Genomic DNA, 72,089 nt, shown 5'->3' on the forward strand with positions numbered 1-72,089 from the left:
CCTAGAAAGAACGTCATATCTTGGAGCTAATTTGAGTTTTTTTTCCTACACATTTCTTCTAAAATATGGCTATAAAATAGAAAAATATCAAAACTCCACTTTCTATAAGTCAGCCCTTAAGACGCAGTCATGCGATTTTTTTACACAAAAAATCAAAAATTATTATAAAGACATTTAATGCATTAGTAAGACAAATAAAAGTAGTGTAGCCATGGTATAGCTGCCTAAATATGACCTTTTTCTCTATCCATTACATATTGTTCAAAAAGTAAAATTATAATTTAAAAAAAACTTCCAGATCCACGGATGTACTATAGACCTTTCAACTAAATAGTTGAAACTATTAAACTTGCTCAATATCTCAATTGCTGATATCTATATTGTAACTTTTTAGTTGCTATCTATTATATTTAATAGCCATATATTTATATAAAGTTTACGTAGGTACGTCTGTACATCTGACAATGGTCAGATAATTTTATTCCTATAATTTTACTCGTTGTCCTCTTAGGATAAATGTAATTAATATTATAAAATAATAATAATAAAAGTTCATATTTAGAACATTTTACAAATCCCTTAACATATTATTACATAATTCATATGTATGTACAACGTTAAAAATTTACGTTATTTCACAATTAGAGAAAAGCTCCACATATCAGTATTCAATTATCTTTAAATTATTTAATAAGTAATTCATGAAATATAGGCTGATTTTTGAATATAAATCATTTCTTACTGTTAGGGTTTCTCACATGTCTGTAACACATCAAGTTTACGGTGTGGTTTACCAAAAAACCAACATGTTTTGCAACAGATCGATTAAATGCTGCTTGTAACAGAAGGGCCTTTGTTATAGATGCACCAGGAAGTTTGCTAACAACCAGTAAACTCCTCTTGAAAGCTTGTGCTTTTGTCAGCAACCTTCCTCTGGGTGTAGTTGCGAGTCCTGCCCTAAGAACAGGAGCACCCAAACGAATATTGGTCCTCGGAGCAAAACGTACTCGTGAAACACCTCCGGGTACTCGCACTTCTTTCACTTGGCGCCGTTTTGGTTTTCTCCTTTTTAATTCAGCAAGGAGTTGCTCTCGAAGTACAATTTCTTGGCTATGCCCTGGAACGCGTATAGTCGGGACTGCATTCGCACGTATTACGAGTTTTCCTTCAGAATTTATTATTGTAAAATATACTTCATGAAAATGTTGGGAGCAGAGATATGATCCCCGTCTTAAGCGTACTGCCTCAGATCCGATGAACTTCTTCCACTTTGATAACAATTCTTTCTCTCGTGGAAAATGGAAATGTGCGACCATATCATCTGTTTTTCTCTTGCGGCAAAATTTCAGCAGGCAGACAGGACTGTCAGGACCGGTTGGTGAGTTTACTTCTAAAAGTATAAGTTAGAGTATAATAATCAGTTTAAACTAGCTAATGTCAAAGAAATTTATGATTAATTTCTTGAAGAACATTACATCAAGTAAAAAAAATAATGTAAAATTTTGGTAATGTCTTAATTGTTCCATACGTTTCGACGTAGAGTACTACTCATCATCAGTGATTTTGAACTTCATAGACTGACACTAATACATAATAATGACAATTAACATGTAAGTGACAAAGTACAAGGTACGGATTGAAATGGTATTTTGTTTTTCAATGATATTTATTTATTTATTGATATCGTGCAGTAGGGATGTGCATTTTCACTTCACAAAATATAGATCAAAATTATATTTTCCATTGAAAATAGCCCATTTGGGCACTGCGGTATGAAATGGCTATTGAATCCCTCACACTATTCTTTCCTGAATCATGCTCATGAACCTGCTCTTGGAAAGTACTAACCATTATTATTATAACCAATGTCAATTGCTTCTACACATTGGCACATTGATTGGAACTCTAATAACATATTTGTTAAAGAAAATGTAACCAATTACAAGAACCATTTTGTCCAAATATTGCGGACAATATAACATATAGGGTAAGGACATAATAAGATCCTAATTTTTTTTACAAATAAATGGTTTGGTACTCTTTGGGACATCGGCACATGAAGCATGGGTCCAAAAGGCATATCTCAACCAACCTTCACCAGCCTTGGAACGGGAAAAGAGGTCTTTACAATAAATGCAATAAATGCTACTTTTAGCGGGTAGATTCTTCGGTCTGTTTTTAGAAGCAGTTAGAGTCGGAGTTAAAAGCCAATCACCTTTGTCAGGTTTTTTTCTTGGCCTCGAATGAACTCTTTGTAGTGCTTGCGAAATAGTACAATGTCATTCATTTTGTCCATTGTATAAGTTTGCCATTTTGTCCGAAAGTGAACAAAAACTAGTGGGGTGTATGGCATCGTGCCTTAAGGCAAATTGCTGGTACTTCCCGTATCGTAACGAAATGATCGAGGAATATTATATGTTTTAAAATAGATTATTATAAATATGGTAACATTGTTGAATATTTATAAGAATTATATAAACTAAATTGGCAAGTTGAAATTATTTGTTTAAAGTATATTAGAACAGAATAAAAATAAAAATCTGAATTATTTTCGATATACAAAAAAAAAATTTTGGAAAAAAAAATTAAAAAAAAAAATTTTGAAACTAAATTTTTTTTACAAAATCAATTATTTTGTTAAAACAAGCAGAAAGTTTTTGGAATCATTTAAATCGGACGCTTAGTTCTCTCAAAAACTGCCATTTTTTGCACATTTAGCTCTGTAAGTTAATTAATAAATTATAAATATTCCATAATATATTTAGTAATACGGTAGTACTTAGCAAAGTTCATTAATTTAATATAAATCACTATATTAACAAAAAATAAGGCTCCAAAAAAACGCGAAAAAACTATCTTCAAAATAAATTTTTGAACTGCTACAAGACTTTGACAATGACGCTCAACATCTGACAGGGTTGTGATTATGACATTCTTAACATTATACAGTCGCAAAAACGTTACTAAAACTAGCTAATTTTTAAAAAAGGCTACTATGTTATTTTGTTCATATATACGATTTTATCCGTATTTTTCCTAACTACATACTAAGACGTAAAAAGGGAGAAGTAGAGATGCAAATATCGAAACAGCCATTCATTATTTTAAAATACATGTGATTTTAAAAAAACACAAATTGACATTGAACATATTGAAAAACATAAATTTAGAGCCTGGATGGGGAAGATCACTCTAGTGACTAGTTTGTGATAGCCCACATTCTTAACCATTACACCACGACGGGCTTTCTGTAATTATTATGTGTGATAAGGAGTGGTCTATATTTAATTACCTAACATTACATACTATTACCATAATTGTAACCTAATCGTTGACCCTGTATCTATTACGTATTTCGTTCAACGTGTTACGCATCTGTTGAATTTCTATAAGTAAATTTTAAGGTTACAATGTGTGGTCTACTTATGTGTGGAAAATGAGGCATGTATTCAAATGAGGTGATTTCCATATCACGCGTTATTTATAAATGCCGGAACAAACAATGGACAGCAAACTAAGGCGACGAAGCTACAACAAACCGGTTCCACAATCGGCACACGGCACAGGTAGGCGCACACATGCACAACACTGTCCATGTGGTAATGCACACATGCGCATTGGGCACATTCGCACTGCGACAAATACATGCTTGTTTTGTGCGCGCACACAGGCGAACAGTTCGTGTCTTCACACGAGGCGGAATATCGAACGCTCGGTTTCTATTCCTTCAAGTATCATACATACATTGTAACAGGAGTGGTAAACCTAAACGTGCTACGAAGTAAGATTTATGAATTCAGATGAGATTTTTGCAGAAATGAAAAAAATGTTTGGAATTATTTGCACATATTCCTTCAACATATAACATGTTGAAGTGGCAGGAGTTTAATACCAAATGCTACTTCAGTGACCACACATTTGGGAAGATAAAAAAACTGATTTCAGTATAAAAGGCTTCATACAACTATATATGCAATAAAATCACTATAATTAAATAAATTATTTAAATTGCTAAATATTCGCAAAAAGTCTTATTTTAAGTTTCTCATTGCTCTAAAAATCTTCAGCCGTGTACCGGCATACTAATTTTGCAATTAGAACTGATTTCATTATAAAAGACTTCATACAACTATATATACAAATAAAATCACTATAATTAAATAAATTATTTAAATTGATAAATGTTCGCAAAAAAACTCGTTTTTCATAGCTTTAAAAATCCTCAGTCGTGTACGATCATAGTAAATTTTGCAATAATAAAGAATTACTTGAGATTATTTCAATCATATAATAAAATGACACCAATCGTTGAAACGTTAACAATTATAAATTTGTATTTGAAATTATTATATATTGATAAAACTTTCATTTTTTGACAAATTCTACACCAATTTAAACATTTTTAACATGTCATAAAAATCTATTTTTATAACTGTAACAAACATGGAATTGGACAATAAGAATAGAGCTGCAAAATTCGTAAAGTACGGTAAAATTTAAAATAGCTAGAAATCAAATATAAATTCAAAGTCTAACAAAAGCCATTTTTAATAGCAATCGGATCTCAATAGTTCTATGACCTGTTATGATGAACCTTCTCCTTATAACAATATCGCTCTTCAGAAGACAACCCCTCAACAGTTGACCTATCAATGTTTGATTTTTATTATTAGAATTTTTGTAATACAATCTTGTAATATATTGTTATTGCGACAATAACGGGAAAAGTCATTTTTACTTCGAAACATATTCAGATTTACATTTTCAAGTGGAAACACACACTGATCGAGATAGGTAGAGTACGTGACATCTTGTAGTTGCAAGGCCAAATTTATTATTACTGGGTCACGACAAGTAAACAAAACCAAATGGATTTCATGAAATCATGAGATCCATAATTTCATGATTTAATTAATAACAATGTCACTAATAAAACATTCTGCTAATTCTAAAGTTTAACATTATTGTAGAAAAATCTTTTCTAAAAGTTTCCATGATTGATTTTATTGAAGCCTCATGAATAAAAAACTTGCAAAATTTACTATTTAAAAATTGAATACTTCTATATATATGAAAAATTTATTATGTATATATACATGTATGTGTGTGTGCGTATGTGCGTTTGAATATATATATATATATATATATATATATATATATATATATATAGTACAAACTATGTGTGTAATATAAAATGTTCAATTCTCTCAAAATGGGTTGACTACGCCTGGCATGTATTATATATTGCGCTTGCACGAATAGAAACCACAATGTGGTATAATATAGTATAAATTATTTGTTTTTCGTGTGGATCGACTTTATCCTTTTCACCAGGCTGCGGCTTAGACTCCATTGTTCAATTGATTTGCTAAATAACTTTTTGCCATAGCAAAAAACGTTTTGATACAAGTATAAAACGTCACAGCATTGTTATACTGAAAGAGCTCACAGGCGCGCGCAAACACTTTTAAATTCTACTCATAGAAATTGTATTTAATTATCAATATTATAAACAGTTTGGGAATGTAAACTTATATTTTCGTGCTTTTACATTCGCTGTATCCCTCACTAATAAACCAAAATACATGCAAAATCTTAAATTGTACGCCAAATGAAACTCAGAGACTCAACCTGTGCTACTTTCTATTTCTGTACACAAATGTGCAACTTATATATTCGAAATGTATTAAAATAACAATTAATATTATATATATATATATATATATATATATATATATATATATATATATATATATCAAATGTTCATTTAATCTAAGATCGCCATATAAACTATATAACTACACATTTATATTCAAATTTAATACACTTCGCTTAAGCAATAAATTAATACACTAATGCTAGGTAGTTTCTCTACGTTCACATTTATTAATAAGAACGCTAGTAGAAAATTTTACTATTTGAAGAATGTGAATAATTTTTTTTCTATTATGGCACTACCAATTCTACCATTTAAAATAAACTATTTTGTTATACTATACAATATTTATTTTTCTGATTATATCATAAATAGCAACTATTCTGAATTTCGTCATATTGAAATCGCAGAGTTACAATGAAATAAAAGTGAAATTCTAATCCAATTCAGAACTGAAATAAAAATTTTCCATTTTTGCTCAGTCTCTCGGAAACGGCTAGATCTGCCTTTGGCAAAAACTAATAAACCCGTCTCGCCGCCAATCGGACTCTAATGTTTTTTGAATCATTCAAACTGGTTCATCCGTGCTCTCAAAATCGTCGACAAAAATTGTATCCACTCATTCATACACACACATACATATATCTGTACTAAAGTATGCATCATTATAGAAATGTGTTTCTTTGCTGTGTTTCAAAAATTTGTTACATGTTCCTTTTTACCCCATAGGCTGCGTAAAAAGGGGCACCATCGGGCAAAAAATTACAATCGATGTCTTATTTTTAATTTTAGATGAATTTTATAAAATAACAGCAAAACTATTTGATTAAAAATTCTATGGCCACATTTTTTACATAGATTACCGTATATAACCTTGATCTGGTATTTCGTCTGAAATATTCATCAGCAGAGTTGGAATAACTAATAATAATTTATTGCTTGTGAAAATACTTATTTCAACTTAATTTACTTTTTTATTTACTATTTTTTATTTCATACACCTTTGTCAAGATAAAGATTCGAAGAATCCTTTTTACCCCACCCACGTTTAAGCTTTTATAGAGCTTAAAACTAAGAATACATCTCACAAAACAATTAAATAACGTACGAGGTGTGTTCAAAAAGTACCCGGAATTTTTAAATTTCGCGGGTCTGGAGTGTCTGATTGTCAAAAATTTTTTTTTATTGTGTTGGTATACATGCCCCTAAAGTATGATGAAATTTTCAGCTATATTCACTGTTCACTTTGTCTGTGGTAGTCGCTAAGGTTCGACGTGTTTTTCTGAGCTCGGCGATTTTTACAATGGAAGAATTGAAAAGTCAAAGAATTTGTATTAAATTTTGCGTAAAAAATGTAATAAAGTGTAACAAAGTGTGTGAAATGTTACAAAAAGCCTATGGTGAGTCTGCTATGAAAAAAACAAGTGTTTACGAGTGGTATAAGCGTTTCCAAGATGGCCGCGAAGACGTTGAAGATGACGAACGCTCCGGTCGACCCAGCACGTCAACAAACGATTAAAATGTGAAAGAAGTGGAAAAAATGGTTATGAATGATCGCCGAATCACAATTAGAGAAGTTGCTGATGAAGTTGGCATATCAATTGGCTCATGTCATAACATTTTTTCAAATGTTTTGGGCATGAAACGAGTGGCAGCAAAATTCATTCCAAAACTGCTAAATTTTGACCAAAAAAGCAATCGCATGAACATCGCTCAAGAGCTGTTAAATGACGTCAACAACGATCCAAGTTTGCTTGAAAGGGTCATAACTGGTGATGAAACATGGGTGTACGGTTATGATGTCGAAACCAAAGCCCAATCGTCCCAATGGAAGAGCCCAGGTGAGCCAAGACCGAAAAAAGCACGTCAAGTTCGATCGAATGTCAAGGTTTTGCTTACTGTTTTCTTTGATTATAACGGCATAGTGCATCAAGAGTTCTTACCACAAGGTCGTACGGTTAATAAGGAGTATTACCTTGAAGTGATGCGACGTTTGCGTGAAGCAATCCGAAAAAAACGCTCCGATTTATGGAAAAACAATTCATGGCTGTTGCACCACGATAACGCACCTGCTCACTCGTCGTTGCTTGTTCGTAATTTTTTGGCCAAAAACAATACCGTAGTCATGCCCCAACCTCCATATTCACCAGATATGGCTCCGTGTGACTTTTTCCTATTCCCAAAGTTGAAGAGACCCATGAAAGGACGGCGGTTTTCCTCGATTGAAGAAATAAAGGCCGAATCGCTGAGAGTGCTCAAGGACATATCAAAAAGTGAATATCAAGGGTGCTTCGAAAATTGGAAAAAACGCTGGCATAAGTGTATTATATCTGGGGGGGACTACTTTGAAGGGGACCACATTAATGTAGACGAATAAATAAATATTTTTTTGAAAAAACGAAAATTCCGGGTACTTATTGAACAGACCTCGTATACTAAAAACTTATATTAAGGTCTCATAAACTAAGCAACAGTGCTCAAAACCAAGAAAAACTGACAAATCTTTGAAATCTCCCGATAGCAACGTCGTAATGATCAAGATGATAGATGATCATACATCTTTTTCCCTTTACTGTCAAATATTGTGGTTAAACCGATCCTAACTTTACTTGTTTTTGAGATATCTGTGGTAGACTTTTTTACCCGCGGATCTTTAAGCCCCGCTGTACCCTATAATAATATTGGGAAAAGTGGCAAGCATAGCTCACTTGGTAGCGTGTTCGATTCACACACAGGGATCTTCGGATCGAATCTTGTCATTGACTTAGAATTTAGGAAAAACATGTGTAGTTAATTTGAAATCAAATAAAAATTGTATTTGCTAAGTAGAATTTGAATAAAAATTAAGAAAAATAGGAATAGTTGAATTGTATTAGGAGTAAGAAGAAAAAATATTAGAACTTGCTGAAATTAAAAGAAGAATGAAGAAAAAAATTGAATGAAGATAAAAGTTAAATTAAAATAGAAATTTGTAAAAGAGCAAGAATTGAAGAAAATAATAAGAAGAAAAATTAAGAATATACAATAAGATATATATAGACTGAAAATGATATAAAAATTAGAATGTAAATAAATAAAAATGTTGTAGGTGGCTAAATGCTCAGAGTAAGCGATGCCAAATAAAATTTACAAAAAAAACAAGAAAAAAATCTTTCCACTAGAACCCTTTCTAACATCCTGCTGCGGACTAATACAAAGACAGTGCGTACAAGTCGAACACGTACAAGAGATACACGCAGCCTTCTCTATTCAATACAGACGTCGAGGAAATTAACGTATCACACACATCGCCCGGACACAATGCACTACCACGAACGCAATTAGTGTAAAAGTCTCTATCCACTCTATCTACTTCACACATTCACCCGGCTTTCACACATCGATACAAGCAAAGCGTACACCGTACACCGTACACGACTTCGCCTATTCCACACAGTCGACACAGGTCTGGCGAGGAAATTAACATATCCACGAAGCGCCCGACTCGGCAACAGCAGCTCCGAGTAGGATACATGTGTATTATTTTTTATGGCACGATCTATTGACCTTAAACGTAAAAAATAACAAATGTTTCTCATTGTTGTACTTATCGACATTAATATCTTTAGAAGGACATTGATTGACACGACAAAGTCATTTTTGTTTAAATATCTGTGCCTATACTGTTATGGAATATCAGCAAATTATGAAGTTGCAAATGCTTTTAGAACTAGTGGTGCATGGCATTGTGCCTTAAGCAAAATAGCTGAAACTTCCCGTAGCGAAAATGATTTTTTTTAAAAAAGCCTTAATTTTTTTTTTTTTTTTGATAATTTTGAAAAAATGAAATTTTTGAATGAAGTCTAATGGGTAAACATTGGTACGGAACCCATAGAAATATAAACAAAATTTATACTTATTATTAAAATCTCTATAAAATATCTGATAATTTGATTTGTATGTGTCTAATGATCATTTTCGACCGCAAAATGGAAATTATTTGTTACTTTTTTCACTAGATCTCCGAAACATCCATTTTTTCTGAGGTATGCCAAAATGTTCAAAAACCTTCGAACGTAAAGATATATAAAAATTTTCATTTCCGATTTTTTTGCGATGACTATAACCCTACCAATTAGGAAGTAAAAAATAAGAATTCTAGACAAATTTATAGGAGGTAGTTTCCAAATAGTTTTGGATACATTTTTGTATTAAATCTCCAAATTTTAATATCATTAAATTATTACATTAAGGTCATCATAGGCCCCAGTTTAGCAATGATAGGCCCAGATTTCCACCTTGTGCCTGGGTTTTTCTAAAACTAATATTTGTCCCGAATTTTGTTGCAGATTGTTCCGGCCTTTCGAAAACTTTTAAATTGAATCTTCGTAATTACTTAATAAAATTACATCTACCCAATATCTGGAAATGTAATATACAACTAGTCACAACTCATATGAAACAAAACGTTGTGAATGAGAAAATTGCCGAATACAAAATTCCAAAAGCGAGTAAAAATAACATTAATAACTTTGAACATTTATTTTCAATTGTACGAAAATTATAAAGACGAATTATATTCAGTTAATTTTTTCAAAATGATTACGAAAAAATTGAACATCATATCAAGAGTCTTATTCATCATATCAAGAAAAAAACATACAGATCCAAAATAATAGAAATAATATAACATATAATCGAATAATTCTTACTAACTTAAGTTCTTACTAACTAAGATTAAAAGTCAGTAATTCTGTCAAAAAAATTAATTAGTTTAAAAGAACGACATTTATTGCATCCAAAAATGGTATTTTGAAATCATTCAAATTATTTATTCTTTGGCAAATCATTAACAAAATATTTTGAATTTATTTATTGTAAACATCTTGGCCAATCATCAAGCAAAATATATCATTGCGTAATGTGTAAAAGTGGTTATTAAAAAGCGTTTAAGACAGCAAAATTATGCCTTTTACAATCTACATGCTAATACTTTTTCCATTCCTTGTGTTACACGATTGAAAATATCTTGAAACGCCCAGAAAACTAAAATGCAAGTATATGAATCCATTTTATTCCAAATCCAATTATATTTTAAGAGTAAAAAAAAATACTAAACTGTAATACAATCGGATGCCCAAAATACATCAAACTCAAATTCCACTCGAGATTTCGTAGTTCGAGATTTTTGGCCAAAATGTTTAAGTCAAATTAAGCATAAATATTTGCATCAACTTATTGACATATTAATACCACAAAGAAACTAGTCCCATATCATTTTAAATGTTTTTTTTTTGCGCCAGCGACATGCATTCAACATATCAAAAGGAACTCCCTATTATTTCAGTTTTAAGAATATCTTTATTAGATAATGCCTTATCATGCTTTGAAAAACAAAAAAATTTGTTCGAGATTTTCAAAATTATATACATTATTCAGAAATAGTTTTCATAAACTTATTACTTAGAAAGCAGTAAAACTTAATTGCCAATCATAAAATTACGATAAAAATTTCATCACTTTTTACTCAGTTTGAAAACTCTATGTTAAACTTTACGGAGATTTAGAAGATCTTTTCTTCCACAAGTAAACAGATAAATAGAATTGATAGACAAAACCCTAAAGTTTTGTACAAAACAACAAGTAAAATTTGACAGTGATTGAGAAAACATCTCGATTTAAATTTTCCCAAGAATTTAATTTAAATTTGTTCCAAAAGTTATAAAACTAAAATTTTTCCAAAACATCAGTTAACAGTATCTTCCACAAACTAAGCAATGACAAGTCGCAAAATAAATATTTATTTATTGTAAATGTTAAATTTCCGATTGCATATAAATGCGTACTATTCGAAATATTTATGATTCATAAATATTAAGCAAATATTTTAATATAATACTGTGTGTGATTGGTCAAATATTTCTGAGAAATATGGAATGTTTTCAATAAATTAATTCAAGAAAATATTTTTTATATGAAGCAATAATTTATATCTTAAAAAATGGGAAATTGATATGATATGATAATGATTGATATTTCTGTAGATATGGATGGATTTGGGCATTTTGAATTTTGCTGTAAAAAGTTAGCACTTTTATTTATGTCTTATTACTTATAATATGCTTTTAGGGTTCCGTGTCAAAACGTAAAAAGTAAAACAGCTTTTTTATTTATAAAAAGTACACGTTCTCACAAGTTCACATTTTTGAGAATTTTGGAATAAAACAAATTTTTAAAACGTTCAATAATAGAAACAAAAATAAGAGTTTTTATTTCAAATGTTTTAGTATTTAAAATGTGTAAAAAGGTTACAAGGTTTTTGCATATTTTCATTTTCAATTTTATTTCTGTTTGTTATACTTTTCTGTGTTTTCTCGCAATTCGCCAAAACGCACATTTTGCCATATAGAGTACAGCTACCTTCAAAAGTGACGAAGCTTTTATTAAAAAGGCTTTCATTAAAGCAATTTTGGTAGCTATTTAAACAAAGATTAATTATTGAACCGCCATAAATCTAAAATCGTAAAGATTCACGATATTTTGTTATAGCAGGATATAGTTATAGGTATGCCATTGACAACGTGAGTATACTAAGGGGTGGAGTTTCAGCTCTATTTACCTTGAAAAACATGTTATAAAAACTACTAATAGATACTCCAATGATATATCTTATCAGCAAATAGTTACCATTTAAAAATTATTTAAGAGTCTATCTTCGCCAGAACACTACCAGGGCCATGTTGAAAAAGAAATCCATTTTACATTAATCTCTGTCAGTCTAAAAAGTCCTGACAATGGCCAGAAGACTTTATATTTTCAAAGCCATTAATCCTAGAATTTTACTTGTTCTCTTTTTAAGATAGGTGTACAAATTATTGTACAATAAAACAAGAGTTTATGATAACTTTAACGCAATTTTTGAACATGTGAAAGGTTGATACGCGATTTTCGGGCCGGAAAATATGAAAGACGAAAACCTTCAAAATTGTTCTTTATTATCAGGAATTGGTAAAAGTATTTCAACAACTTTTGATATTTAACAATAGGAGTACATTTTGGTATGTACTGCTGTCTGGGCTCGTAGTTTTTCAACGCTTGTGCTTTAGCTAAAACTTTTATATCTGAAACTCATAATAGTTCCTCATTCAAGCGTCAAGTTTTTTTTTGACGAAATTTCTATGATTTTATAAAGACTACTATAAGGACGCTCCAATGGTTTATGTTCATAGTCAGCTTTTATAAACATTGTGCGATTATCCATGTTCTTGAGAGGAAAGGTTTCTGATTTACTATTGTGAAAAGTTGCTGTTAGTGTAATTGACGACATGATCGATGATTCGCCAAGAAATTTTGAGAAATGGTCGAGAAATTATCAGAAATAAAGAAATCACCAGTATTCTCAAAGTTGTACTATGTAGGATTTAATGTATTATCCTGCGTATGATGAAAATACTTTCATTGATAGGGTAAAGTGAAGCTTAAAGGTGCACGGGTAAAAAGATCCACCATTGATATCTCAAAAACAAGTAAAGTTAATATTTTTTTTAACAACAATATTTGAAAGTAGAAGGAAGAAGATGTATAACCAGCCATCATTTTAATTCTTACGACGTTGCTATCGGGAAATAAACGGCTATATTTGAAAATCCATAGCAAAAGTATTTTCTTTTGTTGTTAATTTTTTGGTTGTGAGCACTGTTGTTTATTTTACGAAACCTCAATATAATTTTTAAGTATCGTTATTTAATTATTTTATGAAATCAATCGTTAATTTAATGTTGGATTCAGCATTTTTTATATAACTTCACGTCTATAAAAGCATACACGTGTGCGGGATAGCCAAGGTGTAAATAATAAAAATAGTTAAAATTAAGTTAAAAAAAACAATTTCACAAGAAATAAATTAAATAAATAGTTATTTCAGCTCTTCTGAAGAATATTTCATACGAGATACCATTTCAAGGTTAACTCTGAAAAAATGCATCCATGTAATTAATATTTTGCATTGGTTGAATAATGTAGCTATTATTTCGTAAAATCCTTTTAAAATTGAAAATAAGACATTGGACTTGCTTTTCTCATGGCCGTCTCATTTTACCATGTCTATAGGGTAAAAAATACAAGATGACAAATTTTTGAAAAATTGCAAAAAAAATATTTCTACGATGATGTCTACATACTCAGATAGTTGTTTGTTTGATAGGTATGTGGTATCTGTTATGATGTCATTGGTTTGGTTTTCACAATTTAATTGCTCAAAGTCAAATTGGAGCTTTGTGCCCCGCCCTACCCAAATTATTTTTAAATTTTATATTTTGTGTTCAAAACGAAAACAAAATAATATTTGTAGAAAGCAGACTTGTGGAGTGCATCATTGAAATCGCATCATTAGCGCAATCATTTTTGTTACTTGATTGGAATGTGTGAAGCGTTGTGCAATATCGTAAAGATTACAGGAGTTTTGTTTTAGATTTCTTGTATCATGATGCGTAACATCGAATAAATTATCGTGTAATTGTTTAGCGATGCGTACGATTCGGCTCTGACGTAGCGGCAGAGTACTCGTTTACTATGACGCGCGTTTAGGTGGCTCTGCGTGTCTGTCTACGAGCGGGCAAAGAAATCAATAATCGTCGTAGATGCCTGGCGGCGCTTTCCGCGTCCTCGGTTCGGCTCATGTTCGGCTCGCCGTGTTTGGTTCCCGCGTGCCTTGCCTCGCGGACTGTACTGCGTCGTTTCCGCGTACAGTTTTATTAGGAGGGGCGACTCTCCGGCAAGGCCACGCCTCGGAGTTGGCCCGCGCGAAGCGTCTCCGCTGCGGCCGTGCCGACTTCTCGATTATATTACACCACCTTAAATCATGCTAAGAATTTGCTAACATTTCAGCCAGCATGAAGTTGGCGACGAAATAGAGGTTAGCTGCATAGACCTTACACAATTTCATGGACTGCTAGTCCCCATACATTTCTCAAGTAAAAAAGTGTCAAACTATGTTCTATGGTATGAGGGCATACGAGGGTATTTTCGCGGCCGAGATATGTCAAACTCGATTGCTTAAACGTCAAATGAAAGTCCGTGTGTTCAAAATTGTTGGGTAAATATTATATAATATACAATTTAGGTTAAACTAATGAATGTAATGAACTATTTATTTATTTATTTATTTTAGGTATACAAAGTGTTCAAGGGAAATTAGAAAAAAAATTAAAAAAATATTTTACATATCATAAAATTCACTGAAAATAAGAACAGTTGGCTAGAGCTATTATGGGAAATTAGAAAGAAATAATGAAATATTTGTTTAATTGTAATATATTTATCATTGATGTTTAAAAAGCACAATTTTCATGTGAATGTGGCGTACATGTTTATCAAGTTTGCTTTTTTATGTTCTTCATGGTGCATTCTATTTGTTAAGTACATTTTACCACAGACCAAACACATTTTAGAAGACATTTTACTTCTTATTAGATTTTATCTGCTACTAACAATTTTAAAACGCGTATTTTTATCCTCTTTTAGGCAAAAAACACGAGCGATCAAACATCTCGTGAACCCAAGTAACTGTAAAACTTAAGCGATCGAGAGCATTCGACTAATCTCGGTAAAGCTCGTGTTCTATTTGACATATCTCGGCCGCGAAATTACCCTCGTATGCCCTCATACCATAGAACATCTTTTGACACTTTTTATGCGCTCAACTAGCAGTCCATGTATTGTATAAGGTCTATGGTTAGCTGTCATGTTGAAAAGTCCTGTCAAGATCATTGTTATCACAGCCAAACAAGTGATTATTATTATGATTGTTATATTGTCTAGGACCAAGATGATAGTCTACCTTAGACAATATAATAATTTAAAACACAATATATCTTGTTCTCTAATAGCAAATATTGCAGGAAAAAGGAAACATACCTGTTCCAAGACAGTATGAAATATTTTGATTTAGTATAGCATCAAAAGTGTTTTAATTTTATTATTTCATCGACTGAATCAGCTATTTGTTGTTTGCTGAGTTTTAATTTTGCTGTAGGTATTATTTGAGAGTACTTAGCTTCCACTGAATTAAAGCTCGGACCGTAACCAAACTTAATAATTGCAAAGGAACATAGAAATTTGTATAAGTTTTCTTGGTGAAATGTCTGATTATATGCCAATAATTAATATATATATATATATATATATATATATATATATATATTTATATATATAAATATTTGTTAATTAATATTTAATAATTATTTATTTATAAGTTACAGTGAAATCGTCAAAGAACATTCATTTTAAGATTAAGAAAAGTAATAGAAATTGAATAGTGTATATATATATATATATACAGGGCCGGTCCTGCCTTGCATGCGATGCATGCAAAAAATGCGGGCGCAAGCCTTAGGGGGCGCCAAAACGAGTTTTGGAAATTAAATTTATAATATAATATTTATATTTTTTATATAAAATCTAGAATTATTTATTTAAAATCTGAAATACTTAATAAATTATAATAAATAATTTAACTTAACTAGGGATACGGAGGCACAAAAAGCATATTTATTTTGCAATGTGATATCAGTAGAAACAATTAACCGATTAATAATTCTGCAAATTAGTAAATAACAGCTCTGTTTATTGTTTAATCTACTTATTCAATTTTTCTTTGTTTGAAGTTACCGTGGAATCGAAAAAGAAATTATCTAGTGTTCAATTCCATAAGCGCAAACCTGCGAAAGATTAAATTAATTGTTGGGCATTATTGACGAAAAATTGCGAGCTGATTTAGTTGAATCGGTCTTTGTTAAAAACTATAAACTAATTATAAAAAATGGGGAGTCAGTGCTTAGAAAATGACTTGTTTATTCCAAGAAATTGAATTGTAACTTTTGCTTTTGTTGCAAATGTTTCGCATCTGTTGAACTTTGAATGTTGAAGACATTCGTGGAACAAATATGAAAAATGGAAGCAAAATTTACTTTGGAACGAAAATCTTAAAGCTTGTTTTATACCTAGTGGTGTCCATACTCTAAATTTAATAATTATTAACTATACAGAAATAATACATATCAAATATAATAAGTTTTTTTTTCAATGTTGTTCAAGAAATGTGTAATTTCTTTGCATTTTTTACTGATTTTTGAACAATACTTCTAAAATACGTTAAAAATTTAACTTTAAAACAACAAACTGATACTCTGAATATGACGGCTCTTACGATATCAATAAGGAGAAGTTTACGACGCAATTTTGGATATTGTAAATGATGAAAAATTAAATTAAATTAAAATTTAAAAAATCCAACATGAAATACGAGTGTTATGTTTGAAAATTAAATGCTATTTTTTTTAAATATTAACATTGCACATATGTTAAAAATAATTGAAAATTTCAAAATACTTGATTATAATCAACCCCCGAATCGCCTCGATTTTCTAAATAAATTCAAAATCAATATATTTTATGCGCTTTTAGGTTGTATCTAATTTTTTGTGCACTAAATCCAGAATAATTAAAAATTAATTTATTTATTTCACTTAATATTTTTGTTAAATTAGAGCTAGTTATAGAATTTAAGAAATGCATTTCAGAAATAGTATTTACTATTTTGATATCAAGATCTTTATATCAAAATAATAAATACTATTTCTGAAATGCATTTCTTAAATTCTATAACTTTAATGTAACAAAAATATTAATTCTTTTGCTATATGGTAGTCGAACTTACATCCTTAACCAATTTACTACATAATGAATATTACTAAAATGTGAAATTATGACATGGGTTGTTTTATTTATTGATATCGATAATAATAAATAAATTTAAAATCAATATATATTATACCCTACTAGATTATATCTATTCTTTTGTGTACTAAATCCAGAATAATTAAAAATTGTAAAAAATATGTAAATATTTATATAATTTTAATGATGAACTGTTAAAACGGTGAAAATTAATAGGGGGGGGGGCGCTAGAAAAAAAGTTGCATGCGGGCGCTAAGGACCCCAGGACCGGCCCTGTATATATATATATATATATATATATATATATATATAAATATAATTTACAACATGAATCATAATATATAACATGTATAGATTGATAAAACAAATAAAAATAATAACTTGGATAATAAGCGCAAAACAATAAGAACTACATTAGAAACATATTGTTACAAGCCGAACACAAATAAATAGAGGCTGAAAAAATAATAATAATTAGATGGAAGCTTGAAAACTATATGAGTTTCGCCATCAAAACAAACAAGCACAGTCTTAATTAAGATAACAATAAAACACAATAAACCATAAGCCTAACTAGAATTATCTATGAAACAAAAGCGTATTCATGAAATGCAATACTATGTATACGTAAGCATTAAATATTATATAAAGATTAAAACATTCTATAAAATTTAATCCCGACTAAAATGATCTTTAAAACCTACACGTAAATGTAAAAGAAAAGAATCCATTAGACATAACCCTAAAATGTAAATAAGAAATAAATTGCCGTGTAATAAAAAAAGCCAAAACGAATAAACTGGAATGGAGATAAAAAGAATGAATTATAATAAAAAGCAAAGAAAAACTATTAAAATTAAATATAAAACAAGCCTTCTTGACAAAAAAGCAATACGGCGACGAATCCAGGGCCTTTTCACTTAGAACAAAATCCTCGTTCAGAAGGAATACTTAGGGGTCCATTTGTAGTTGCAGATTTGACGCTAGTGAGCCGATGAAAAAGTATTTTCAAATGTTTTATGTTGGTTACTAAGAAACGTGAGTGTTATTTTTGTGTAAGTTTACAAAATGGCGATTCTTGTTCGTTTGTGTTTGTATATTTGTTAATAAAGATTTCATCAGGAATTGCTCTCAAATGCATAGCCCTTTGACAATATGAATAGAACAGCTTCAAACTCATATGGAGGACATAATTACTATATTACTATGTAGTGCATTGACATATTAGTCTAATCATAATATACTTTAAGGAAAGAGGTCAGCTCTAGGAAATTGTGTAAGGAATCAAGTATACGCTTCTACAAGAAAGACATAATACACAAATATAGAAAGCTGTTCCAGCTGTTTAAAATTGGATTACCACTTAACACGGATCTGAATATACTTGGGAGAAAATGAATTGCTTAAGAATGTCAAATTTTGCACGGGATGATTATTAGTTAATGAGATTTAAGAATGACAGACGATGTAATGAACTAACACTATAATGCATTATTCATTAATATTCACTGAATATTTATATTAATAAGTAGAAAAAAATGTAGAAGTTATTCCAGTAGATTAGATGTGATACATATTATATATAAACCGGTGTATTGCAGTGTATACCGAATTTAGTTTCAAATACCCGTGTACTAAAATTCATTAATTTTCATTTCAAATTTTGCGCCATTAATTTGAGTGCCAAAAGCAGCGCCACCACGTCGAGCGGAGGACCCTTTAAGTATTCCTTCTGAACGTAAAAATCGGGCGAGAGAAGCGTCTATATGAACACGGGGTATTCTAATATTGTCTAGGGACGAATCGCTGTGATAAAAAGTAACAATATGGCTGACTCGCTTTTGACATCTGAAATCATAGAAGTCAGGCTGAATTGTTAGCCAGCATGTCAAATTCTCAGCATGTTTTAATGCCTAGTGATGATATTCAACATTTGCCTCGGCTGTTCCCCAAATAAATGCGCCCGAGAATCGAGCGCTCTTTATGAGTTCGTTAACATCGTTCGAGCGATGCCGTACGTCCTCGTCTCGTTTGTTCTTTGTCTACTACTTGGCGTCTTTTACGCTGTACTTGTTGGAGCGTTCGTTTGGCATCGCGATGAATGCGCGGCGAGATATCAGAAATCAGAAATCGCACTGCTCGACCACTTCGCGAGTACCTCCGATTGCAAATGATTGCGGATTCATAGGCGTACGCGACGGTCGATGTTTCAGAGAGCGGCGACATGTTCATTCAAGGTTCTTTGGTTTTAATATCTCTGTATCAATTGAGTGTTATCAGAGTACAAAATTAAAAAGAAAACTAGTTGGGTGTATGGCATCGTGCCTTAAGGCAAATTGCTGGAACTTCCCGTACCGTAACAAAATGTTCGAGGAATACTGAATGTTTTCAAATAGATTATCATTAATATTGTAACATTACATTGTCTAATATTTATAAGAGCTATATAAACTGAATTGCAAAGTTGAAATTATTTGTTCAAAGTATATTAGAACTTTAGTCAGAATTAAAAATAAAATCTGAATTATTTTTGATAAAAAAAAAGTTGAAACAAAAAATTTTTTTTTCAAAATCAATTATTTTGTTAAGACAAGCAGAAAGTTCTGTGAATCATTAAAATCGAACGCTTAGTTCTCTCAAAAACTGCCATTTTTTGCACATTTAGCTCCGTGTCTTCAAAATGGCTGGGCCTGCCTTTGCCAAAATCTGATAAACACTTCTCCCAATCATTACTAATTGAATGTTTTTTAGAACATTCAAATCGGATACTCCGTTCTCTCAAAAACTCGATTTCCGTTTTCTGCACTCTTTGCTCTTTATCTCCGTAACTGCTGGACCTGCCTTTGCCAAAAACTAATCACCTTTTCTCCCTATCAATAGGAATCGAATGTTTATTGAACCATACAAATCGGTTGATCCGTGCGCTCGAAAACGTGACTGGAAATTTGTATCCATACAATCATACACACGCACACACACATCCATTTTTTCTGAGGTATGCCAAAATGTTCAGAAACCTTCAAAACGTCGAGAAATGTAAACAAATTTAAATCATCAATCGATAAATGCATTATTGGGTTTTATTTTAGTCTAAAAATTCAGTTCAATATTATACGTAAATTTGTGTGCGAATAACATTTGATTTTATAAATTGCCATGTCAGTCATATGTGTCTGACGCTAAGAAATTCTACGCACACCATGTCAGACGTACATGTCTAACACATACGCGATTCTGTAAAAATAACATTTAGTATGTCAATTACAGATGTCCGACGCAAACGATACATTTGCAATATATTTCGAAAGCTTGGCCATAAACTTGATCTACCAAAACCTGAAAAGTTCTTGGCTTACTACCTTACTACGAACAATAAAATGAAATAAACATAATTAAATGTAAGATAGGACAGAGCGGAGCACAAAGATCCAACTTGACTTTGAGCAATTATATTGTGAAAACCAAACCAATTAAATCGCAACAAATAAAACATATCAAACAAACAACTATCTGACTATGTTCAGTAAAACTCCTAGCTAATTCATCATTATAGGCATGTGTTTTTGGCTGATTTTCAAAAAAATTTCACCTGGTCCTTTTTACCCCATATGTGGGGGTAAGAGCAAGGCAAACAGGTCCAATGTTTATTTTTAATTTTGAAGGCATTTTACGAAATAATATGTATAAGTAGCTACATTATTCAACAAATAAAAAAATTCTTTGATACATGAAGCCTCCTTGAAAAGTTTATAACTAAATTATCTAATAAAGTTACCATGGCCCATGTGAAACTTTTTCTGGTATTATAGTGGCGATTAACATGTTAAAATCAATTGAATAAATAAGTTTAAAAATAATTAATACTATTATCAAAAATTATGCCAGCAGCTGCGATTATAAAATACAAATAATTAACAAATTATTTATATAACAATAGTTCAAATAGATAAACTTAATATTTAATAAATAAATATTTGTGGAAATCTAATATGCGGCGATGTTTGAAAAAATGGCTAATAAGCTGAGCTTCAAAAAAAAAGGTGAGATGTTTTTGTCAAATCATTTTTTTGTTATTATTAATTTTAAAGATTGTTAATAAAGTAGTAATAAAGCATTAGTAAATTTCAAACAAATAATTGAATCTAAAAAATTAATACAATTAGTTTTTTTTACTATAATTTATAAAAATTAAAGCAAACCAAAAATAAATTCTTGTAACGTTTTGAAATGAACTCTATTTATTAATTCTTATTAGAGAAATCTTTTATATCATCACTATTAATCATCCTTGACGATATAGTATCCCTTCTCATAAAATAATTATGTCTGAATAGAACTATAGTTCTTAGATTATATATTTAACAATAATAAAAAATAGAGAAAACTACAATAAAGTTACCTTTAAACGCGCAAATGCTTCATAATAAAAATGATACATGAATTCATATAAATTCAAAAGTTTAAATCACAATTATAGTTTGGAAGAATATCGCGTAAATATTTATCTATTAGTTCTATACTATATAAAAGTAGAATTCTGCTATAAATAATGATATGCTAATAATTATGAATCAAGATATATTTCTGCACGCTCCTTTAAAGATAATCCAAAGGTACATGTTTACTTGAATCAGATAATCATAGACCCCGTATCTCTACAATTGATATATTTTAATATTTTCAGATAATATTTTAAATCAGGTTTTAGATCAAATTCAATGTGATTTTTATATTGATTATAATAGATTCAAATGACTGTCAATAGCGTATATTTTCATCGTCGTTTTTGCAAATACATATGCCGTTCGTGAATTTCACAGTCTTAAGTCATTTCGTTGGTTGTCATTGTTATCAAACCGGTTTCATTCGGTAGCTTTAGAAACTATTAGCTATACATGATGAAGACAATGCAGTTTTATCAAAAATAGCGACAACAAATAGTGAAAGAAAAATCGAATCAAAATTAAGACAATTACCATTTACATCGTAAATATGTGAAGATTCATTGACTAATTGTACTTCACTAATTTAGATTTTCGCCGTGATGATTATTATAGTTCTTATAAAAATGATTGAGAAACAACTCTGGGATTAATAGAATTCTTAATCACAATGATATCATTATTTTTCGAACTATGAAAACGCCAGAATGTACATATCGGCAGATTGAAGCATAAAATGGTGATATTATAACACTGCCACAATGTACCGATTTAAAGCCACAGTATTAAACAAATTAATAGCAAAACAAGCATTAAAATAAACAATTAAGAACCAAATTAAAATTATAGTCAAAAATCGATTAAAATTAACATTAAATTAAAAATATGTTTGTATATTCCAAACTGAAATGAGTTGCTTGTAGATATACATTGCAAAAATTGCATTTTTATTTTTAGTAGAGTACCTCTTTTTAAACATAATTTTCATAAATTTTCCAGTGTTTATTAAACTGAATGTGGTGATAAAAAATGATATATTTGACTTAAATTCAACATAATATAAATACAAAAACCTTTTTTGTTTTATTGCCATCAAACGCAATCGCGTGCAAACGCGAGAGGACACCTACGCACATGGCTAACAATCATATCTCATTATTATAAATAAACTTCAAAATTTTTAACATGTATTAAAATTCATGGCAAAAAAGAAGTTCATATTATTTAAAGAGATTAAAACTTTATAACAAGTATTTGAATTAATACTAATAGAGCTCCATTTTAGTAAATCGTACGATACAGTTCCGATATAATGGAGTTTGAGACGAACAACTGGCAAGTTGATGAAAACCTATACATATTAATGATTTTCTGCTAATTATGTAGTTATGCAAAAAAGTCGTGCATTTCACACCGGTTTCCAAATTTAAATATTATTGATTTATAATTTACTTTACTGAATTACATCAATAATTCTGTTAGATCGGCAACTAAGTAAGTGCGACTTGCTTATTTATCAATCGAAAGCTCTGATGTCTACATTAAACAACTAACAAAATTAAACAAAGCAGTTAAAAAGGCAATTTGAAACAGTTATTTCATATTCCATAATTGACATCGATTGAAGCTTGATTGGAATGTTTTGTTACATCCACTATTTAGTCCTGAATATACAACATCTGATTACATCGATTTTTATAAAACTCTTGTAATTTAAATTGTACCTGATTTAGGTTTTTGCTAATAAAAACCAAAAGTTGTATGCAAGTGGGACAATGAAGCTCCTTAAAAATTACAAAAAGTCAGTGATCAAAATGGACAATGCATTTCAAAATGAAGTTATTTGGTTCCAAAACATGTCTTCGAATTTCTAACATACATCGCCACTTACTTAGTTGCCATCCTGATATTTAATAAAAATCAGTGAACTATCAAATACAAAAATGTCAGTATTCTATCCGTCTTTTTATTGTGTGGTGTATGTTTAAAATATTCAAACTACAGGGCCAATTCTCGGATAAAATAGAAAAGTTATGGTGATGCTGTTTAACGGTATTGGTATGAGTTGATAGTAACAAACTGTCAAAAAGCTAGGTATTTGTGCTGCTTAACTAACGTATATGTTATCAACAAGACATCAGAATATTCAAACCACAGGGCCAATTCTCGGATAAAATGGAAATGTTATGGTGATGCTATTTTACGATATTGGTATGAGTTGATAGTAACAAACTGTCAAAAAGCTAGGTATTTGTGCTACCTAACTAACGTATGTGTTATCAACGAGACATCAGAATATTCAAACTACTGGGCCAATTCTCGGATAAAATAGAAATGTTATGGTGATGCTATTTTACGATATTGGTATGAGTTGATAGTAACGAACTGTCAAAAAGCTAGATATTTGTGCTACCTAACTAACGTAGGTATGTATTATCAACAAGATATCAGAAAGTTGCCTTATGATAAAATTGTTAGTTGACATTTGTACGTTTTGTAGGTTATGTTTCATGTGTAAAACGACTGATAGCACAAAAAATACATAGCTTTTTCGCAGTTCGTTACTACCAACTCATACGATTATACACGCGTAACATAGCATTACCATTACATTTCTATTTCATCCGACAATTGTCCACAACACCATTGAGAACCGCTGGTAACAATAACGCCTTTGAAAACTCGAATTCAGTCTCACAATGTCGTTTCAATATTATCGCACCGCGAGTCCGTCAGCGAACAACATGTAGCTATAAATAAAAACGCAAAATGACGCAACCCTGGACGCAGCCTTGGAAGCTGTGAGCGAGGCGCAATCGACCTGCAAGACAGACCAACACAATCATACAGTAAATAGCGTGAACACGCACACCAACATCTTATCTTACGTGTGTGAAATGTAAGTACAGTAGAACTCCAATTATCCGAACTCCAATCATACGAACTCCAATTATCCGAACTCCGACTAATTATCCGAATCACTTTCAGAAAAAAAATTGTCTAAAAAAAGTCTAAGTGCGCTATTATAGTCCAGTCATTTGGTGCAAAAAAAGGCTGTTGCCGGTACAGTACTCCGGGAATTCTGAAAATTGGTAATCTTATAGATTTCGAGGTGCTCTTTACGAAAATCAGCCTCAAAGTCTTTGCTGCTTTCGCCGTAGTATCAAATCTCTCCATATATGACAGCACTTTAAACTTGACCACATTCTCTCTAATAAATAAATATTTTCAATGTTAAATTAAACGAATAAGATCTAGAAATAAAATAATACAAATATTTTTCTGTTTTTTAGCTGATTTTTTAAACCTTCAATGACAAAGTAGCTATAAGTATGAAGCCTGAAGTGTTAAAAAATCAGCAAAACAAACAGAAAAATATTTGAATTATTTTATTTCTAGATCTTATTCGCTTAATTTAATATTGGAAATATTTATTTATTAGAGAGAATGTGGTCAAGTTTAAAGTGCTGTCATATATGGAGAGATTTGATACTACGGCGAAAGCAGCAAAGACTTTGAGGCGGCCGTACTCTCAAACTATCAATTTTACGAAAAAACGGTTTTCTGAAGAATGGCGGCAACTTGCCGTTCAAATTTGAGGTGGCAAAGTTGATTTTCGTAAAGAGCACCTCGAAATCTATAAGATTACTAATTTTCAGAATTCCCGGAGTACTGTACCGGCAAAACGACCAAATGACTGGACTATTATTCTTCCACCAGCGAAGCCAGTGTAGGCACATTGTTTGTTTTGATTTGATGGAGATGTTTAAAAAACAATAATTTTTATTTCTAAACTTGTACATAAGTACATTTTATTTATATTTAAAACATGTGAAAATATTATGTTTCTTTCATTTAATTCAATAAAAAAATAGTGCAATATCAAAACGTAACTTTTTTTTCTCTCCAAAGGCAATTTAAAAAAAAAAACTCCGAATATTTGATTATCCGAATCGATCCCGGTCCCCATTAATTCGGATAATTGGAGTTCTACTGTACACGTTTATGAAAACCTATACATCTTCGCTACGACACATACAGTGCCAGAGCACGCGTGCCGGCACGCACAACCACGCAACGTGAGGCGAACGCACACAACGAGCATCGGCTACATCGGCTACATCGGCTACTAGGATAGTGCGACGCGGTTGAAATAACCGAGGCGTGGCTTAAGCGCCCCCTCTAACCGAAGCGGCTTAGGATAAGTACACTCAACAAAGCGGCAAACACGAGGCACGCACGGGACGCTCGCGTCAACAGCAAAAAATATCATGTTCGAACACAGGTACACTTCGCGATTCCAAGGTCTTGCGAGATATTACGTGGAAGACAGGCCCGCATGGTGACAGTATTAATAATATAATACTTGCGACGAATATTCGGCATTCGGCATACTCGGCACCTTTTTTAATATTCGGCCGAATACCGAGTAGCAACATACTATTCGGCCAAATATAAAAAAATTTCATAAACTATAAATTTCAATTAGGGTAGAGCGGGGCTAGGTGAGCAAATTTTTACTTAAACGGATGTAGCTCCTCAATGAAAAGTCTCAATAAATTGCTATACGGCTTAATGGATTTGTTGTTTATCGCTTAACAAAAGTGTTAACACTATTTTGTGGTAATAAGTAAAATTTAAAAGCTACAGCTGTTTAAATGCAAAAAGTCAAGTATGCTCAATGTACCCCATAGGTGGGGCAGGTTGAGCACTAAGAAAGTATAATGAAATCATAGGTTCAATGTCGATTACTGATGATATAAAATAAGTTTTTAATAACTATTCTATATTTATAGTCTTATAGTATTTTTCTTTGAATAATTAACCAAAAGTAGAATCAACAAAACAATATCGTATCTTAGGAATTATTTTACCATTATATTCAGTATTTTTGTTTAAAATCATTATTTCTTTATATTATTACTCATAGACTTAGCTTAAATCTTAAAAATAATAACTAATTTCTGGAAGTTAATGGTAATTGTCTTAGTGACAGAACAAGTTTAGCAACTATGCTCAACTAACCCCAACTCGGAATTTCAAAATAAAAGTGAGTTTATAAAAAAACGTGAGAATTATACCCAGAATCTCTGTGCATATTAAAAGTACTATAATTATATGGAAGAATAACATTTACCCGATTAAAAATGAATAACATTGGACTAAACCAGACGAAACCTCGTGATGAATTACTTTTTTACTTTTTGGTCTCAAAATAAACAAAACGGCCATGAGCCTCACTCATTTGTCCAGCGGCCACTAGCGATCGCGGGATGTTTATTTTTCCCAAACCTTTATCTTTCCGCCATATAATTCCTAAACACACGGTGAATAGTTTTCGAGATATTTCGATTGCCCAACTTGCCCCTATGCTCAACTAGCCCCGCTCTACCCTAGCACAGCCATTGCTGTTAAGTACGATCACAGCTTCCAAAAAGTATGCGTATCGGTAAGTATATGATCCAGAGTATGCTGGTATTTTTTTAAAACTAAAATTTAACCTTAAAGATTTTATTCAATAAACTTAATATGTATTGATAGTCAATAGCTGTTCTGATATACATATATCATTTTTATTTCTTTAATACCGAATAGCAACATACTCTTCGGTCGAAGACCGAATACTTAAAAGATTCTATGCCACTCATAAAATTGTTTGCGTTTTATGCGATAAAGGGTTTGAGATGGGACTGTATATTTAGATAAAATTTGATGAATTTTCGATAGTATAGGGTAGAGCGGAGTTTAAAGCTCCCAAAGTCTAACACCGATAGCTCAAAAACCAGTAAAGTTAAAAAAAAATTAACAGCAATATTTGAAAGTAGAACAAAAAAGATGTATAACCAGTCATAACCTTAAACAAAACTATTTAAAAGTCCATAAAAAAAGAATTTTCATTCGTTGTTACTTGTTTTGGTTGTGAGCATGGTTACTTACTTACGAAACTTTATATAATTTTTAAGTATACGTTATTTAATTGTTTTATAAGATGTATTGCTAATTTTAAGTTATATTAAACAGTTTTTTTATATACCTCTTTAAAAAAAAGCTTGCACCTGCATCTACATCTAAGAACCAATTAAACCTTTACCCTGGCAAAGTAGTAAAAAATAAAAAACAACAAATACAAAAGTAAATTAAGTTAAAAAAAGGAATTTTACAAGTAGATAGTGATTCCAACCCTGCTTAATATCTCTGATAAAATACCATATCAAGGTTATTTAGTATTATCTCTGCAAAAAATGTATCCTCGAAATTTATATTTTGCATTGGTTGTATAATGTATTTATTATTTCGTAAAATCGCTTCAAAATTAAAATAAGACATTAGACCTATTTGCCTCCTGGCCGTGGACTATGTGAAAAAATGTTTAAACATCAAAAAACACATTTCTACAATTATGAATTAGCTAGAACTTTAACTGCACATAATCAGATAGTTGGTTGTTTGATATGTGTTATTTTTTATAACATAATGGAATTGGTTTTCACAATATGCATAATTGTTCAAAGTTAAATTGGACCTTTGTTTAGATAAAATATGATAAGAGATGAATTCTCGAATGTTTGTATATAATGAATTGCTCTTGAGATTAGTAATAAATATGTCAAAAATGTCTTTCTGTATATTATTCAAACAACATGTTACTGTTATATGTTTATTATTTTTAATAGTATTCAATCAATGATTCGACTTGAGTGCTATATACAATTAAGTATTTATCTCTTTTCTTAGGATTTCGTAATAACTTACATCATGATAATACATGAAGCTTGACAAGCCAGAAAACAATGTTTGTTTTCGATCAAGATATTTATATGAAGTAGACAACGCATTTTCTCCGAAGTTGGGATAGTGAACAAGAAAAATAAATAAACTACTTCCTGAAAAATCAGACAAATTAGTTTTTTTTTCAACTTCGCGTATGGTATTAAAGTAATCGTCCAAAAATCGAATATGAAAATTTTGCATAACTCCACAAAATTTCTAAACATTTTGGCATTTCTTATTGTTAGACAAAATGGATGTATGAATGTGTGTGTATGTATGGATAGAGTTAAAATTAGAAATTTAAATTAGTTAGAAATTAATTATTAATTTAAAATTAATTAGAATTAAAACAAAAATCATAATTTTCAAAAAAGCATTGTTTAAAAAAAAATCAATATTCATATTTTTAAAAATTTACAAAAGAGTTAAATATATTCATAATTTTCAAAAGTAATAAATTTTTCTTTTCTGAGCTTTAAAAAAAATTAAATTACGTTACGGAATCTTCCAGCAATTTGGCTTAAGGCATACACCTAAACTAAACACCTGAAATAGTTCATTTTATCAATTATTTCCCTAGATGACAACCCGACAACCCGAACGATTGTACTATCAATGTGTGATAATTATTTATTTATTACAATTTCTGTAATATTGGTAAATTTCTAGCTTAAGAAAAGATCAAATAAGATGCTGATAATATTGATTTAGTTTATAAAAACCCTAAGAAATGTCAAGATTCTTCCATAGTATCTTCACATCAATATAAAAGATATAACACGCTCTTATATTTTAACGATTTTACACGTTTCTAAATTTTTATTCTAAAATATGAAGTATACAAGCACGCTGATAAGGCCAAAAAAGTCAGTTTTCTGACACAAAATAACTTGTAAAATTGCAAATATTAAAAGTTTTTTCAAGTTTCATAAAAAATGCTATAAATTATTAAATTAACATTTGTAGCAAAATTTTCAAATCATTTATCAATTAATTAAATACTAGTTACCCTAGTTACGCAATATCACCTAAGCATTGAAAAAATAAACAAAAAACAAGCTATACAATCAAAATTCCTTTTTACAGACACAGGGCAAAATTATTTTTGTATAAGTTTTACAAATTATTTTAATAATATTTTTAATTATAACTAAAAAAATTGTGTGTAATACGCCATGAATTATCTAAGGTGAGTTAATAGTAATATAGTAAATAAAATATGAAAAACTTGAATATATGTACAATTTTGTGATAATATAAATAATTTGAACATATGCAGCCTTTGTGTCAAAAATAATACAGTGAAGTTCTGATTTTTCTTGACAAGGTTCCGTATTTAATTAATTTATATATTTTGAAGATTTTTTATTTACTGAATGACATGCATCTAGTGTGAAACCTAGCACTGATAAATAAAAATATTGTTCTTTTATATATATATATATATATATATATATATATATATATATATATATATATGTATATGTGTAAGTTTTTCCGGGTTGCTATTATCTTTTATTTATGATTTTAATTTTCTGAACTATTTTCAGATTTTTATATAATTCATCCTACGTGATGGAGATATGAGATACCCTCTTCCTCAGGAATTAAGATTTTTTTTCTAAACTAGACACTCATTAAAAATCATCAAATAAAATAAATTAGTAAATGTTCAATTTCATTTATAACATTTCTGTAATTCGGAATTTCTATAGCTTGACCAATGGGATATCCCATATCCCCGAAACGCAGTATAAAATAAATAATATATTAAATAAAATCAAAAATATAAATTTGCAGGAGGCCTAAGAAAATTAAAATGATATACATATTCCTACCTATATAGATATAAGTCTTAAAATAAATCTTCTTCATCAATGGGATCACATGAAATCGCGTGTCAAGATTAATTTGATATCTTTTCGAAAACCAAATGTTCCACCTAAGAATGATTATCGAAAAAACCTTACTGGGTATCGTTCAATAAAATACACCCGTCTTTCATTGTCTGTAAAGATTTAGGCACCGCCTGACCTGTCCGAACTCCATATTTATACCTGAGATCACATTTACCGTCCAATAGAATTTTAGATTTTTTTATTAGTTTTGTATAAGGTGAGAGAGTTGAAGGTCATCAGTGATTTGTATGGTTGGATAACTTAAGCGATATAGTCTATAATTAAGGAATAAGAAAATAATTAATAAATATGAATTAAATACAAATAACAATTTAAATATTGTCTTTAATTCAGAGCTGCCGAAGATCGAGAAAGGTTACCAGTATTTCAAATGGTTCATGAGCCTAACCGAAGCATACGTGATCAAAATGGAAAATGGCGCACGATTTCTGGACCAGAAGATCCAGATTATGAGAGGGCATCCTATATCAAAGATCCGCGTTGGTTCTACTATTATAATATGCATTACGAACTTAGCCGGCTTATGGAACCAAATCTCAGCATGTCTCCCTACAAAGCATTTTTATTAGAAATTCAAAACTGCACGGATGGTAAAGTTGATTGTAATATATATATATATATATATATATATATATATATATATATATATATATATATATATATATTGATTGCTTTAGTCGTACCACCTATAGCCTTGGTTGTACCCCTACTACTAAAAAACTATATACAAGATAGCCCGCGATCAACTTTTCTTCAGTTGAGGCAAATATAATTATTAAAATAGCATCTAAAATAAAATAATAATCTCAAAAAGTACAATGTACTTATAGAATTATTAAGTCTCTGGGTGCTAAGAATGGAGATGGAACTGTTTTATGAAGATACAGCCGTTATTATCCGTTACATTCACTTGTTGTTCTCAACTAACAGCAAAAACTTTGGAAAATTGTACTTATTTATTATCTATTACATAAAACGCTATCAATTAAATCGGTACGAATAAGGAATTTGGCACATGTACGACGACTTAAGCCCAATGGTCTTTGTATTGTGAAATTAAAAAAGCTGGCATAGCTAAAAACAAATTTAAATATGCCTAAATGATTTAATAATATAAATTGTAAGCAAAAAATGTGAACTGATTCGAAAATTTTAGTAGAAACTTCACAAAAAGCTTACTATAATTATTTCTGCTTCAAAAAGTCGTATAGCCTTCCCATTCAGCGGTTTATGGTTCTATTTAACAGTAACAGATGATTTAAAGGCCAATTCTTCGATAAAATAGAAACCTTATGGCAACGCAATGTTAGAAGCCTATCTTGGTATCAATCGGTAGTAACAAACTGTGAAAAAGCTATGTAGTTGCTGTGCGATCAGGCGTTTCACACATAAAACCTAACCTACAAAAGGCACAAACGTCGAATGAAAATTTTATCATAAGTGCATCTTTTTGATGTCTCATTGATAACATGTACGTGAAGTCAAATACATAGCTTTTTGACTATTTACTATCAATTCATACGAAGATATACTCGTCACATAGCGTTGCCATAACATTTCTATTTTATCGGAAAATTTGACCGTTGATTTATAATTGCCAGATAGAATATATCCTGGATACGGCTTAGGCAGTACGACTTGAGCAACCTTACTCTATATATTTATTATAGGTATATTGGTAATTACTTTATTTTTCTAATAATTGCAGAAGCCTGCCATCCGCCCTACTTAGGACCGTTGTCAGTCCGTTTAGCCGAACCGAGAAGCGATGGTGTCAAAAGACAAGAAGACAAAGCAACAGTTGCCAGCGCCTGCTTGGAGGCAATACCAGATTTGATGAACTCTCAAGAAATGTACAGTGACCAATCGATAACCACGTACCAGCCATCCGGTTCAAGAGATCTTTTACCTGTGCTATGCACTCCGTATCAGGTGACCACGCCATCTACGAACTCGACCGAGACGTCCGTGGTAATCGCAAGCGCGCCCCCAGAGTTCGAGGCTTCAAACAGAGCGTTAGCGGCGTATTACAGGTATTTATGATTGATATAAGGTTATATTCAATTAATAAATAGTACTTGGTTGAATCAAATCTTGTATTACAGAAAGCAAATGTCCGCTGCTAATCCAAGGTATGAGGAAACAATATGTGGACCTACTAGTCCGATGATGTATAGTAAGGCCACCCATTCCATACCAACGACGGAGTATCAAATGATACCAGAAAAATTATCCGTTGACCAAGGTATGCAGACTAGAGAGGCAGAATCGAACACTGACGAATAAATTAATAAGTTACAATAGAACCAGAAAAAAATTCCGTTGATCAAGCTATGCAGACAAGAGATGCAGAATCGAACACTGACTAATAAATCAATAACATATGAAGTTACATGAACCATATTCAGACGTATTTTAAGCACTATCTCCCAAATTTTATGCACTATAAGAATTATACTATTTTCAATTCACACAGAGTTAAATCAACAAGACATATTTTTATAAACAAATTTTTAAAGTTTTAGATGACTAATTTTAGTTTATAAAAAAACGAAGGAAAAATATATTTGATCTATGACCAAGCTACGCACACTAGAGAGGCAGAATCGAACACTGGCTAATATAAATAATAATAAATTAATAGGTTACATGATCAATATTAAAACGTATTTTAAACTCACGCACAGAGTTAAATCAACAAGACATATTTTTAGTATGACAAATTTTATTTTATAATAAACTATGAAAAATGATATATTTTTTTCAATGATTAAGTTTATTTACATATTCACCCATAAACACACACACAAATATATATATATATATATATATATATATATATATATATGTGTGTGTGTGTGTTTAATAAAAAAAAAACTAAGATGTGTTTAAAAAAAAATCTCAGTAAGACCTCCATACTTTTCGAGTTTCACTTTGACTTCAGTGAATAAAAGTACTAAAAGAAATAACAAATATCTAAAATTTATAAAATATATAACAAAAAAGATATAACATGGCTAAACTAATGTTAAAAAATTATAGATGTACAATTACTTTTTTTTACAAAACCACAGGATATAAATTCAAAGTAGAATACAACTTAGTTTTTCATTTTATTGAGTTGATGAGTGTATATTAAAAAACTTTTACTTAAAATAAGTTACAAAATCAGGATATTTTGTACAAGATTATTTTGTTTATCAAAACACTTCGACTGAATTCAAAAACGATATCCCATCAGAATGACAAAGTGCAGAAATAGAATAAGGATGGTGTCAGGTAGAAAATGGTTAATAATGTTTCCATAACTGTCATGCAATAGACATGACAAGGGTCAACATTTTTTGTACTCAAATAATGGCATGTGTTAAAAATATGATCCTTAAAAGTATGATATAGTGATTCGAGCTCGAATCAAAGATTCCAAGGTTCGATACCCGCCTCGGACAGTCTGATGTCAAGCAACAGTGACATTAGTTTTCACTTGAAAATATAGGTAGCAATATGTTTTTAAAATAGCCTTTACCTGGCATTTCTACATCAATAACAAAAATCATCAGTATTACCAAAATTGTAATAATAAATTTATCACATAGATATGGGACCGTATGGATTGCCCTCTAATAGATGGCATCTATAAAGCCACGACGTTTAAAAGTACATAACTTGGAAATGTATATAAAAAATATAGCATTGACTTTTCCAAAATTATTTTTCCCAAATAATTCCCGAACCTACCGTCAACTGAAAACATAATTATCTCTCCAACTTTGAACATTGACTGCTAAGTCTCATAAGAACAGGCAATTTTCACTTACTGTTGCAAGAAAGCAGGCACAAACCTAAAATATTAATATATTATTATTCATCTTTTAAATATAATTATGAAATACATGTGTAAGAATTTCAACATCAAGATCAAGATGATATACTCTGATGGAAAATTAAATAGCATTTGATATTTGAGTCAAATAATAAATATTACAATTCAGTTAAAAAATAAGAAAAACAACACGAAAAAAGCATTGTATTCAATCTTTGTGTTATTAATTAACATCGTATACTATCGCGATCATAATAATGATAATAAATCCAACACATCATAAAGAACAATACAAAGAAATCAAACAATTGATCTAATTCATAATATGAACAAAAGAGGAAATATGATAACATTTATTGATGTTTTTAACGTTTGAATAATTACGCTTTATTTCCACTGAATATTAATTTTGTTATAACAATCATGTATTACGGTATATTATTATTTAATCTGAGAACTGAGGCGAATATCTTACACAACCCTTGTGTAAATCGATTTAATAATTTATAACATTTTTTGTTTATTATTTTCATTTATTTATCTTAATCTCTTCCTTTAATTTATCTGTTTTCACATTTGTTGATTTTAGTATGCGATGCGTGCACTCGTTTTGTTTACATAGAATAAAATAATATATCTATCTATGTCCTTTAGCACTTGATACTTAAGATTTTGTTTTCGAATAGTTCTACATATAATTCACATGTTTAGTACAGTGTCAAGCCTTGAAAAAGAAGGTTAGTGTTTCGTTTAAAAATTAAATATAATTTATTATAAAAATTTGATAATGTGTTTTACTGTTAGAAATTACACTGAAGATGAGGCATACCATGATCTCGAAACGTCTATAATTTACGAATTAAAGTGTGTGCAAAAAAGTGAGTGTAGTGTGTTCATATTTTATATATACACACACACACACATATATATATATATATATATATATATATATATATATGTGTGTGTGTGTGTTTGTGTAAAGAAAGGTTAGTATTTACAAGCAGATCATGTTCTAATAGTATTGTATTCATCCTCCTTCGCGCAGAAACAAAATGATTTTATTTAATTGAATTATAAAATTTAAAAATTAAAAATATATTAAATTTTTAGATGTACTAACATCTAAATTTAATAACATTTAACCGCACTTCAAAAAATCTGTCCAATTCATCAATAACACACTGCGTAAAGAAAGGTTAGTTTTTACTAGCAGATTATATCCTAATAGAACTGAATTATTCCTCCTGCGCACAAAAACAAAATGATTTTATTTAATTAATTTATAAACCTATAAAATTTAAAAATAAAAAATATATTAAATTTCTAGATGTACTAGCATTTAATCGCACTTCAAAAAATCTGTCCAATTCATTTAATAGTACACTGCGTAAAGAAAGGTTAGTTTTTACAAGATTACATCCTAATAGAATTGAATTCTTCCTCTTGTTTTTATTTATTTATATTATGAACCTATAGAAATATATTATATTTTTAAATGTACTAACATTTAATCGCACTTCAAAAAATCTGTCAAAATCGCGCAAAGAAAGGTTAGTTTTTGTAAGCAGATTATATATGCATAAAGGTTACGTTATTAACTTTTATAGGGATATTATCTAATTTTTATATCTCAAATGTATTCGAACATTATATTTAGATTTTTTGGAAACATTTAAAATATTGTTGTTTATTTAAATCAAATTTGTTAAATGCAATATTATTAACTACTATATTATGTTAAAACACTCCTCACACGCTTTGAAAGCACAACGGCATTGATTAAAGCTTATATATATGTATATTAATTTTGCTTGCTTTTGAACATCTTCCTATTTTCTTTATCATATTTTAATATTTATTAAAATATGAACTTTCACATTATTTTATTTTTGTTAAAATCAATCACAAACTGAGCGAGTATTTTGACAGAAGGTTTGCCCTATGTATAATAAAATAAACCTACTATTAAAATAATCTCATAAATAATATCAGTAATTTAGGTAAAATTAAATACAAGTAAAATCATATCTCAAACATCTATTTATCTTTACATCTATTTTATTTTTTATTAAAAATTTTTGACTCGTGGAAGTAAAAATCTTATCAATTTTAATTGTCAAATTTTATAAAATATAAATTTCTTACCTAAAAAGCACTTAACTTAGCACAAAATCTTACTTAGAAGCAAATAGATTTATTTTTGTATGTTATTCCAAAGCACACGTCGGCACACAAAGGCACTTATTAAAGCTCACACGCATGTACAAATTATTTGTTAAATTGTTTTGATTGCTTTTAAAAATTTTTCTATTTTTTTTATTTGTTTATTATAATATTTTTAAATTTTACAAAATTTGATCTTCCACCATTTTGATGCTGTTCAAATCAGTCTCAGATTGAAATTGACAGAGAATTTGTACAAAATCTATGGGCTATGCTTAGATAAAGATAGATTGGAAACACAGCGAATTGATTGCACACTCCAGAAAGCCGCGACGCATGAATAAACGAAGAATATAAATTCATAAAGACGCGACGATTAGCACGTAAATTTACCTAAGGTTTAATTCTTGACTAATACAAATTGAATAAATGAAATAAAAACGCGTTAGAAATATATTTTTAACAAAATCACAAATATATTTTCACAAAAACTAATAAAATTAGAAAAAATGAATCTGAAAATTATACATAATAAAAATTAATATATAAAAAATTTAAAAAATATATAATTAGTGGTGTATGGCATCGTGCCATTAGGCAAATTGCTTCCTGTACCATGACAAAATGTCCGAGGAATATTAAATGTTTTCAAATAGATTATTATAAATAAATACTGTAACATTGTCTAAATATTTATAAGAATTATATAAACTGAATTGCAAAGTTAAAATTATTTATTTAAAATATATAAGTGAGCTTTAGAACTTTGGCAATAATTAAAATTAAAATCTGAATTATTTTCGACAAACAAACAAAAATTTTTTCGAAAAAAAAATTTCAAAAGCAATTGTTTCGTCAACACAAGCAAAAAGTTTTTCATTTCATTTCATTCAAATCGGATGCTTAGTTCTCTCGAAAACTGCCATTTTTTTGTACATTTAGCTCCGTATCTTTAAAACGGCTAGACCTGCCTTCGCCAAAAACTAATCACCACTTTTTCCCAACAGTACGAACTGAATGTTTTTTAGATTAGGGCTATCTAAAATTCCAATTGTACAATAATTTCATTAAAAAAAATAATTAAAGTGGAATTTAAACTTTTGAAAAATCTGTTATTAAAGCACATTTTTTCAATTTGAGTTAAATTGTTAAAAACTCAATATAGAAGTAATTGTTATATTACTACCATTAGAAAATTTTGGATTCAAACTTATGACTAGCAAAACCAATTTTAACGATTATCATTTGATAATTAATATATATTCAATAAAAATATATTTTATATTTAAGTTTGTTTATCAATGCATAGCTATGCAGAAAATATCCATAAATAGATAAGATATAAAAAATTTCACAATATTTATCGTTCAAAATTAATTAATTCATTTTGTTATTGAACTTCCCAAAAGAATAATTAAAAATGATCCATAAACAATGCAAAATAGATTCAATAGATAAAATTTCCGGCGAAGTAAAATAAACATGAACATAATTAATTTCTTTATCATTCTGCATTTATAAATAATCAAATTTCAATTATTGAAAATAATTCAGAACAATGGTATCAGTAAGAATGATAATCAATAGATGTTCAAATATCACTTAAAATATTTATTATAAACAATAGTATGTTTACAATATTGGTAACAGTGACCATCGAAGTTCGTCGCCGAAAAACAGAAGCCAGTCGGATATTGTTTAGCGAGCCTATAAGTTCGTTCGCAAGTCCATTTGGCTAGATAATATACTTGTTAGTGAATTTGTGCTCAAATTTCATAGGTAAGTCAAAAAACTATTATAATTGTTAATTACATTAATAGTAAATCTCGGGAAATAAAAAGTTTTACATTTTAACATAATATTATTAAAAATAACTATACTTTTCATTGCACTTACTATTGTTAGGTTATGAAATTGTGAGTGCAGTAAACTTATAATAATCATTCACAATTAACTAATAATAATAATAAATTCTTATTCAGAAACAATCTAATAATAAAATTATTGTACAAAAAGCTTAATATTTGTATATTTACAAATATTATTGAATAACAAAATTTATTCATTATTTTTTTCAAGATGGCGAATACAATCAAAGAACATCCTTGTGTAAAAATAAATTATTTTAATAAAAATCAAATATTTTAATATTTTTATAAAAGTTAATATAACCGTATTATTTGTTAAAACACACACACATACACAACCGCGCACACACACATGTATATTATTAGACACTACGTGCATATATATTTGTTAGTATGTTTTCCGTGTAAATTTACTTCCATCCCATTTGGAAAAAATTAGCATTGATTGGTCGACGCTTCGGGGCAGAGCGTTCTCCCCTCAGGGATTATATACTACAAAAAAGCTCACTTTACATCCATTCGCAATATAATAAATAAATTTAATTAGTTTGGTTTTTATCTTACATTAATTTTAAGAGAAATAGTTTTTTTTATATCAAATAGAAATTATACAGGTACAAACAAATTAGCTGAACTTAGTCGCGCACGTATCACACACATTTCGACTATGATTACAGTTGATACATATGCGTATAATTTTGATTGAATGCTCTATGATTTTTTTAGTTGTTTTATGATAAGGCTTTTGTTTCGATATTAGACAAAATATTAAAAATAGTATTTAGTGATTTTATAAATTCAATCAGCCTGAAGATATGTAAATTATTTCATGTTTTGATTTATATATATATATATACATCAACATGTGACTGGATGTAAAGCATACGTACATTCTTTCTTTAGGGACAACCTTTATTACCCAAATATCGAATAATTAATAGTTAGTTAAAGAATTGAAAAAAATGGAACTATGTACTTAGGTTTGCGGTTTTCAAACCGTGGGCGCGCCCCCTCAGGAATATATATCAGTGGAGTATTTATGAAATAAAATTGGTGAAAATATTAAAGGGGGCGTGTAAAGATTTTTTTACAAACGCACACACACACATAATATAATTTTTATTTTACAATAATTATAATATTTTTTTTCATATAAAATAGTATTTACACCGAACAAGTTCTCGAACTTAGCGAAGCACGCTTCACACACACTTGTGTGATTACAGTTGATACGCATAGGTACGTATAATTTTGTTTGGATGCTCTATGATTTTTTTTATTTGATTGTTAGTTAATATGATAAATCTTTAATTTCTATGTTAGGCAAAATATTGAAAATAGTATTTAGGGTTATTATAAATTTGATCAATTTGAAGAAATATAATTATTTTATGTCTTGATTTATATATATCAAAATTGAGACTAGGTGTAAAGCACATACACCATTCCTTAGGAAGAAATAATTAATGTTTTTAATTAATTGTCGAATAATTGATGTTCAAATAAAAAAGCGGATTGATTAGAAATATTTATGTAAAGAAAACGCACATAAATGTTCTCTTTTCTGTTCATTTTTTTATTTATTAAAAGAAAACTTCATTATTTTATTCAACGTTTTGGATATATGGGACAACGAAACACACACACACACACACATATATATATATATATATAATGTTTTTTTTTAAATTGAACTGAAGGAAAGCTTCCCTTTTATGTTAATTTTTTTATTTATTAAGAAAAATCTTTATAATTTTATTTAACGCTTCGGGGATATGGGACAACAGAACACACACACACACATCCACGCACATATATGTATACATTTTTGAAAATTCTGAAAAAAAGCTTCAATTTGCTGTTAATTTAATAAAAAAAACTACATCATTTTATTAATTTAAATTAATATTTAATTTTTAATTTATTTAAAAAAATCTCTATTAATTTATTCAACGTTTCGGGAATATAAGACATCCAAACACACACACACACACATATATATAGATATCATGATTTTTAAAATCCTGAAGAAAAAGCTTCCCTTTTCTGTTTTTAATAAAAAAAATCTTCATTATTTTATTCACCGTTTCAAGGATATGGGATATCAGGAACTTAATGACATATTTAACTTTTAGTTCAAAATTTTAAAAGTTATAATTAAACTAATATATATATATATATATATATATATATATGTGTGTGTGTATATATTAAATGATTGGATTATAAGACTCTAAAAACATGGTATAAGATTTGTGAAAAAAATTATATGCTCGATACCAAAAATAAATTACCTGCAAGTTTCATCGAAAAGCACTTAATTGACTTTTACATTTAATCACTTTTTTGTGATGAAATTTTTTTATTTGAAACACAAATTATTTTGCTCCTAATGATGATGTTTATTGTTCAGCCAATGTTTCTGCACTGAATGTGATTTCCATAAATGCGCAAAGACTTTGGCAGGATGTGAAAAATAGAGAAAGAATGATACATCTTTGATGATGTGTAAATGAAACAGACAAAATTAGAAACAATACATACAAAAATGTTAATAATTTTTTAATAAGTGGAAGTGGCAATCATAGGAAATATTCTTAAAAAATATTTAACTAATTTTGTCTCTTATAAGTACAAAGTGAACAAAATTAGAAACAATGCGAATAAATTGTTAAAAATATTTCAATAAATTTAAATTGGAATCATAGAGATTGCGTGATTAGATCTTTTACTGGAAGTTGAAATCAAAAATGTTAAAAAAATTCGGCAAAAAGTCTCCTATAGTCACATGTCACATAAAATATTGCAATAAATAAATATTGAATGAATATAACTTTTAAATGATATGTTGGAAAAGTTTGCATTGATTTTATTTGTAATGGTCAACACTCAGTTTGTTTCTCTAAATTAAACCCTGAGATAAACATCGAAGAAATATGAGTTTTAAATGAAATGTTGAAAAATTTTGCTTTGAATTTGTTTGTAATATACAACACTTAGCTCGTGTTACAACTTTAACTAATATATTTATTATTGGTTAACAATTCTTAGATAAAATTTTGTATCCTATATCCTGTCTCTTTTTTGTCCCACAAGGCAAAGTTTCTCTACATAAAATATTGGAATAAAAATCAATGAATGTAAGCTTTGAATTGTTAGAAAATTGTGCTTTGAATTTTTTTTTATAATGGACAACACTAAGTTCGTGTTATAACTTCAACCGATATATTTATTATTGGTTATTGCAATTCTCGCAAATACTTTTCTTTTCTAAAAAATGTTGTCTTAAATTTGATAAAATTTTGTATCCTATATCCTGTACTCTTTTTGTGCCATAAGCACAAGTTTTTCTACAGAAAATATTGGAACAAAAATTGAAGAAATGTGAGTTTTGAATTAAAGTTCTTGTTGTAACAATAAATAATATATACATTATTTGTACTTACAATACTCGCCAAAACTTTTCTTCTCTAGAAAAATGTAAATGTCTTGGATTTTTTGATAAAATTTGGCATCTTATATTCTGGATCCTTTTAGTCCCATTAGCATAAGTATCTCTACATAAAATATTAGAATATAAATAAGTGGAATATAAGTTTTATCAGGAAATTGTACTTTGAATTTTTTTTTTGTAATGTACAGCACTCAGTTCGTGTTTTAACCGAAATATTTATTATTAGTAATTACAATTCTCACAAAAACTTTGCTTCTCTATAAAAATATTGTCTTGAATTTTGTGATAAAATTTTGTAAGTTTGTATATGAAGTGTAAAGTTGATGTAATTTTTTTTACCAAGTATCACACGCAGCACTTTTCTGAACATACTATAATATTGTTGATATAGTTTTCTGAAAAGTATATTTTGGAAATTATGTACATTTTAACATTCGACTAATTTTCAATTAATATTCTTCTGATTTAATTTTGTTTATTAGCCTTAATTGAATTTATTGCTGCTTAAAATTTACATTGAAAACTAAAATATGTATTTAAGTCAGAAATGTAAACTATAATTATTTTTTTAGCTGAAAAATGCAGTATTTTGAAATCACATGCTTCGTAAATATTTCATTGTTAGTATTATGGTGTTCGACGACTTTGCTCAGCTTTTCTATAGAACAATGCATTCAAAACACGCATTCTTTCTATTTCAATCACAATAATTTAATAGAGAAGCTTATATTTTTGAGATATGTTTGAAATTTTATCTAGCAGTATAAATAAAAGTTCTGATCATAATATCCGCTATGATTCCTATTCAAATTGATAAAAAGGTGATCAATAAATATTTTTTATATTTTTAATACTACCTTCTTTATAATTAATTAATTAATTTTCGTACAATCAAAGTTATATCATCATTTTTCTGATATCTACATATACTTGAAATAAACATACCCTGCGTATTAATTAATAAATCATATTATGGACATAAACAAATACCCATATACAATTCCAGTTTATTTCCAATTAAGATGATTAATATATAAAATAATAATATGAAACACCTACAATAACAAGTTTCTTAAATATATTTTTTTATCACAAATAAGTGATTAAACGTTAATTAGCTTAATGAAGAATAATAAGTGTTTTAATTAAACTTGCAGATAAAAAAAATCTCCATTTTATCATTATTTAAATAAATGTTGTATAAAGGTTTGTAGCCCTTTTTTATTATATAAAATAAAAAAATATAAAAAATAAAAAAATAAATTTAGGTACAAAATAAATACATATATAAATATATATACATACATATGTATATACATGTGCTTACGAATGTGAGGTTATGTTCTACGCAAGTAATCCAAATGGGACAAAAATATTTTTTCAAAAAATGTTAGGATAGAACATGCCTGCTTGACTAAAAACATTTTTGCCTCATTTGGATTTCTTGCATTAAATCTAACCTCACATAAGCAAGCACATGCTATACATGTGTATTTATATATATTTATATATGTAATCATTTTATTATATATACTACTACTACTACAACTACACACTACAATATATACTACTCTAATTATAAAAATACTTCTACTATAAACTTATTACACTAATTGCATTGTAATTGGACTCACAATTAGGCATTTTCTTTGACACTAGTTTCACTTTTAGCGTCTGAATAGCTAAAATTTAAATCAGAATAATTTATACTTGATAGTAAATTTTAAGATAGCACATACCTTGTTAAAAAAAAGATTTTATTCCCATTTGGATTTCTTGCGTAGAACATAACCTCACATTCGAAAGCACATGTAGTACTATAAATATACCACTATACACTTTAATATAATATACTACTATAATTATATACACACTACTACTAAAAATTTATTATCTCTATTGTATTGTAATTTGCCTCAAAATTAAAAAAAAAAATTGACACCGGTTTGTCTTTGAGCGACCATATAGCTAAATTTTAATACAAAATTTAGCTATATAATAATTTTTATCACTAAATTTAACACTAAATTTAACACAAAGGAACTGTAAGTAATTTTTTAAAAAAACTAGTCGCTAATTAACATGTACTATATAATTGAACAAACCGAACTTAAGTATTTGTTATACTAACCTTATCAATAATTCTAATACGATTGAGAAAGTTCAACAAAAATTTCTTAAGTATCTTTTTTTGAGAACAAACACTTGAAGCTAGTTGTGAAAAATTGGCATGAATAAAAAAATACACTAGCAGTCACAGTTTTAAATATGATAACCCTGAAACACTGTTCGACACAAAATGCGGTAAAATAGAGAATAAGCACAAATCGGCTTAATACGAATAGCATGCCATCTGTGGCTCAATTATTTTTAACTAATTTGATTTAGCTTTATCTTAGATCGATACCTTTGCCGTCTCTCTTTTTTAAAATAATAAATATATCTGTCCTTATTTATCAATGGTTTGATTTTAATTTGATCCACATATAAATACAGTATCATATTGCACCATCTATTGATTGAAAGTGATTTGATAACTGAATTTGTGAACGGTTAAGAAGTCTCAGTTATATTCCTTATACAACTCTGATCATACATTAAGTTTTAACTTATGAACTGAATTTAGTTTTAAATGTTTGAATTAGTGATTAATTGGGTTTATATTAGTGTGATAGTGCAGTGTTATTATGTGAGAACGAAATTATTCTGTTCCTTTTGTTCCTTTGGATGTCGATCTCTTCTTTATCATTTACAAGTAAGGTTAGTAATATCACTTACACTATTTATAGAGATAATATGGTATATGAATTTTTGCTATTAACAACAATTACTAAAAAGATAGCTAAATGCACATATCATCTATAATTTCAAAATGAGTCAACATTTGATAACTGAATTTGTAAACGGTTAAGAAGTCTTAGTTGCAATCCTTCTGCAACTCTGATCATACATCAAATTTTAATTTATTAACAGAATTTAATTTTAAATGTTTGAATTAGTGACTAATTGGGTTTATATTAGTGTGATAGTGCAGTGTTAAATGTGACAACGAAATTATTCTGTTATTTTTGTTCCTCTGAATGTCGGTCTCTACTTAATCATTTACAAGTGAGGTTAGCTGAAGTAAGGGATACTGATACTATTTATATAGTTTTTGAAATTTGATTTTTTGCATTAACAACAATTACTAAAAAGATAGCTAAATGTACATATCATCTATTAATTCAAAATGATTCAAGATTTGATAACTGAATTTGTGAACGGTTAAGAAGTCTCAGTTGCAATCCTTCTGCAACTCTGATCATACATCAAATTTTAATTTATTATTTGAATTTAGTTTTAAATGTTTGAATTAGTGATTAATTGGGTTTATATTATTGTGATAGTGCAGTGTTATTAAGTGAGAACGAAATTGTTCTGTACTTTTTGTTCCTCTGGATGTCGGTCTCTACTTTCATTTACAAGCAAGGTTAGCTGAAGTAAGGAATATTGATACTATTTATATAGTTTGAAAATTTGATTTTTTGCATTAACAACAATTACTAAAAAGATAGCTAGATGTACATACCAACTATTAATTCAGAATGATTCAAGATTTGATAACTGAATTTGTGAACGGTAAATTTATTAACAGAATTTAATTTTAAATGTTTGAATTAGTGACTAATTGGGTTATATAGTGTGATAGTGCAGTGTTATTATGTGACAACGAAATTATTCTGTTATTTTGTTCCTCTGAATGTCGGTCTCTACTTAATCATTTACAGTGAGGTTAGCTGAAGTAAGGGATACTGATACTATTTATATAGTTTTTGAAATTTGATTTTTTGCATTAACAACAATTACTAAAAAGATAGAAATGTACATATCATCTATTAATTCAAAATGATTCAAGATTTGATAACTGAATTTGTGAACGGTTAAGAAGTCTCAGTTGCAATCCTTCTGCAACTCTGATCATACATCAAATTTTAATTTATTATTTGAATTTAGTTTTAAATGTTTGAATTAGTGATTAATTGGGTTTATATTATTGTGATAGTGCAGTGTTATTAAGTGAGAACGAAATTGTTCTGTACTTTTTGTTCCTCTGGATGTCGGTCTCTACTTTCATTTACAAGCAAGGTTAGCTGAAGTAAGGAATATTGATACTATTTATATAGTTTGAAAATTTGATTTTTTGCATTAACAACAATTACTAAAAAGATAGCTAGATGTACATACCAACTATTAATTCAGAATGATTCAAGATTTGATAACTGAATTTGTGAACGGTTAAGAAGTCTCAGTAGTCGTCCTTCTGCAACTCTGATCACACATCAAGTTTTAACTTATATAGTGAATTTAGTTTTAAATGTTTGAATTAGTGGTTGATTAGATTTTTATTATTGTGATCTTTTTGTTTCTCTTGATGTCGGTCTCTATTTTCATTTACAAGTAAGGTTAGCTGAAGTAAGGGATATTGATACTATTTATATAGTTTTGGAATTTGATTTTTTGCATTAACAACAATTACTAAAAAGATAGCTAGATGTACATATCAATTAAAATCATTCAAGATTTCATAACTGAATTTGTGAACAGTTAAGAAGTCTCAATTGCAATCATTCTGTAACTCTGATCATACATCAAATTTTAACTTATTAACTGAGTTTAATTTTAGATGTTTGAATTAGTGATTCATTGGATTTATATAAGTGTAATAGTGTTGTGTTATTATGTGATAAAGAAATTATTCTGTTCTTTTTGTTCCACTGCATGTCGGTCTCTATTTTACAATTTACAAGTAAGGTTAGCTGAAGTAAGGGATACTGATGCTATTTATATAGTTTTGAAATTTGATTTTTTGCATTAACAACAATTACTAAAAACATAACTAAAATGTGCATAAGATATTTATCATATTTAGATATAGATATAAATAATAATAATCCTCACAACAGCTATGAAACGACAAAAATTCTGATTGCTGTCGAAATCACAAATCTGAAATTAGTACCCCGTTGCTATAATTATGCTATGCTATAATTAATTTAATAAATTAATTCATAATTTATTTCAATCTTACTTAACGATTGTTTAGGGTTTAGATCGACCGACAATGTCCGGTATGAATAAATCCTTGATATCCCACGATGGCAGGGATCCTAGGTGAGTTTTTAATTATAAATTAAATAAAAATTTATTACACATTTACACTATAGAAACATGTTTGGTGTTTAATTATATTTGGTAATTTAAAGAAAATTTTTACTAGTAAGTTTAATTAAAGTTTACTAATAAATTTAATAAATATCAATATTTTTCTTGAAAGATGTAATTGATACACGATTTGTTAAAAAATTATCACAAAATTTGAAAAGGTACTGCTTGTAAATGTAGACAGCAATATGTTTCCCAGTAAAAAAAACCCTTCGGGGCGTTGTTGCAAAATCAGCAATTTCAGTATTCTTACCAGATGATAAGTCTAATAATAACACCGTTTATAGGAATTATTGTTTATTGCTGTAATGACTCATAGAACATGTTATAGTTCTGATTGCTGTATACAAGCAAAATGAACTAGTGGTGCATGGCATCGTGCATTCGGGCAAATTGCTGAAACTTTCTGTACCACAATATAAAATTGCTTCAACATTTTTTATAAATTTTGAAATAACTTTGAAAATTCTGAAATTTTTGAAAAAGCTGTTTTTTTGAAAAATTAGATTTTTTTCTATTTTTTTTTTTTTTGAAAATTTAGATTTTCAAAACAGTCGTGATGTGTAGCTGTTTTAGAGACGAAATATCGAAGTGCGTAAGCGCCGCGTTGCAGCCTATCGGATAAACAATATAAATCTTAGTAGGGAACCCGTTGAAGTGTAAACAAAATTTGCACTTATTATTAACATCTCTGTAAAATATCTGATAATTTGATGTGCATATGTCTAATGATCATTTTTGACCGCCAAATGGCACTTTCGACCTCCAAAACTGCTAGAGTCTAGCAGTCTTCCCAAAAGCTAGACCTTCCCAAAAATTTAATCATTTCTTCATTTTGTCAAATCAGACGCTCCATTCTCTTAAAAACAATTTCTGAAACTTTTTGCCTAAAAACTAATCAGCACTTCTCGTTAAAAACATGAACCGCATGTTTTTTAAATTATTCAAATCGGTTTATCCGTGTTCTCGAAATCGTCGATATCCGCACATACATGCATGCATACACATCCTTTTTTTCTAATGAATAATATAAAATGTTCAGAAGGTTTTGAAACGTAAAAACATATTAAAATTTTCATTTTCGATTTTTTTGATTTCGATTACCATAACTTACGCTACGAAGAGTTAAAACAGTTTAAATATTGTATATGATTCATATCTAATTCTTATATAACAAGTATAAAAAAACATGTATTTGAAAGTTAACATAATTTTTGTTTGATGTTAATGTTGCTAAATACTATTGCTTGAGCGAAACGACGAAAACAAAAATTGATAAAATTTTATTGTTTAGAATTTCATGATTCATAAATGTAGATTAATATTGTTTTGTACTAAATATTATTGCGTTTTCAGTTCACGATACAGAGAGGGGGAGAGGACGCTTTACAGAGCGGAGTGGAATCACAGGTCTTTATAAATATTTAACTACAACTTATCGATATAATTATATATATATATATATATATATATATATATATATATATATCGTAATTTTGCTGCAACTGTGACTAATTCATTTAGGGAGTTGTTGAGGAATGGGATCGTGCCAGGACCGAGGCCGGACGCAAACGTCTACAGGTATGATTTTCTTTATATTAGAACGTACAATTATTTTTAATATTATTTTAAGTGATTGTAATTTATATTATTTATTCTTCAATCCTTTTATTGTTTTCGATTATTTATAAAACTAGCCCGTTTCAATTCAATACTAATATTTTACAAGGTAATATAAACTCACTATCGCAAAATTTCGATTTTTGTTAGTTTTAAATTTTATATATCTTACTTTGTTTTACATTTATCAATGTTTGATAATGTGTAACAATTTTTGTGATTGCTGAATTGTTTGAATAGTTATCTTGATCAATGTTAAAAGATCACACCTGGGGTTAGTTGAAACAAATCTTGGGGCTAATTATGGTAACATACAAAAATTATATACGGATTCAAGTGAAGATGATAATTTGTAAAATGTCGGCACATGTAAATTGTGTCACAAGAGACACTATATTTTTATTTGTACATATTGTGATAAAAATTGTACTTGATTTATATTTTTTTAAAATTACTATACAAGTGATCGATTTGTAAGGATTTTTGTGCCACTACCTCCTTGGTGATACTTAAAATTACTTCACCCAACATCACATGCATTTTAGTACCTGAAAAAAATCGTAATTTTTTTTGAATTATTTTATATTTTTTTATCTCATGTAAAAAATAAATACATGTAATATCTTACAACCCTCTCCCTTCTGGTGATATTTCGTAATTTTTTGTCAAGCCCCCCTGACTATTTCTCAAGTGCCTTGAAGCAAGTTGCAGAAACATTTCGATATGTCTAAATTAAGCTAATTAATTAATAAGAATTGAGATTAAACTATTATACCATTTCTTAGTTATTAAATAATTAAAAAAAATTTTTTTTGGCGTTTTTAATGAAACTTAACATTTGTAGTTTAAACGAACATCCTAAAATATATAGTCTACAAAAGGTGGTTGAAATATAAAAAATAATAAAGTTTGGTTGATTAAGCCTAATAAAATATTAGGCACATGCTTTTTTTGTTGAATGATGTGCAATATTTATTTATATGGGAAAAAATTAATACAAATTAAAAACTTGCAAAGTAGTTACTCACATTAAGAGTTACTTGGTATACTTATAAATCACCCATAAATTAATATATTTATTTCTGATTAAGTCAATTATTTACGCGTATCGGAAAGTTTATGCACCCTGTCTTAATGAAAAATTCCACATAGATCTAGTTTTATTATAAAAATATTTTACTATTAAAGCCTATTTAATTTTTTTGTGATTTGAATATATAACTTTAACAATATATTAAACAATATTTAAACTTTCAGGAGGGGATTGTTATTTGGTGGAAGGGGGCAACGCAGGTATGTTAAAATACTCTACTAATTTTAAAAACAATATTTTGGGCTAATAAAGTTATGTAACAAACAAAGTTAAAGCAAAAATATAGTGTACTATGCACATTAGAGCGGTCAATTTGTATGGGTCAAAAAAGTCGCTTAGGCACACATGATTCTTGGATACTAGGGATCAAAATAAGATACTTTATTAAAGAAACCATACTACTTCTAAAATGTATTCTGATATCCCATACATTAACCCAAAAATAAGAGTTAAAATTTGATAAAATCCATTTTGACCCATTTAGAGTACCCAATTGTGCCCAAATGTTTGAACAATTCCCACTAATTTTCCAACCCCCTGAAACTAACCCTGAGAGGTTTTTCAGAATTTAACTCTTATCTTTGGGTCAATGCACGAGACATCAGAATTCATTTTAGAGATATGGTTTCTTCTGCAAAATATCTTATTTTGATTAACAGTATCCAAAAATCATATGTGCTCAAGTGACCTTTAAATCGACCCGCCCTAATGCACATATTCACATAAATAGTTCCTCTCAATACAATATCACAGATTTCTTTGTTTTATCCTTCTTTTTTCTTTGTTTTATACTTTTTACTATTTCTAAAATATAATTGATTATTACAATAAAACTTGTCTGATTTTTTACAATAAATTTAAAAAAAATAACCAATAAATTTTGAATAATTTAGATCACCAGAGGAATTGGATACCGTCCTAATTGGCATAAATACACCTATCCAAACCAAGTGAGTGTATATTTTTTATAATCATGAATTCATATAAAAATTTTACACAGAAACTAAAATTAGATTACATTTGATCACCGCGAAGAGCGTGTTCAAATGGCAGTTGTGATATAAATAATTAATGTTTTCATTTATATGTTTAAAAATCTTCGTTGTACTCAATAGTATGATGAATTAATCTTTATTTCTTACATAAATCTAATATAAAACATTTAGTTGTAGAATGTCTGAACCTGGCACGAATGAACCCGTCGTAGCTGCGCAAGTTCCTTCCACTCCTGAAAAGTAGGTTTTGTAATAGAAAAATCATTTGTTTTAATTGCGATTTATATTTTCTAATTTGTCAATATTACAGAACTAGCCTGTGGAAGAAATTATCCTCAATGATACACCAAGGCTGCACATATATAAAAAGCAACCTCATTGAGGAAGGGTATGAAAAAGCCACAATATATAAATATACGTACATTGAAACAAATACACATGCATGCATGAATATATATATATATATATATATATATATATATATATATATACGAGGTCTGTTCAAAAAGTACCCGGAATTTTCGTTTTTTCAAAAAAATATTTATTTATTCGTCTACATTAATGTGGTCCCCTTCAAAGTAGTCCCCCCCAGATATAATACACTTATGCCAGCGTTTTTTCCAATTTTCGAAGCACCCTTGATATTCACTTTTTGATATGTCCTTGAGCACTCTCAGCGATTTTCTTCAATCGAGGAAAACCGCCGTCCTTTCATGGGTGTCTTCAACTTTGGGAATAGGAAAAAGTCACACGGAGCCATATCTGGTGAATTTTTGCACTTTGCAACACTTTATTTCATTTTTTACGCAAAATTTAATACAAATTCTTTGACTTTTCAATTCTTCCATTGTAAAAATCGCCGAGCTCAGAAAAACACGTCGAACCTTAGCGACTACCACAGACAAAGTAAACAGTGAATATAGCTGAAAATTTCATCATACTTTAGGGGCATGTATACCAACACAATAAAAAAAAATTTTGACAATCAGACACTCCAGACCCGCGAAATTTAATTATTAGTAATTCCGGGTACTTTTTGAACAGACCTCGTATATATATATATATATATATATATATATATATATATATATATATATATAATTAATTTCCTGGGGGGCGTAACATCAAGTAAAACAAAAATAAAGTGAAGATTTTTATAACATCTTAATTGTTCCATACATTGCGACGTAAAATTTTACGTCATCATCAGTGGGTATGAACTTCTATAAATTACATATAACAAAAACAAGTAAATAATTAATAACTAGATGACCGGATACACGTTGTCCTGTACCCTCGTCTACAATTCAAAAGTTCCAAATTTTTTAATATCCTTGCATAAACTTTTTAATATCCTACTTGAGGTTCTGTCATTGTGATTCATTTATGGCCTTAGCATAAGAAATTCAGAAAAAAATAATATAGCATCTGCGGTAAAAGAGCAATATCACACTTAATTTTACCACACAACATAATTGCTTCAATAATTTAGTCTATAATTTTCATAATCTCGTACGTATTAGCTGCTTTTTGGCATAATTTCTAAAGTATATTTTTCTTACTAATAATTTAATAAACATTGTTTATGTTTAAATGAACCTTATGTTTAAATTTATGTTTAGGTGAATTAATTAATCTAAGATCAAGTTGCTAAATGTTTCATATTCAATGCCAAACAAATGACTGTTTGATACATTGAACAAAATTCTAAATCATTTTTTTAATAAGTAGAAATATTTTTTTTATTGTTAAATATTTTAGTAAAGTAAACCAAAATGCGACATACGTGAGTTTAAAAAAATAATGTATATACAATTTTGGACTTATTGCGTTATTTATTAAAATGAATTATATAATTTCATCTGCCAACATATACTTCTGGCTGTATCTTATATTATTTTAAATTCTGGCACATCTCAGCTGCTTTTCGGCAATAATAATGTAGACATTACATTTTTCTTGTATATTATATTATAATATTGTCTAGCCTCATAATTTCAGCTAAATTCAAATTTCAAGTGAATTGACATTTCTAGCAGATGACTGTTCAAATGTTTTCAATGTTTTCAATTCAAACACTGATAAGTGGTTTTTCAATCAAGTGTTATTTTAAGAAATTTATACCCACAGATGTTGATGTAGAATTTCACGTCGAAACGTAAGGAACTATAAAGATGTTATAAAAATCTTCACTTCATTTTTTTACGCCCTCCAAGAATATTATCATACATTTCAACATCGAAATTAACTACTCTCAACATTACAATAGCATTGATCGTAGTTATCCTGAAAAAAATTAGAAAAAAACATATTTTATGCAGTTTGAAAGTTATGAGCTTTTAAGTGCAATCTAGAGCTTTGGTGAAGCTATAACCATTTTTTGCTTGTGATTGTGATTAATTTGTATTATTTTTGTTTATTTGAACTTTAGATCCGTAAATCTTGTTATTTTTAAGTTTTTATTTTTATATTCTAGTTTTTTTTTATTATGAAACTATCAAGTATTTTACCATTATACAGCCACGATTTAATGCGCAAACTTTTTTTTTCTTATATTTTTATTTATTTTTTGTTTTTTATTATTGATGGAACTTGCGAATACACTTTAGTTCATTTTAATTAAAGAAATTCGACAAACTTTGAAAATTATAAATTCATAGTTTAACAAATAGTTTTAATTCTAGGAAGCTTTGCGCTATTGTGTCACTATTTTCGACCGTGGTCTTAGAAATGTCATTTATTTAGTTTTTAAATACCAAAAATTAACCACAATGACCGAAAAGTTGTCACAATTTCAACAAAATTTTGAGTTGTACTAAAAGCTCACAATTTTCAAACTACTTGGAATAATTGTTTTATTATTTATTTCATGATAGTTACGATCAATCCTATCACCCTGTATCGGCTTGACATTGAATGCTGAGACACTCTATATATATATATATATATATATATATATATATATATATATATTTATGTTTTGAAATATTACTTGTACTCATAGACATTACACTACATGGACTGCTTACGGTCTTCATGTGTTTTTCGTTGTATATAGTGCTCAAACATTGAAAGGTATGTGATGTCACATGTCTGAGCGAACATTGCCGACGACCACCTGTTAAAATCGGTTTGTATATTATAAGGCCCATGTTAGGCACGTAATATATGCCATATGACATTTAATCAATCGGGAGACTCCGCGATTGTCGTCGGCAATGTTCGCTCAGACATATGACGTTACAGTCCCTTCTGTTTTTGAGCACCTATTTTGCGCTTGACTAGCACTCCATGTAATATAAGGCCTATGCTTGTACTTAATCACATTTGACGTAACTAATAACCACTTTCGTAGGGGTGCAGAAGAAGATAACACAATGGCCATGGTACATAGATATAGATACCCACTTGTTATTGCGCTAACAATTACCCTTTTGACAATATATATCTCCAAATCACGCAAATAAATGTTACGTTCTGATAGAGATGTGAATTGTTTTCATATTGAGTCAAATATAAAATATATATTAAAGCTCATTGGTAATATGTTTTTCAAGACAATTTAACAATTTGTAATGTGATATGCTAGAACGCTCAATTACAAAGTTAGATTTATATTTTTCAAGATGAATTGAAACTGATTTGCTCATATTGCACAGGTGAACACTCAAAACTCGACTTTGAAGTTATAAATATTTAGCAGTGGTATGTTTTTTTATCCTAATTTCTGAATCATGTACATATTCGGTTTTCATTTTTCTAATTTTATCCGAAATATTAATACTATAGATTTTACAGATCTGATAAATCAAACTTCTGGCGCAAATCAAACTCAGGGGGTGAAGAAGATTTACAGCGAAAGCCACTCATGTAAGTATATAATTATAGAAATAAGAAATAAATTTATGGACCTTATAATACATTTATGTATTTATAAGGTCTATGAATAAAATATATCATAAAGAAAATATCCGGAATCAATTCATTACTAAATGGTTTAGGTCTTTACTAAAAAGTTGAGTTAATATATATATATATATATATCTTGAAGTTAAAATACGTAGTATATTATATTCGATTAACTACGAACCAAACTTGACTAAACTAAACTAAAATATTACATTAAGCTCAGAATTAAATCCCCATAAATTTGATAAATTGAATTTTAATCTTCAAAATAAATATCTTACAATATAATAAAATATAAAATTATACATAATTAAATATCTTCATAATAAATAAAATTTGATACTAATTCATCGAGTATTTAAAAATAGTGATTTAATCAATATTTGGTATCATCATGACTGTTTGCTACAGAGTATGTCTATAATGCTTAACCACATTTTATAATTCAATATTATTAATATTAATTATTAAATTCTCAGTTACCAAAACAATTCTTTTATACGAAATAGACCGTGTTTAAGAATTCACTAAAATTTTATTTTATTGGAAATGAATCCAATGCATAAATTTATATTTAAAATTTTAAAATTCAAACGTATAGGTTATGTTTTTTTTCTAATGTTCAATTAAACTGTCAAACGTTCAAAATTATATTATATTTTTATATATATTTTGATAACTTATAAAAAGTTGTATTACAATTCGAAATATAATTAAAAAGTAAAATAATAGTTTCATAAACATTTTTATTGCATATTCTATTTGTTTATAAAAATCTATTTGATAATCGTTTATCTCGATGTCTGCAATCGGAAATATTATTTAAATTGCATATAACAGCCGGCAGATTATTTACAATTTATTTAATTTCAAAATGCTTATCATATTTTTAAAATATTGAATATAAATAATTGATATGTGACAAAATTTTACAATGATATTCTCAAACTTATTTAATATTTTACATTTGACAATTACCCAAAGTCAAAGATAACAATAATTATTGCTAAATAGACATCCCCACACCCAATTTTTGGTGAAGAAAAACATAATCGAATCGTAAAAAGAGATTATTTAATTTTTTTCCATATCAAGGAAAACAATATCGTGTGTAAATACCCTTATATAAAAAATATCGATTTAATTTATCAATACCAAATAAATCTCATATAACAGCAACCCTTAATTCGGCCTAAAACAAAAGACAGTTGTGACAGATTTTGCACTTTTGGAAGTTGTGATATAAAATAGTTTTTTTTTTAAAAAACATTGGAAAATTGTGACTTGAAAATTAGTGAATAGTTAATCATCCGCCAGAGTAAAAACAATGAATACTAATATGAAAATTCTTTTTATGATATATGTTTAATATGTATTTAAGATACATTTATACAAATGATGACCCAAAAATTTTGTTGTTTTTATGGAAAACGATATTGTGTGCTAATTGCTTCAGATTATAAATATCGATTTAATTGATTAATAACAAATCTATCTAATATAATAGCAACCCTTGAAACAAAAGACGTTCATAACAAAATTTTGCTAAACAGAGGTTTTGATACCATATAGTATTTTCTTAGAAAACAATTAAAAAAGTGACTTAAAAATTGTTAAACGTGTTTAGGAAATAGTACATAATCCGTTGGAGTAAAGATGAATACTACTAATTTGGAAACAAGGTAAATTTTATTAACTGTTCTCATTAATCATGATGCATATATTATAACCTCAATATTTTTTGGATTTAATTATTAATATTAATATGCGATATTTGTCGGAAAAACATAATCGTATGCAGGTAGAAATTAATCGTTTACAGGTAAAAATTAATTGTTTAAATTTTTTCATAAAATGTCAATAGCGTTATAAAATAATTACTGATTTAATCTATCACTACCAAATATGACAGCAACCCTCAATTTTGTTCGTCATATTTAGATTTTGCATAATTAGAAGTTTTGATATCAACCAGTATTTTTTTGAAATTAAAATGGTTTAAAAATGATTGATGAGTCGTTTTGTGATAATTTTGTCATTGAAAATTCATGATGGTTTTAACAATAGATAAAACCTACATTATAATTAGACTTTCTCTAGTGTTTTTTGAATTTTTTTAATTTATTTATATAAATTTCCAGGGACGAGAGTCAAAATCCAGACATGTCAGACAACGGCGCAAAAAAGGACAAGCCTAACAAGGCTTCTATGGAACCACCAAGGTTAATAAAACCCATTTAAAAATAATATTGCAAGCCTTATTTGTCTAGAATAGATGTTTTTTAATCCTTTTACCTTTTATTGATACTCAAACGCGATTAAAAAATTAAATTTATTTCCCCAATTTGTTCAATAAAATTATTTTGCAGTAAGGAGGAGCGTCCATATGCTCCAATTCCCATTCAGGTTAATGATTTCCTTTTATGAAACCACCCAGGTTAATGAAACCCATTTAAAAAAAATATTACAAGCCTTATTTGCCTAATATAAATGTTTTTTAATCCTTGTACCTTTTATTGATACCCTAACATGATTAAACAATTAAATTTATTCGTCTAATTAATTTAATAAATTTATTTTTCAGTAAGGATGAGCGTCCATATGCTCCAGTTCCCACGGAGGACATCGAAGATGACATTGATGTCCCTGAAGATCTCACCGACATTAGATCGTATAAATATTATTAAAATAATTTAAAGTGAGCTTATACATTCAAATTAATATGTAATAAATATTTCAGGTTTGAGGAAAATGAATCCTCTCCATCTTTGAAAAGTTGTGGTTTCTTCATGAAATCCCTATCAATTGATTCACTTGATTTGGTTGATGAGTAAGTTATTTTATTAGTTTTAAAAATTAATATTTAAAAAAATGATAATTCATAAATTTATTCATTCTCTTCTCAAAAATCACTCAAACAATTATCAAAAAAGAAAATAAAATGCTGAAAATTATTAATTTTTGGTGCTCTTTTAACATAATAAAATTTATTTAAAATTAAGAACATGATAAAAAAGTGACCTGAGGAGTTAATTAATTTCAAATAGAATTGTACATTAAATAAATTAATTATACTTTAAATTTTCAAAATGATGTTCAGATATTTAGGTCGTTTAACTGAGATGCAGTACTTCTTATTTAATTTTCAATTATTTATTTAATTTTTTTATTTCATTTATTTATTATTATTAGACATATTATTTATATATTTTATTTATTTAACCAGTTTGTCCCTAAATGGAAGTTTTTCAAGTTTAGAGAAGGACGTCGTACCAGAACTTTCAGACTTGAAGGACCAGATGAAAAAGATAAGTGATGCAAGGTACTACCATTAATATTAATATTATTTGCATAATTATTTTTATAATAGTAGCCTTTTTCTTCAAAATTAATGATTAATAATGTTATTGAATTAATGAATCTAAAATAGTGAACTATGTTAAAATCATTGGGCACTATATAATATTATTACTACTCAAATCAAACTTTTGAAACAAGAAAATTTATTGATGTTATGCGACACTTTATGAAGAAACATCTGTGGACATTTTTACATACATTTTTAGAAATAAAAATATTCATCCAATATAAAATATTAAATTGTGAGCTACAAATAGCAATCATATATGAGACGAAATCCACCGTTTTGGATTTATTGACTGAGATATTAGAGTTGATGTTTTAGATGGAAAATAAAAATGTTTTAACATATCGTTAGGTAGTAGTAAAATACTGTTTATGTTTTACAGAAAAAGCATTAAAGAAAATATTAATGCATTTAAGTTGAATGCGAACAAAGTAATTCAGGAAAAACGAGAAGGAATTCAAGATTGGGTAAATAGCACAGAAAAAGTTGAAGAAACTCCATTCGGGTAATATAAATATATATTGCTATTTATTATTATTATAAAACTCAAAAATAAATTTAACAAATAATTTTACAAATCCAGGACCAGAAAATAGATGATTTTATCTTCTTTTTTTTTTTCATTTTGGACTAGTAATCAGAACTTGAACTATGAATTGTTGTGAGTGGTGATGAACTCTCTCCATAAAAATGCCACTTTTTATAAGATAACCCAACTAATTATATTTGATATGTGTTTTAAACTAAACACAGTATTTAGTGTATTTTTCCAGGTTGGTTTACAGAATTTAATTATTTTTAGCAGAAGGATTTTGTTCTCGAAACTGTACAATTCTAATTAAATATATATTTCATTTCTACGCATTTGCCGTTAAATAATTAAATGATAATTTTGCGATATTTATCAATAGAAATTAAGTTTAATTGGAAATATATTTTATTTCAAAGAAATTAATTTTATTTTAATTACAGGGACGATGGCAGAACTAGCCGAATTGAAATGGAGAAACCAATTTACTCTGTGAAAAAGGCTTGTCCTATGGGCAACATAGAAGGAAAATCTATACGGTAGTATATTGGAATAGATTTTTTTCAATTTCTGAATTTTCAAAGTGCGGTGTTACGGCTCACACTATGTCTGGGGCTAGTTGTATACGACAAAGTAATAACGACAAGTAATGTCGTAACTTTGGGGCAAGTAATAACGACAGAAAAACAATATTAGGAGGAATTCCCGTAACGCCGGACGGCATCAAGCACCGGACACTCTATTTAACACGTATTATTTAAGCGAGTATAAATCTATTCATTTCAAAATACAAGTGAAAGGGGCATGGGGGGCACACAGGTACAAGATCACGCGCCAAGCCTCGCCTGTGACGCACACGGCCACGGCGAGAGCAGCCCTTTCCTGATATAGGCGCAAAATCACGGCATATTTATGCATTTACATTTAAGTGGTATGCAAAGATAAAAGTTGTACTTGATTGTTATCCGTAAAATGGTAGAATATTATTAAATCTTTTAACCAATTTTAGTAGGTGCCACTACACGAACAAAAATTTCTGTGGCTTAGCACCGGACACTAAGTCGTCCATTAGTTCCGGACAGTAAACATATTGATATTTCTCGTGAAAATTAACGTAATTTATTCCAATTATTTCATTTTGTTCTGTATGAGTGCTAACGGTCACTACATACCCCCTTTCTTCGTATTTCCTAGTCAAAGAACAAAAATCCTTTGATGAATGCTCCAGCTGAGAGCATCGGTGTGGCCCAGCCATGAGGGTGGATAAATAGTGATTTTTTTTTGCAATATCTAAGAATATTCGTCAAAGACACATATGCAAACATTTCAAAGTGTGGAGATGACTACATATGTGATCAATGCAGGTTATTTTGAAATGTCCGGTACTAGGTGCCACTGTTTAAAATCATATTTTTTTATATCAAAGTTTGATTGATAGTATTAATTATTTCTTAGCCAAGATTGCGGTTTTGTTAATTTAGTTTGATTTCTAACTTTGTTATCTAACATAAATCATAACTTATTAAACATTTCGTAAAATATATTTTGATTTATTTATAAATAATCTCAGGTGTCCGCCACTAGAAGACTTCCCCCTACTTGTACCTTCCATTTAATCTTCTTCACTTGAATCTTTATATAATTCTCGTTGGTTACAAGGTTTTATTTCAACTAACCCCAGATTTGAATTTTTACGTTGATAGATATCAATAGAAATCAAGTTTAATTAGAAATATATTTTATTTCGACGCATTGGCCGTTAAATAATTAAATAATAATTTTGCGATAGATCAATAGAAATTAATTTTATTTTAATTACAGGGACAATGGCAGAACTAGCCGAATTGATACTGAGAAACCAATTTACTCTGTTAAAAAGGTTTGGCCTATGGACAAAATAGAAGAAAATATTATACGGTAGTATATCAGTTGAATATATTTTTGGTGCTACAACTTACTTTGTGTTTAAGGGTGGTTGTAACTGTTGTAACTTATACCAGGGCAAGTAGTAACGACAAAAAACGATAATAATGCCTGAGAAAATTTACTTATTTCTAAGTAATTCTTTTCATACATCAACGCAAAGTACAAATAATTCAAATAAAAGATATAATGTCTTCTGTAACACAGTTTACATATGTCCACATATTACAGACTATACTCTTATTTTCCCTTTAATCTTCTCCACTTGAATCTTTATATAATTCTTGTTGGTTACAACTAGCCCTGAATTTTTACATTGATAGATATTAATAGAAATTAAATTTAATTAGAAATATATTTTATTTCGACGTATTGGCCGTTAAATAATTAAATAATAATTTTGTGATAGATCAATATAAATTAATTTTATTTTAATTACAGGGACAATGGCAGAACTAGCCGAATTGATATTGACAAACCAATTTACTCTGTGAGAAAGGCTTGGGCTATGGGCAACAGAGGAAGACAAATTATACGGTAGTATATCATTAGAATATAATTTTTCCAATTTTTAGACAAAGTGCGGTGTTACAACTTACATTGTGTTTAAAGGTAGTTGTAACATGTAGCAGGGCCAGTAGTACCGACAAAAAACAATAAATAGAAAATTGATTTGTTTCTAAGTAATTCGTATCATTATTCTTTCATACATCAACGAAAACTATAATTAATTCGAATAAAATATATAATGTCTTCTGTAAGATAATTTTTTATCATAAATCAACTGCAAATATTATCATAATACAAGCACAAGATAGTGTCACCTATATATTCTTGTATGGTACACTAGCCCCAAGGTTTTTTTCAACTAACCCCAGGTGTGATTTTATACGTTAATCAAGATAACCATTCAAACTATTTTGAAATCATTTTCATCACGCATTATCAAAGATTGATAATAAGATATATAAAATTTAAAATCAGTCGATATTAATAACGCAAACCGAAATTTTAGGATTGATCAATTTTACATTACATGTCAAAAATGACGAACCTGCACAGTTCTGTTTATTGCGTGAACTTGCAGAACAGTAGCTATGACAATATTATGCAGGACGGTTTACATGTCCAATCCAGAGACAAAATATTTAATATCGTTTAAGACTCTATTGTAAAACGCCTGTTACTAGTTACCCCTGTTATAGATAGACCCTAGCACTCCTATTTCATGAAATGCAGCAAATATTCAAATTTCCATTTTTTTCTTGAATCTTTTAACACTGATACTAATACGAAAACCATCCTGGTGTACCAGATAAATTTTTATATATTTCAAAATGAAGTTTTTTGGGTATATTCATAATATTCATATCTTCTTGATATTGGCTCTATTCGCTTTTTTTTAAAATATTAGGAAATTTAAAAGGCAATGTAATATACGCTAATTTGGTATCATTTGGTATCTATTCGCCTTTTTTAAAATATTAGGAAATTTAAAAGGCAATGTAATATACGCTAATTTGGTATTATTTTTCTTTCCTTCAAATTTCATTTAGATGAAATCTCATCTCACATTGATAATTAAAACTTAGTATATTTTTCCTAAATAAATTTTTATATCATATTTTGTCATTTGCATAGAACAAGCAAATTTTACAACGTTGATCATGAAATGGGCTTATTAATTAGTCAACCAAAAATTTGGTAAGAATACTCTTAGCTGTGGTTTGTCTCGTTGATAAAGACATTACCATTTGCTACTATATATATATATATATATATATATATATATATATATATATTTATTTATTTATTACTTTCTTCTTTTAGTGAAGAAACCAAAACCATAGCTATAATGCATGTTGGGAAGAAAACAGTAGATTCGGAGATGAACATTCCAAAGAAAATAGAAACGTCGAATAGGTATTAATTGAAAATTTATAATATTTCTTAATGCTTAATAACACAACATAGATACTGAACTTAATTATTAATAATATAAACGAATTAGATATACCAACAAAAATAATGGAACTCATTACATTCAAAGTAACAGAAGGCAAAGCAAAGAAAATTAAATGCTATTCTTGTAAACACATTTATCTATGCAATTAGTGAATTGAAATTAAGTGTTTGACAGTATAAAACGCATGAAATATTAAACAAGTTATTATAAAACTGTTTCAGATCTGGTATTCTAATGGACTTTCGCAACGTATTCCCAAAACAGAAACCATGCAAGTATGTAATATTAACTTTAGTAAAGTTTTAAATTTAGTGCACCAGCACAGAAGTTATAAATGGCAAAGATGCAAAAATTTAATCTTCTTTCTTTATAAATAACTTTGTTTTTATTTATAGAACGATTACTGAACTCCCTCCTGAATTGGTATATATACCTAAGGAATCTGTCGAACCTAAGAAAATAGAGTAAGTACATTTTCGATTATGTTCAAAAATTAGATCCTCTATTTTTTTAAAAGTTTATTCTAATAAGTGTAGAAAGTTTTAAATTATTATGATAACTTAATATAATGAATAAATAAATTGAAAATCTAAGCGAAAATCAGAAATAAGTCATTGCTGTACAAATTAAAGCTTGGCACCATTTGACTGACAAAAATTATCATCATCAACGCCACTATATAATGAAAAAAATATTTTACATTTAAATGGCAAAATAAATTATATAATTATGATATTCAACAGTTCTAGGCGAAAATAATTAAATATTTTTATTCAGCAAAAGTAAGTTTAAATCATAAATTTTGATTTATTTGGAGTTAGAAAAAAGTAGTCAGAATTGGACATGAATTTTAATAAAGCGGAAAAGTATAGAATCAAAAATATTGAAGTTGTGAAATATCTTGAATTAAGTTTAATTTATAATTTATGAGTTATACCTCAATTATTTAATCATCTATATAATAATTTATCTATTTTTATCATGATTAGGCATTAATATAATTCATTAATTATTTGCATTCAAACATTTTCTCCTTTGCTCTCTTAAACTCTATATGTGCAAAATAATTTTTTGAAATAAAAATAATGAAACTGTACTCGATAAAGTCAACAAATTCGATAATTTTACATTATCGTTTTGCACAATATTGTGATTTGGAAAGAAGAAAATTTAAACAGGAACATAGTTGTGGATATAAATAGGAACACTATTTTGCGAAAATATCACTGTCCCAAATGTCTACTTAATATGTAAGTACTAGAATAGATATGTTGTAAATTATTTAGAAAATTGCCATTTTTAATTGAGAGTGATTTAGTGATTTCTAACCTGTGAATTGCAAGAGTGGATGCGGTTGGTGCCAAAATACTATTTTCAAATACAAACCAAAAAAGTGGAATTGGAATAGATAAATAAGAAATGATAATTATTTATTAATTAATGAATAATTATTATTAAGTATAGTTTTATATAATATTGCATATTATTTTCTTGGGGTTATTCTAGTGTAAAAATTCAAAAAATAGATTTTTCCTTCGTTTCATATTTTCAAAGTTTAACTATTTAAGAATATGTATACAAAAGCATTTTTTAAAATTTGAGTTATTTTCGGAGATACATTACATTTGACCATGATAATCCTCTTCTGTTTCCTTTCTTTTGCGAAACTTTAAACGCATTTTTTTCAAAACTGTCTTTTCCGACAAAATACGATGTCCACGATTTCTCGAGTTCTGCTGAACCGATTTTTTTTTTTTCAAATATTAATAGAGTCTTCTTTATAGATTTCTCTCTGGCATATACTAGTCTCATCCCCAAATTAAATAAAGGTAAAAATCAAAAACTGGTAAGACAAAAATTCTTTTTTTTTCAAATAGTCGCCATTTTGTCAAAAAAAAATTATTTAATTTAATTCTAGTATATGCCAATGCGACATTATTCTAGATTAATGATCTTTTTTATTCATTTCGAATTACTAGGAGGGTTGTTATCCTGGACCCACTTCAACGACTGCTAATTGAAAAAAAAAACTTTTGTTTACTGTTTTTCTGTACTCTTACAACATGGATAAATAAATTTAAGAAAAGTGACAGTAAAATAATTGATTACCTTTTTTACAATGGCCTAAAATTCATGCCTCTACACTAGAATACCCTCTTAAATAAAATATAATATCAGTGAAGTATTTTTAACCCTCCGTCGGTCGGCGTGGTCTGGCCAGACTTTTTTCGACTTCAATTAAAAAAAAAATACTTCTAGTAATAATCCCTATCGACTTGAAATTTTTTGACTTTTCCTAAAATTTCATTAGCTGTCGATCAATGAAAAAATGTACAGAAGGATAATTATAAGGATATTAATTTTGTTATACTTCGAACGGTCGGACAGGTCTGTCTTTTTTCATGGTATTTTCTATTCAAACTGCGTTGTATATATTCTTTGCTATGTGTTGTAACATGAATGTTAGTATTTTCATGACGAGCGTTCCTTGAAAACCTACCAAACTTATTGGTAATCGCAAACACTGAAAATCGGATGAGTAATGCACACATTATCAACAATTTTTCTACCCGTATTGGGTTCGAATTTTTTTTTTTGGCAAACCTGTAGTTTGGCGCGGAAAAAGAATAAATATTGTTTTTCATTGATATAAAATAGAAAAATTAACAGAAAAGGCAACGATTTTTTTATATTTCTTGATTTTTTTTATATAATATAATATGTAATATTTTTATTATAAGCAAGCTCAAGACATGCAAAAGACGGTAAGAAAAAAAAATCAAAACTATAAATATTTGCTACTAATAATCGCTAATATATAACACATCACAACTCATTCATCCCATATAAATGCATGTAAAATGAATGGTGGTCCTGCCAGACCTTTCCGACCGTTCGAAGGTGAAAAAATATCCGACCGACGGAGGGTTAAAATGTGGCAACAATATTATAATAAACGGAGAGCGCCGATACATAAAATTTGTATGATAATTTAAAGCATTTCATATATTTCAAAAATTCTAAAATTTTTAATTTTTGTCAATATTTTGTGGATCTCAAATTTATTTTGTTTAATCATTTCATTTGTTTGTAAGTTGGAACAATTTGCTTTAAGACATATTACCATGTTCACCATTTATACCATTTTTTCCTCTTACCAGCCTTGAACTTCCAACACCGTCGCGGCCGTTCCCAATCATATTAGTTATAAAGGAACCAGGTCGAATGATTCGGGAGAAAGACGGCAAATGGCGCACCATCACCGACCCAAACGACCCCGATTACGAACGAGCAATCTATATCAAAGATTTGAAATGGTTCAAGCACTATAAACTAGACGAAGAACTTAGCCGATTCGAGGAACCCAATTTATCTATGACCGAGTACAAGGCTAAGATGTGGGAAATGGAGCACTGCACTAATGGTTTGTGATTTTTTTAAAACATTGTAGAAAAATAAGATCAAGCAGAAGTAAATTAAACTACCCTTGTTTAATAAAATATCGGCAGGTTTAACTATACACAATACTCTCTTGATAAGAGCCTGAAATAACATTTATTATTAATTGAATAAATAAATATATATTCAAACCTTTCTACTCGGCTTTCTACCGCCTTTACGCTCTTCTGTCTCCTCTGATGAGAAGCACTCGGCAGTTTGTATAAGCAATGACTCAGTTTGTATTGAAGCGTCAAAGAATAGATTCTATAGAATAAATCTATGCAGCGATAAGACAGTCTATTCGCAAAATTTACTATTACTTATTTTCTACTCATTTTCATTATATAATTTTTCTAAATACGGTAAAACGAACGAGCAATTTGTAAAGCAAAATTTTCATCGATAAAAAACGATATATGTATTACACATTTCTGTGGATTGATAAAAAAAACTGTCACGATGCTAATGAATTATAACGACTACTAGTTATTATTGTAAATGTTTGTTCTTCAATTTGCATAATATGCACAATAATATTAAGTTTACAACAGGTACGTTTTCGTCAGAATGCGGCACTGAGTTGTTAGCAGTTTGATTTTAAATCGGTGCCGAGTGGTAAGGGTTAATAAATAACCTCATTGCTAATTCTAGTAGGATGTGCATTGGGCAGCCATCTCTATTAATATTATTTAATTGGTAAAATAAGAATTCAATGCATTAATAAACTTCTACTGAGTAGAATCTACTCAATATTAAGAGAGTCATCTTTTGAAATCATCAGTTTGATATTATTCCATTTGGTTAATTTCAATAAATAAAAACTAGCTCAAAATATTTGTCAAATCTATTTCCAATACGATGACGTTCAGGAATACATTTTAACTATACAAATGATATAAAAGCTATCGTAATTTAGTAAATAAACAATTAAATATTTTTTTAGTTAATCTAGTTTCTTTAATACAATTGGTAAAATAAGAATTTAACTTATGCATAAACAATTTAAAAAATATTCAAACATTTATTACAAATTTGTAAATATGTTCAAAAGAAAGATTGGCTAGCTTATTTGTTCCTCAATATTGATCCCACAATTAACCATTTCCGTTTATAGAATTTGTTTTATTTTCACTAGATTTAAACAATTAATTTATAGTTTTAAAAACCCTAACGAGAAGCTACTATACCTAAAATATTATTTTGCAGAAGAATGTCATCCCAAATCGATGGTGCCATGTAGGCCGATAGGTGCTAAAAAACACCTTAAGCCAGTTCCTTTACGTTTACAAGAGAGTGCTAATCAGCTATTGGAAATAGCATATTATGAAGGTGTTTCAAATGAGGAGATTGAGGAAATCTTCGATTCTGTTATGGATTCGTATAAAAGCAAGATACCATCAAACCAACCCCTAAACAGAAAGTACCATTCTCTAAATGATCTCTCCAAACTTGATTTACGCACACCATTTCTGAATCCAAGTCCTATAATCTGGGACGATAGACGCGACTTGCTCGATTCGGAAAACTCTGTCAAAGATCGCAGCTTATCAATTTCTGGGGTGTCCACTTTATCATATGATACCGAGGATTCTTTAACAAATGTAGAGGATTTTGGCAGTTATAGTAGTCTTATAACTGAGGCAGAAATTAAATTTATAAACGACAGTTTTAATGATCATTCGATCGCTAATCCAGAAATTGAACAAGTTGCGAAATATTTGGCAGAAACAGGGAATGAAAAAATAAATACTGATTCTATTGATAAATTGGTTGATGATGGAGATATGTCAAATCGCGATTTAACTATCATCACTGATATTGAGAACAGCGCTACTATCCCTTTAGACAAAGGATTAATTGACCAAGATAGTGAGATTCCTTTGGAAGCAGATGCTTTAAATGACAATGACGAATTACCTTTGGATGCAATTTTTGTATATGATAACCAGACATTCAACATTTTGCCGGTTGATCTAAAAAATGAGGACAATCCAGTCATGATTGGTGCAATTAAATGCTTAAACAGTGAAGCAATTGAACAAGATATCAATATGTTGACTACAAAAAATCAAGGTATTGCATTAAATGATAATAATAATGAAGAAGAATTCACCGAACCAGTTTTATCTTTGGAAGCTGATGACAAATCAGAAGGACTAATGAATTTTTCTTTGGAAACAAACTCTTTAAATGATATCAAAGATCTGCCTTTAGATTTAATCATTGTAGATGATAACTACGTAGAATTTTCTTTGGAAGCGATGCTTACATATGATAACCAGATATTCAACATTTTGTCGGTTGATCTGAAAAATGACGACAATACAATCATGACTGAAGCAATTGAACAAGATATCAATATCTTAGATGAAAAAGATCAAGTTATCAAGTTAACTGATTGTGATTATGAGAATATACAAGAATACACCGAACAAGTTTTATCCTTGGAAGCAAATGAAAAATCAGAAGTACCAATGAATTCTTCTTTAGGAACAAACTATTTAAATGACATCAAGGATTTGCCTTTAGATGATAACAAGGTAGGTACAATAAAAATTGGTGCATTTGATTATTTAACATATGCATCAATAGAACAAGACACAAACATTTTAATTACAGAAATAGATGATATCGCAGAAAATCAGTTAATCCTTTACGATTATATGGATGAAAAAGAATTGGTCGAACAAGGTATATCCTTTGAAGTAGATGAGAGTTCACAAGAACCAATAAACTCTTCTCTTGATTCAAACTCTTTACATGAGATTAAGGAATTGCCTTTCAATACTGAACAGGATATGAATACTATAATTACAAAATTACAAGATATCAAGTTAACTGATTGTGATCATGAGAATGAAAAAGAATCCACCGAACAAGTTTTTTTCTTAAAAGCAGCAGATGAGATAATAGATGTGACATATAATGAAAATGATTTTATTAGCGAGGATGTGAAAAATTTACCTTTTGAAACAGAGATCGATATTATCGGAGATAGCGTTTTGGTAAATAGTTTAGACAACGACGGCAATATAATTGCCCGTATGGGTGGTGATTTTATTAATAATGTAACGATCGGAATTGATATTGAATCTTTGCTTATTAATGCAGAAAAATCAGATGATGAATCCGAATTCAAAGGTATACCAATCGAGCATGATGAATAATTTTTTTCAGAAATGTTTTTTTTTAATCATTTAAATATATTATAAGTAAAATTAACTTTTTAACTTCATTTATATCAATATTTTACTTATAGTTCTTTACTATTTCAATATTTTTATGTATTAACGAGAATATTCAATTATTCGAAAATAAGTAATTTTCGCTTATTTTATGAGAATTTTTGTTTATTTTATGGGATATAATATAAAGTATATTATAAGTAAAACTAACTTCTTAACTTTATTCATTTTAATATTTTACTTATAACACATTCTTACTATTTCAATATTTTAATGTACTAACTAAGTATGATAAGATTCAGTAGATTGTATTCAATTTTTTTTTATTTTAAGGAATACAATATAAAGAATATTATAAGTAAAATGAACTTCTTAACTTTATTTATATTAATATTTCACTTATAATTCATCTTTACTATTTCAATATTTTGATGTATTAATTAAGTATGATAAGGTTCTAGATAGTATTCAATATTTTCGCTTATTTTATGAGATTTATTTTATTTTATGGGATACAATATAAAGTATATCATAAGTAAAATTAACTTCTTAACTTCATTTATATTAATAGTTTACTTATATTTCCTCTTTGCTGTTTTAATATTTTATTGTTTTAACTAAGTTTGATAATATTCATTAGATACTACTCAATTATATAAAAATTTAAAATTAACGCTCATTTTATGGGATTTTTTTTATTTTATGGAATACAATAAATACAATATAAAAAATTTTATGATTAAAATTAAGTTCCTATCTTTTTTATATTATTATTTAACTTATAGTTCATCTTTACTATTTTAATATTTTAATATGTTAAATATAAGAATTATAATATTCAGTAGATAGTAATCAATATTTCCTTTTTATAGGATTTTTTTTTATTTTATGGGATACAATATAATGTATGTATATTATAAGTAAAATTTACTTCTTAACATTACTTATATTAATATTTTACTTATATATTTTCTTCACTATTTTGATATTTTAATGTATTAAATATAAGTATTTTAATATTTACTAGATAGTATTTAATTATATGAAAATAAGAAATCATTTTATTTATTTTTTTGGGAAGGATTATTTTTTATTTTATGGGAATTATCTTTTATATATACATGGGAACTCATTATCACCTTGTATGTATGAAAAATATTACGTAAACTACTTTAATATCAGTATTATTTTATTGTAAGCATTATATATTACTATATCTTACTGTAATTTCATCAATAAAAAAATTAAAAAATGCAAAGCATTCGTTTGATTTAAAAAATAGATATTTTTATCATATTCAGTTTGTTTTTGTTACAATTAAATATTTTTAATAATGGTACACATAATAATATAATTTCTTCTTAAAAAAATAGTGCTTTTAGATTTGTAGACATTTCATAATATTAGTGATAATATATAATCAAAGCTCAAATATAGGTTTTTTGTAAAAAAATCTTATTTTTTTATTTATCCCTTAAGAAAATAAAAAGCATTATTTCTAATATAATTGTTAGATAATTTTTATTAACTCAGTGACAATATTTATTCATCCTTACAAACATCACTTTCATCACAAAGCATTGTTTGTTTCATAATATTAGAAATGTTTGTCTGTATTTGTAAACAAATAAATAAATGAGAAACCACTTGATAACGTACTCTCAAATCTCAAACATAAGTTCTACGAAAAACATATGGTGTTATTTTTGAGATTTATTGCATATGATAATAAAAATGCAATAAATCTATGTTAAATAATAAATAATTTTCACGAATACAACAATATGTATAGATACGTTTAGCAACTTAGTAAGACATTATAAAAATTATTTTTAATAACTGATTTTATATGCATCTATTTTGTTAATTTTTATAATTATCATAACAAAATTATTTTACTGCCTTCACAAAGTTTAAATAGAGCTTAAGTTTACTCTATTTATGCAATAAATCAAAGTAGAGCGTAATGCGAAATAGCGCTAAACGAGGCTATCTTTACATGGAATTATTGGGGTTAGGGAAAGATGGCTAGGACATTGATTGGGTATTGAATTAAAGTAAATTATTGAAGTAAAAAGTATGTCTTTAATCGAATCAGAAAAAATGAATGTGTGTGTGTGTGTATGTATGTATGGATACAAATTTCCAGTCACGTTTTCGGGCGCACGAATCAACCGATTTGAATGGTTCAAAAAACATTTGATTTCTATTGATAGGGAGATGACCTGATTAGTTTTTGGCAAAGGCAGGCCCAGCAGTTACAAAGGTAAAGAGCAAAGAGTGCAGAAAATAGAAATCGAGTTTTTGAGAGAACGAAGCGTCCGATTTGAATGATCTAAAAAACATTCAATCAGTAATGATTGGAAGAAGTGTTTAATAGTTTTTGGCAAAGGCAGGCCCAGCCATTTTGAAGATACAGAGTTGAATGTGTAAAAAATGGCAGTTTTTGAGAGAACTAAGCGTCCGATTTAAATGATTCAAAGAACTTTCTGCTTGTTTTAACAAAATTATTGATTTTAGAAAAAAAATTGTACCATTTTTTTTTTTGTGTATCGAAAATAATTCAGATTTTATTTTTAATTCTGACTATAGTTCTAATATACTTTAAACAAATATGTTTAACTTTGCAAGTCAGTTTATATAATTCTTATAAATATTAGACAATGTTACAATATTTAATAATAATCTACTTGAAAACATTCAGTATTCCTCGAACATTTCGTTACGGTACGGGAAGTTCCAGCAATTTGCCTTAAGGCACGATGCCATACACCCCACTAGTTTTATATTTATATATATATACATTATTTTCATATCACAGACAGACAGAATTGCCTGGTATGAGAGATAATGAAAACAGTTTTCATATTTTATATATACATTTCATTAATATAATATCTATTTATATTTATTAACTTGTAAGTATTTATGAGACATTACAAAATATATTTATATATTTGATATTGATTTTTTTATTTCTAGAATAGATTTAATCCCCATAATATTTGAAAATTGCGCGATCGTGACCACAGAAAAAAGCGCCCAATG

This window comes from Ctenocephalides felis, unplaced genomic scaffold (assembly GCF_003426905.1).
Source record: "Ctenocephalides felis isolate EL2017-DRISC unplaced genomic scaffold, ASM342690v1 CF-g0.4_SCAFFOLD_01886, whole genome shotgun sequence".
Taxonomy (NCBI): domain Eukaryota; kingdom Metazoa; phylum Arthropoda; class Insecta; order Siphonaptera; family Pulicidae; genus Ctenocephalides; species Ctenocephalides felis.